This window comes from Pistacia vera, unplaced genomic scaffold (genome assembly GCF_008641045.1).
Source record: "Pistacia vera cultivar Batoury unplaced genomic scaffold, PisVer_v2 Contig343, whole genome shotgun sequence".
Classification (NCBI taxonomy): domain Eukaryota; kingdom Viridiplantae; phylum Streptophyta; class Magnoliopsida; order Sapindales; family Anacardiaceae; genus Pistacia; species Pistacia vera.
The window spans coordinates 1,747,948-1,799,937 of NW_022196161.1; the positions used below are offsets into that span (position 1 = coordinate 1,747,948).

General features: G+C 35.0%; 3 protein-coding genes and 1 pseudogene across 6 annotated transcripts; all 4 read left to right on the forward strand.

The window, feature by feature from the left end:
• Nucleotides 1-4,795: 4,795 nt before the first annotated feature.
• LOC116138725 (OVARIAN TUMOR DOMAIN-containing deubiquitinating enzyme 4) lies at nt 4,796-8,659 on the forward strand. 3 transcript variants are annotated; one of them, XM_031424405.1, is made up of 6 exons: nt 4,796-4,960; nt 5,807-6,410; nt 6,572-6,693; nt 7,312-7,352; nt 7,771-7,869; nt 8,195-8,659. In XM_031424405.1, the coding sequence occupies exons 1-6, from the start codon at nt 4,925-4,927 to the stop codon at nt 8,364-8,366; spliced, it is 1,074 nt and encodes a 357-aa protein (XP_031280265.1). In that variant the 5' UTR covers nt 4,796-4,924; the 3' UTR covers nt 8,367-8,659. The 3 variants fall into 3 exon arrangements, with proteins under 3 accessions (XP_031280265.1, XP_031280266.1, XP_031280267.1); XM_031424406.1 differs by having other exon boundaries at nt 4,826-4,960; nt 5,802-6,410; XM_031424407.1 differs by lacking the exon at nt 4,796-4,960 and adding an exon at nt 4,972-5,085 and having other exon boundaries at nt 5,802-6,410.
• A 5,773-nt stretch (nt 8,660-14,432) lies between these two features.
• Nucleotides 14,433-36,404, forward strand: LOC116138652 (receptor protein kinase-like protein ZAR1). Of its 2 annotated transcripts, XM_031424347.1 has the most exons (3): nt 14,433-14,711; nt 33,003-34,174; nt 35,633-36,404. In XM_031424347.1, the coding sequence occupies exons 1-3, from the start codon at nt 14,584-14,586 to the stop codon at nt 36,238-36,240; spliced, it is 1,908 nt and encodes a 635-aa protein (XP_031280207.1). In that variant the 5' UTR covers nt 14,433-14,583; the 3' UTR covers nt 36,241-36,404. The 2 variants fall into 2 exon arrangements, with proteins under 2 accessions (XP_031280207.1, XP_031280208.1); XM_031424348.1 differs by lacking the exons at nt 33,003-34,174; nt 35,633-36,404 and adding an exon at nt 17,328-18,099 and having other exon boundaries at nt 14,433-15,883.
• LOC116138653 (transcription factor bHLH130-like) lies at nt 21,060-23,911 on the forward strand. Its single transcript, XM_031424349.1, has 6 exons — nt 21,060-21,892; nt 22,541-22,875; nt 22,959-23,129; nt 23,244-23,309; nt 23,390-23,458; nt 23,545-23,911. Exons 1-6 carry the CDS (start codon nt 21,493-21,495, stop codon nt 23,614-23,616), a joined length of 1,113 nt encoding a protein of 370 aa, XP_031280209.1. The 5' UTR covers nt 21,060-21,492; the 3' UTR covers nt 23,617-23,911.
• A 4,420-nt stretch (nt 36,405-40,824) lies between the features above and the next one.
• LOC116138695 lies at nt 40,825-41,842 on the forward strand (annotated as a pseudogene).
• The last annotated feature ends 10,148 nt before the right edge of the window (nt 41,843-51,990 follow it).

The window sequence follows — 51,990 nt, forward strand, 5'->3', positions numbered from 1 at the left end:
AATGTCTGAATGTGAATCGATAACATAAAGCGACACTTCCGGATGTTAACTATCTTTTTCCCTGTTTTGCCCCACTTACCACATGGGCTTTGAGGTAATCTACTATAACTTAGATTTTTTTGAAAGTAAATAATCGGTCAGATTGGTAACAGGATCTTATATACCATGTCAAAATTAAGAGAACAAATGAGGTAATTAAAGAGAATATAGATATTTTAAGAAGTTAAGAGAGGCAGTAGAAAAGAGCGCTTACTTCTTGTCTTCTTTTACCTTTGATTTATGGAGATAGTAATTATTTGTTAATATGATTTCTCTGTTTATCCATTTAACTGTTGATGAAACTAGAGCATGCTTAACCTTTCTTTTACTGTTCATAGGTGGATTTCTAATTTAACGTTTTTCAGTTTTGCAGCATGTTTCAATTTGAGGGTATAGTGTATATCTGTTTTAGGGATTTTTCGGGAGCAAGTCTGGCAAGTTCAAGAAGCATGGATGGCAATGACTATTCATTTCTGAGTTTTTTCTGGTATTCTGTAAATGTTTATTGACATACATTGATCCAACTATGCTTTATGAGGTCTTTAGTGATCTAAGATCCCTTGATGGTGAATATCTTCAAAATGATGTATATGCTATATTTGAATCAATGCTTATGTCGTCCTGGTTATTATCAAACTTAAAATAACCTGGGAGCTTGGAGCATTAAGTCTAATAAACCCAACCTAAACACATAATTGAATTGGTTGATATTATTTATGTAGCTGATACTTTTTATTATTATGAAAAATGTTCTTTATGCATGCGGCTATTATATTAATTTTTTGATTGGCTATTTAATGCTTAGATAGACCAGTTTTCATTTGAATTAGAAACATGGTTCGCTGACATCTTTGTACTTCTAATACTCTAAGTGGTTTCGCTCTTTTGCATAGGCTAGGTCAAACTGGTTTGGCTTGGCGGTGGACTAGTACATGTACCAAGATGTTGTCCACCTGAGTGGACGAATTCAAGGACAATGGTGGTATATCTGTGGGTGTACTCCAGGACCATCTAGTTCTTATTGTTTTCAATTGGTAGTGGAATCTAGGAAAGACCACCCTGGTCTGTCCTCTCTCGGAACAATCTCTTGTTCATCTACTGTGGCTTGCAAAAGTTCCAGCAAATTGCTTTGTTCCTGCATTCGCTAACCTAGGTGCAATTTACGGCATTAACCATTAAGCGTTTCATCAGTGCTAGAGGGTTCAGAAGAGACACCTTGAAATTTCATTGGTGTGCCAAAGTATTAACATGAGGCTCTTGGTGCCAAAGCAAGGGGGCTTCACAAAATCAAGTGTAATGCTGGACCTATAAATTGCCGCAGGATGTCTTCTGTTGCTTAATTTTGGATTATTAGTTTGTTATTCAATTTCTAAACTTGTACATGCGGAAGCAGCTGATGAGAAAGAAAATAACGAGGACTGCAATTTGTCATATGTTAAATGCTCCCATGGGAAGAAGTATATTGACTACTCTGTTATTGGTGAGCAATGACCGACTTTCTTCCAATTTTTATGCACTAAAATTCTGTTAATGAAAATAATATATCCTTATTTTTCTAAGTTATCAAATCTTTACATGATACAATTCTTTTTCATATAAAGCCGTGTGCCAGTGTTGATGACTACATAATATGTAGGCATACCTGGAGATGGCAGATGCTTGTCCGCTCTGTTGCTCATGAGCTTGTTTAAGAGATGGAAAACCACTCCAACTGAGAGCCTTCAAGAGAACTAGCGATGAGTTACGAGCCAGAGTATGTTCCTTCCGTATAATGTGATGATGATACTCCAATATACAATCGTCTTTTTTCTTCTTTGGCTTTAGTTTAAGGATAGTGTGTCAAGTTCAGCAGTAGGTGCACTGTCTCATTACTCATCACAAATCTGTACACTATGTCCAACTTTGTTTTGAGGGTCTTTGTTAGGATCCCACATTGGAAGGAAAGGGGTGGGCGTGTGGGTTATAAATGGCTTGGCACCCTCTCTTGGCAAGCCAGTTTTCCAAGGAGAGTTCTAACCAAGCCCACAAAATCCACTGTCCGTCAATTCATATCATTTGGGAGTGGGTTCCTATCAGGCTTTTTTTTTTTTCTTTTTTTCCTTTTCTTCTTGAGCAAATCAATGATCCAGTGAATTGATTTTGACATGGAACCTAGCTCCTTGATTTTTGTCTACACTAGATAAGGTTCAGAGTATTAAATAACTAAAAAACTTCTGCCATTTGATTGCACGATCTGTTGTGGATTTGAAATCAAGGTGAGAGTACTGAACATTGCCATTATAAATGGCGTAAATAGTTTTTTCCTAATCAGTTATTGATGTGGACTCATTTTTTCTCATCTGCTATATTTCAGGTTGCAGATGAGTTTATAAAAGAAAGAAGACAGAATGGTAATTTTTCTTAGTTGCATTTTGTCACATTATGACATGTTGCATATTTTTTGCGCTTGCATTTCTAAAATGTCACCAGAAGAACTGTACTCATAAGATGACTAATTTAAAAATGAAACAAAAGGGGAAAAGTATTATTGTAGCAAATCAGGAAAGCTACCTGCCATGAACCTTTGGATACAGGCTTGACCTGTTGGTCAAACCGCTCAACCCGGGACCCAATGGCTTAGTTGGGTCACTGCATGGGTTAGGTTTCTAATCACTAGTTCTAACTGCCCATTTTCATGTAGGAAGAATTTTTTTTTTTTTGAAAACCAGGGTGTCTAAATTTTCGAGGCCCATTTAATACTCTACAAGCATAATATTCCAAGTAAGTCACAAATGTAATAGATGACTACAAAGTGGTTTGAACTCAAGAAATTAATGAAGGGAGCAAAATTTCTTGATCACGAGGCCAACCCCTCGAGGTTCATGCATTGTTTTAAAAGCCGAGCCAGACCGGCCGGTCCAACCGGTTGGATCGGGAACCAGTCACGTGTCCAATTCGAGTCAACCCCAAAACCGCTATAATGCACTAAACCACTTTAAACCGTTTGAAAACCGAATAAACTCAGCGAACCGTCGGTCCAACCGGATCGACGAAAAAACCGGTCGAAATTTTAAAACCCCTAAATCCCTAATACACAATCGCAACCCTTTCTCTGTTTCTTTGCTTCTTCTCAGTCTCTGTTTCTCTAATTCTTTGCGAAAATTTCTCAGCTTCTTCTCTTCTCAGCGAAAATTTCTCAACTTCTTCTCTATTCTCTACGAAAATTTCTCTCTGAAATCTCACTCAAATCACAATCAACTCCACTCACCGAAGTCTGAAATCGCAACTGAACTCTCTGAAATCGACGACGACAACTCCGTTCCTCGCTGGAAATCGACGGCGACAGCTCCATTCATTGACAACAGCTCCATTCCTCGATCCAGGTTATAAACCCGCCATTCCTCGATCCAGCTTCAATAATGATTTCGTTGCAAACTTTGCTGAGTTATTTTATGTACAACTATCAACTGATTTTGTGGTATGTTTGTTGCTAAGTACTTATTGTATGTGCATGTATTTCCAGATTATGTATTTGTATTTCCAGGTTATAAACACGTCTTACTTGAATGTTTATGTTTTACTTCTATTGTATGTTTGTGGATGGAAAAAGGACTTATGAGGACAGTATGTTGCATGATGAGTGATGACATAGCAAGAATACAACTTGACTTGATTCCGATGATTCAAGAAATTGTTATTGAGTGGCTTATCATTCTCTTTTTTGGCACCACACCTTATGAATCACCTGCAATAGAAGATTTCAGCTCTATAAGTACATGGATTACAATTTCCTACTCTAAATTGATGGGTTGACAGATAGTTTTATTCAAACGAAATTACAATAAAAGTTGAATTCTCTTATCTGATTTTGATTAGTATCTTATATGTCCAGTTAAGTTTTATTGAAATATTATATCTAATTGCTATTATAAACGAAAAGAAAATCAACTTCTTGGAAATTGATGAGTTGACAAATATTTTTGCCTGAATAACAATTCAGTTAAGTTCAAAATTGTCTAATTTTATTTTTGATTAATATTCTGTATTTACAGCCAATATGATTTGAACTCTAAGGGCTTTGAGGCTTAAAATTGTAATCCTTGTAAATTAATTGATACAAAAGAAAATACATGTACTCTTCAAATGACAATTCAATTAAGTGTGATGACGTCACCAGTCCAACCGGCGGTCGGTTGAACCGTGACCCGGCCAGTAGAGCGGGTTGCTCTCCGGTCCGGTTTTTAAAACAATGGGTTCATGTAGAAAGAAAGTGTTTCATTAAATTGGATTAATTATTTGTTTTTATTGTTTTTATTTTTCAAAATTTGATTTTAATAACCAAATAATGTTTTGGGGTAAATCTAGTTTCATTTTCTTTTCAATTCTCAATTTAAATACCTAAATCGTGTTTTAGAGAGAAAAATGATAAAATGTTATAAAATATGATTTATGTTTCTAAAGGTAACGATTTAATAAAAAAACATTTATGATATTTATAAAGTCTTATAAGAAGTATTTATTGAAGTTTAAGTGAAGTAACGTAAGAGATTGATTCACTCTTCGTTAATTTTGACATGTTTGGTTGTCTTTTAAATTTAAGAATTAATTAATTAATATGCTAAAAATTTCTTTCTTTTTCCCTTTAATATAAATAATTTGGGTTCCCAACTTAGGAAGAAACAAACATGAAAGACGCCGCCGTTTTATTGCAAGTTCGAAGAGCTATCACGAAAACAATAAAACAGAGACAGAGAGAGAGAGAGAGAGAGCGCGAGACTGCTAGAGATTGAGAGAACAAGAAGACCGACTAAACTTCAGCGATACAGCGGAGGCCAAAAAAGGCGGCAACTTAACATACAAACCAACTACCAAAACGATATCCTCACAAATTATACATTGCTTGTGTATGATAAAGTGTTTCTCGGAGTGGGACTTTTTGCAGGTATTCTTTGCTTCACCAACTTTCTCTCCTGTTCTAGAACCTACTCTATACGTTAGCCTTTCTGGGTTTTCTTTACTCTCCATTCATCTTCATTTTCCAATCCCTGCTTGATGGAGGGTTTCTGGGTATCTTTTTGTTTTACTTCTTGTCTTCTTTTACCTTTGATTTATGGAGATAGTAATTATTTGTTAATATGATTTCTCTGTTTATCCATTTAACTGTTGATGAAACTAGAGCATGCTTAACCTTTCTTTTACTGGTTCATAGGGTGGATTTCTTAATTTAACGTTTTTCAGTTTTCGCAATGTTTCAATTTGAGGGTATAGTGTATAATCTGTTTTAGGGATGTTTTCGGGAGCAAGTCTGGCAAGTTCAAGAAGCATGGATGGGCAATGACTATTCATTTCTGAGTTTTTTCTTGGTATTTCTGTAAATGTTTAGTGACATACATTGATCCAACTATGCTTTATGAGGTCTTTAGTGATCTAAGATGCCTTGATGGTGAATATCCTGTCAAAATGATGTTATATGCTATATTTGAATCAATGCTTATGTCTTCCTTGTTATTATCAAACTTAATATAACCTGGGAGCTTGGAGCATTAAGTCTAGAATAAACCCAACCTAAACACATAATTGAATTGGTTGATATTAGTTATATGTAGCTGATACTTTTTATTATTATGAAAAATGTTCTTTATGCATGCGGCTATTATATTAATTTTTTGATTGGCTATGTAATTGCTTAGATAGACCAGTTTTCATTTGAATTAGAAACATGTTTTGGCTGACAGTCTTTGTACTTTCTAATACATCTAAGTGGTTGCGCTCTTTTTGCATAGGCTAGGTCAACATGGTTGTGTCTGCGTGGACTAGTACATGTACCAAGAATGTTGTCCACCTGAGTGGACGAATTCAAGGACAAATGGGTGGGTATATCTGTGGTGTGACATCCCAAGGACCATCTAGTTCTTATTGTTTTCAATTGTGTAGTGGGAATTCTAGGAAAGACCACCCTGGTCTGTCCATCTCTCGGACAATCTCTTGTTCATCTACTGGTGGCTTGCAAAAGTTCCAGGCAAATTGTTTTGTTCCTGCATTCGCTAAACCTAGGTGCAATTTACGGTCATTAACCATTAAGCGTTTCATCAGTGCTAGAGGGTTTCAGAAGAGACACCTTGAAATTTCATTGGTGTGCCAAAGTATTAACATGAGGCTCTTGGTGCCAAAGCAAGGGGTGCTTCACAAAATCAAGTGTAATGCTGGACCTATAAATTGGCCGCAAGGATGTGCTTCTGTTGGCTTAATTTTTGGATTATTAGTTTGTTATTCAATTTCTAAACTTGTACATGCGGAAGCAGCTGATGAGAAAGAAAATAACGAGGACTGCAATTTGTCATATGTTAAATGCTCCCATGGGAAGAAAGTATATACTGACTACTCTGTTATTGGTGAGCAATGACCGACTTTCTTCCAATTTTTATGCACTAAAATTCTGTCAATGAAAATAATATATCACTTATGTTTCTAAGTTATCAAATCTTTACATGTGATACAATTCTTTTTCATATAAAAGCCGATGTGCCAGTGTTGATGACTACATAATATGTAGGCATACCTGGAGATGGCAGATGCTTGTTCCGCTCTGTTGCTCATGGAGCTTGTTTAAGAGATGGAAAACCAGCTCCAACTGAGAGCCTTCAGAGAGAACTAGCGGATGAGTTACGAGCCAGAGTATGTTCCTTGCCGTATAATGTGATGATGATAACTCCAATATACAATCGTCTTTTTTCTTCTTTGTCTTTAGTTTAAGGATAGTGTGTCAAGGTTCAGCAGTAGGTGCACTGTCTCAATTACTCATCACAAATCTGTACACTATGTCCAACTTTGTTTATGAGGGTCTTTGTTAGGATCCCACATTGGAAGGGAAAGGGGTGGGCGTGTGGGTTATAAATGGCTTGGGCACCCTCTCTTGGCAAGCCAGTTTTCCAAGGAGAGTTCTAACCAAGCCCACAAAAGATCCACTGTCCAGTCAATTCATATCAATTTGGGAGTGGGTTCCTATCAGGCTTTTTTTTTTCTTTTTTTCCTTTTCTTTGAGCAAATCAATGTATACCAAGTGATGATGATTTTTGACATGGAACCTAGCTCCTTGATTTTTGTCTACACTAGTAAAGGTTCAGGAGTATTAAATAACTAAAAAACTTCTGCCATTGTGATTGCACGATCTGTTGTGGATTTGAAATCACAATGGTGAGAGTACTGAACATTGCCATTATAATGGCGTAAATAGTTTTTTCCTAATCAGTTATTGAATGTGGACTCATTTTTTCTCATCTGCTATATTTTCAGGTTGCAGATGAGTTTATAAAGAGAAGAGAGGAGACAGAATGGTAATTTTTCTTAGTTGCATTTTGTCACATTATGACATGTTTGCATATTTTTTGCGCTTGCATTTCTAAAATGTCACCAGAAGAACTGTACTCATAAGATGACTAATTTAAGAATGAAACAAAAAGGGGAAAAAGTATTCTTGTAGCAAATCAGGAAAGCTATCTGCCATGGGGAACCTGTGAATAAACCTTTAGCTGTCTTATGCATGACCTTAATTTGTTTAATAATTTCACTAACAGACTCCTTCCAAGAATGCAATAACTTGTGTATAGGATAAAAGAGTCAAGTTACAAAAGGTATCTGATAATTCCCACTGCCGATAGTTCCAACATGACATGTATCATGCTAAGGAACATCTGGGTTCCATTTTCACATAGATTGAGTTTTTTCCTGAAGAACATGCTTACAATATCACAGGTTTATTGAAGGTGATTTTGACACATATGTTTCCCAAATAAAGAAGCCACACGTTTGGGGAGGTGAGCCTGAATTGTTCATGGCTTCACATGTTCTCCAGTAAGCCTCTCTCTCTCTCTCTCTCTCTCTCTCTCTCTCTCTCTCTCTCATGCTTTGTAGGAATTTAACCTTAAAGCTTTCCCACCCCAGTGCACCAAGTGAACCATGGCCAACTGTGCTGTTGGTCTGCTGAATGTAGTATATTTTCAACCAGGGGTATGAAGGTTTTGTGATAGTGTGGTTGCTTGTGTACAACTAGGGCAAAAACCAAGGCCATGATGGCGTTATCATATTGTACATTTGAATTTTTTCTTTTCTTTTTCCCTGAAATTTTATCATCAACATCATTAAACTAACAGGAGCCAATGATCCTGATAAAATGCAGAATGCCAATCACAGTGTACATGTATGATAAGGATGCTGGTGGTCTGATATCCATTGCTGAGTATGGGCAAGAATACGGGCAGGAAAATCCTATCAGAGTTCTCTATCATGGATCTGGCCACTATGACGCTTTACATATTCCTGGAAAGAAGAGTGGCAGATCAAAACTTTAATTTTGATATTTGATAGGAAGAGTATGAATAAGTGTATACTATTAGAAACTGTTATAAAAGTTAGAGAGTGAAGTTGAAGTGGACAAAATGTCGACAAGAAGCACAAAAACCATCAGTAGTAAGCTAAATTTCCATGTTTTTGTGAAATGATAAAATGCCCTTGACAACTTTTTCCACAGCAGCTAAGCAAGTCAACTGAGCGGACAGTAGGTTGACGAATTAGTTGATGGTTGATAGTGCTTTTGTGATTAATGGCTAAAGTTGGGTTAGAACTTTGATTTTAACCTTGGCGATGTAGATAATGATTCGATAGTGTGGCTATTCCAATGTTTGGCATTTAGTAAAAGTAAATTTGACCAAATCAATAAATACTGTAAAAGAAAAAAGAAATCATTTACTGTTAGTCGATAATATTTAGCATATTAATGGCAGTTAAGAGCGGAATTCCAGGTTGTAGGATATGGTGTCCATTCCATCTAATAATAATTGGGTGGTAAAGTTATGAAGGAAGAGAAAGCTTAAAGAAGAGGCGGGTTGATGTAGAGAATGTTCAATTAACATGGTGATGGTGGGGTGGCCTGCCAATTGTGGTGCAATAACTTTTTAAGATAAGGGAAGGAGGGAAAGTATTAAGTTAGTCCCTAAGGTTTGCCTTATAGAGTTTTTCAGTAACGGTTTAGTCCTGTAATTCTCCAAGGCTAAAGGTTATTTAAACCAAACCTTAAGGATGGAATTGTTGTTATTCCAAAGATAAGAGATTCAATTTTTACAGTGATATGTTAATTTCATGTATCCCGATTAAGGATGCAAATTCGCGTGGTGTAACACTCGCTCCTACGATCCGTTTTCAAAGTAAATTACAAGGCGGCTGTTTAAATTATTAAATAAGAGTAAGACATTTTCTCACCCAAGGTTTGGCGAATCTACCGTCCCACCCCTAGTTTCCTAAATTGTAATTCCCACCCTTAAATTAATAGAAAACTGTTTAATTTAACAATTAAAAGGGTACAATAGTCATTTCAAAGATAAAAATTTCAAAATAACCTATCACTTCTCAAATTCACCCCACCAAAAAATTTTAAAATAACCCTTCACTTCTTAAACTCACCTCATCGGCAATTTTAAGCCATTTCGACATGTTTCTTGCACAGTCAACCCCTCCCGACACCACCATTACAATCCCCTCAACCTCCATATCAAAACCCTTAACCTTCTCGCCTGATTGAACCCTCTAATCGCCGATCGCCGCTCTTAGTTTCAGTCGGTGTTTTATCCAAATTTTGGCAAGTCTTGGCACCGAAAACCACCCCCAGCACCACCAATAGCATCACCGGCTTCCCCCCACCAAAACCCCCAATAGTGCCGATTGTCATTGCTCGTTGATAGCCGTTGCCTCTTGAGCATTTTGTTGCGCCTTTCCAGCAGAATTCTGGCACCTCGTTGAGGTGCAATCAAGTGAAAAAGTTAGGGGTTTTGGTAAGGAGGATAAAGGGGTGCTGTTGGAGAGGTCTAATGATGTCGGATTTTGGCTTGGCCAGGATCTTTGGGGGTTATTTGAGAGAAATTTGAGATGTAGAGGTTATTTTAGAGTAAAGTAATGGTGTCAATTTAAGGGTGTGAATCGTAATTTATGAAACAAGGGTGAGAAGGGTGAGAATTAGATTGGCCAAACCTTGGGTGGGAATATGTAGTTTACTCATTAAATAATGATCTTAAGATTGGGACTGCGAGTACAACTGCTTTTTTGTTTTGATTTTAAATCTGAGACGACTTCTTTCGTAATTACCTAAATGACCTTTTATAGTGAAACTGAAAAGTGAAAAGAAACTTGCAGGCATGTGTTCTGTATTTTTAAATGATTTCCTGACACGAACAAATGTCTGAATGTGAATCAATAACATAAAGCGACACTTCCGGATGTTAACTATCTTTTTCCCTGTTTTGCCCCACTTACCACATGGGTTTTGAGGTAATCTACTATAACTTAGATTTTTTTGAAAGTAAATAATCGGTCAGAATGGTAACAGGATACTAGATACCATGTCAAAATTAAGAGAACAAATGAGGTAATTAAAGAGAAAATAGATATTTTAAGAAGTTAAGAGAGGCAGTAGAAAAGAGCGCGAACATGTTATAAAATAATCTTTGAGATACAAGAATTATACTCAATTAAGTTGAATTATTTATATTAAATTATCATAAATTATATTAGGTATACATAATTTGTTTATACAAAAATGTGATAGTTATGTATGGATAAAAAATATTACAATAATAATACAATCTTTATAATAAAAAAACTAAAATAATATCTAAATTACAATAAGAATATGAAAAATATCACATATTATTGCCTCTATTGGAATGTCAACATAGTCCTTTATTAACAAGATGTTTGAAAGTACATTAGAAATAATTGTAAAAAGCTTGAATATGCTTGAAAGGTATCTTTGAGAGAGGCAAGAATATTAAGTATATACAACCTATTTATTTACAAAAATATAATAGTTATTTAAAGATAAAAAATATTATAACAATGATACATAATCTTTATAATAAAAGAAATAGAACAATATTTAAAATATAATAATATCATATATTCTTTTTCTATATTTCGCATGTCAATATATTCCTTAATCGATAAGATCTTAGAAACTAATTAAAATAAATACAAATTTACAATTTGAAATCGTAAATTATATTTGACATAGAATAGAAGTATTGCACTTGTTGCAAGGGAGAACAACATTTTCACCCCCAAGGTTAGGCAAAATGCCACTTTCCCACCCATTAAGTTTTAAAACGACATTTTACCACCCTTCGTTAGGTTCTGTTAGTGTTTTCTGTTAATATTTGACTAAAAAGATAAAAATACCCTTACATATTTGACTTTATTATTTTTTATTATTTTTTAATATCAAGTCAATTACCAAAATACCCACTCTTTAAAAATGAAATCACTAGTATACCCTCAACTTTTATGAAAATTAAGTTACCAATTTATCCTTTTTATTAAAAATAATGTTTCAAATGTATGAAGTTACAGTTGGATTTTTAAAATATTAAAACCTGTAAAATTACCATTTTATCCTTATAGTTGCTGCAACCCTACATTGACATTTATATTTAAATTTTGTCAATTTAAACCTAAATAAAACAAAGTACTAGTATTACTAACAAATTTATATAAAAAAATAGGTTGTCAATTGAAACCCAATAAGAATAGGGAATTCAATACCAAGAAAGTAGGTTTCCAAAAACTCTATGCAAAGACAAAAAAATAGTACTGTAGAATTAAAAGAGAAGCAAAGTGTAAAACCAAGTAGCCATAAATTACAAAAATTTCATATATTTCCCCCTCTATCTAGTTGCTTCCAAAAGTTGTCTCGAAAATAATTTATGTTACCAAAACCATAAATTCCTAGAATACTTCAATCTCCTTGCCTTCATGATATCTCCATCTTTCTAACATTAGCTCCACACTTGAAATCATCACTAGAATGATACCCTACACAAAAAAATATATCATTCTTTAATATTCTGTCAAATTTAATAGAGAACATCAAAGTAACCAGCAGTCAAGGCAAAATTTGTGACTGATACCATCAAAATAACCACCAATTTAACAGAAAACATCTAAATAACCACAAAACAAGACAAAATTTGCAATTGATCCAATCAAAATAACCATCAATTGAACAGAGAACATCAAAATAACCACCAGATGTCCAAATAACCATCAAACTAACCACCGTTCTTTAACAGTAGGCAAAAAAATGTTGAAAGATAAAATATGACTGATCCTGTCACCATCCCAACTTTGTAAATCGTTTAGAACTACAATAGACTAATTTATTGCCCAATAAATAAGGCTCGATAAATATTTCGTGGACCATCAAAGATGATTGTAATATTAAATACTCATAAAAACATTATCACAATTTTCTTAAACTATCATGATGTAACAACCATTGAATAAGTAATAGAAAATTTTCTAAAAAATTGTTAATATAACATATTTGGATAGATGATAAACTAACTGACCCTGTACATGTATTTTTACTACATGGTTAACTGAAATCTCTTTCAAAAACAAAAGAATAAACAGGTACTAAAAATAGAAAACTATATTTTTACCTGTGTATTTGAAACAAAACAGTCAACTGCTGCACACGAAATAACCCCTACATTACTGATTTGCTTGACCTGTTATCATGATTAAGAATAATGTTAGGGAAGCAAATAATGAATAGACATCAACACTAGTCTGGCCCTCTCTATCAATGAATACTTGTTGAACTTGGAAAATGTGATGAATAATACTCTCTCTCTTTGGTGTTGTTAGAATATAATTAGAGTTAACTCTACTAAATAATTTAATTTACAACAGGGAATTACAAAGAGATCATGTGGAGGCCCCAAAAAACCACGTCTTTTAAGTCAAGATAATTCATTAACCAAAACAAGATATACAACAAAAAATAACAAACATTAGATAACATATTGATTAAAAATGCTAAAGGAGTTGAAAGACAAGTAAATTAAACCTCTACAAGCAAAGACGATCTCAGTTTTCAACCAATGGTGCTACAAACTTAAATGTTTCAATTTCATAATAATTAAAATAACACAAGAACATTGTTATCCAAGAAAATAATATATATCAACACCATAGCTTCTTATTGTGGTCTTTACAAACTCCACATTCTTATCCTTGTTGAAAACAAATTCTAGGACTCTTTAAGATCAATCAGAAACTGATAAAATATTCCACAAATGCAGTGTCTTTGTTTCAATTTGATGCAAGATGTGTCTTTCCCATTGTCTATCATAAATCTTATATGTAATTAATTTGAACACTAGAATTCCCAACTTCAATATTCCGTATCCGAAAGACTAAATGGTTTAAAATGTTGCAACAAAAATTTCATAGGACCTTCAAGTGAAGATTCTCATCAAGACAAAAGGCACCAATGGCAATGCAAAATCTGAAATTCGTTAAGCAGTATTGGGACAGAAGTTGAACAATTGTCTCACAAACTAATAGACATTATAAGAATTCATATTTTGCACCAAAAAGGACTTCACTCTAGAAAGTAACATTTTTTTTGTTCCTTCTAAAAAGCTCTATAATTTAACCACTAAGAACCAAACGAAAAACACATAACAATTTTGTTTTAAACTAAGACAAAAACAAAAAAAGAAGAAGATTACCCACAATTTTTGGCTTAGTAGTCGTCGTCGTAGCCAATCGTCGCTCGCCCTTTCAAACTTTTTTTTTGTCCGTCGTCGTCCTTAGTCGCCAACCTTAAGTCCCCAATCGCTTCAGTTTCAAGAACAGGAAGAACAAAAAATCAGCTTTTTTTTAGTCTATAGAATTGTCGTGCATTCAAACCACAACCATGATCACTCTATCTCAGTTCAAGAAGACACCAAAATAGAAGGTAATTGAGTTTGGAAAAGAAGCCAATACGTACCATGAGTAGAAGAAAGGGATACGATAGAAGAGAGGGAGAAGACGCTTCAGTTTTACAGAGCAGAGAGAGTTACAATAGAACTTTGGGTCAGTCGTTTCAGTTCCAGAGAGCAGAGAGAGAGTTACAATAGAACTCTGGGCGTTTTAGTTTCAAAGAGCAGAGAGAGAGAGAGACAGTTACAATAGAATACAATCAACTTTTTGGTGTTATTTGTTTTTTCAAAGTTAACCTCCCTGCCATGTGGCAACCATTCAGCAACTAAACCTTATATTTCAATTTTTTAATTTTAATTTTTGTGGCTTGATATAAATTAACCATATTACCCTTCTTTAAAACGGAAAATACTAACAGAATCTGACGAAGGGTGGGAAAATGTCGTTTTGAAACTTAATGGGTGGGAAAGTGCTGTTTCGCCTAACCTTCGGGGCTCTCCCCTTGTTGCAACGATCAGGGAGGCATTATGGTGTAAAACAAATAGTAAATGGTAATTAGATTATTATTACCTTTTCATTAAAATAATGTAGATATTTAATAATTTAAACTTGGCGTAGCCACGTAACCACGTTAGTCTGCCACCTCGAGAACACTCAAAACTTTCAAGTTCAAATTTTCTTCTCTACTTCTTCTTCTTCCTCTCCTTTTTCTCTGCAACTCCTCGTTGCATGAAACTTAAACAATCTTCATTTTGAATCACTAGAGCCTCGCAATTTTAGATTCCAATATTTGAAACACTGGTGACAATGCTTCTTCAACTCTTTCTCACACTCTTGTTTGCTCCTTTCTCTTTCTCTCTCAACCAAGATGGCCTCGCTCTTCTCGCACTCAAAGCCGCCATTTCAACTGACCCAACTCGCTCCCTCGACTCTTGGTCCGACTCAGACTCAACCCCCTGTCATTGGACCGGCATTCACTGCATTAGAAACCGAGTCACCTCTCTCTATCTCCCAAACAAAAGCTTCACTGGCTACATGCCCTCCGAACTCGGCCTCTTGAACTCACTCACTCGACTCAATCTCGCTCACAACAACTTCTCCAAACCAATACCTGCCAATCTCTTCAACACCACAAACCTCGTTTATCTCGATCTCTCTCACAACTCTTTCTCTGGCACAATTCCTGACCAAATCAAAACTCTTAAAGACTTAACACACTTAGATTTATCTTCAAACCACCTGAACGGGTCCTTGCCGGAATTTCTACTCGACCTAAGAGGCCTAACTGGTACTCTAAACTTGTCTTACAATCAATTTTCAGGTCAGATTCCGGAGATGTACGGACATTTTCCGGTGATGGTGAGTTTGGATCTAAGGTATAATAATCTCAGTGGAGAGATACCTCAAGTGGGCTCACTTTTGAACCAGGGACCCACCGCATTTTCCGGAAACCCGAGGCTTTGTGGGTTTCCATTGCAGAGTCCATGTCCAGAAGCTGAGAATCCCGGGGCTTTTTCAAACCCTGAAGAAGAACGGGATCCGCAAGACCCGAAGAGTTCTAGCTCTAGCTATGGTGGTGAAGAGAAAGAGAAAGAGGAGAGAAATACTGGTTCAGTGGCAGTTTCAGTAATTTCTGGCGTTTCGGTGGTGGTTGGTGTTTTTGTCTCGGTGATGCTGTTTCGGAGAAAACGACGAGCTCGTGAGGGCAAAATGGGGAAGGAAAATAAGTGTGGTGATGTTGTTGTGGTTGACGAAGAGGAGGGGCAAAATGGTAAATTTGTTGTGATGGACGAGGGGTTCAGTTTGGAGTTGGAGGATTTGTTGAGGGCTTCGGCTTACGTGGTGGGGAAAAGTAGAAGTGGGATTGTTTACAAGGTTATTGCTGGGAGAGGATCGGCTGTGATCGCGCCTACTGTTGTTGCAGTGAGGAGGTTGAGTGAGGGTGATAACAGGTGGCGGTTAAAGGAGTTTGAAGCTGAGGTGGAGGCCATTGGAAGGGTCCAGCATCCGAACATCGTGCGGTTGAAAGCTTATTATTATGCAAATGATGAGAAGTTGCTGATTTCTGATTTCGTCCGCAATGGAAGCTTGTACACTGCGTTGCATGGTAAAAAAACTATCTTTTTGAAATTTAGTGATTGTAATTATAAGGTTTAGAGGGTAGATTAGCTTAATTTGGGAAACAAATAATTATAGGGTCACATGAATTGGCTGTTAATCATGTTTAATGTTTGAAATGGGGGGCCTACATGGTTTCGTTCTTCTACACTATTATTGTTTTGGTAAACTTTTATCTAATTATTCTAGAAAACTAGTTTTGTAACTCGAAAATAATTAAATTCATATTATTAGAATTAGAGAATGCATATTTGAAAGCAGGATAACATAAAATGTTTCTCAAAAATAGGGATAATACTTTATATACAAACCTTTTATATAGAATAATGTGAATTAAAAATAAATTAAATAATTAAAGGAAATTACAAAGCAAACATGCAGGTTGACACATCAATTCATAGGGGATAGTTTGTATAGATAATCTGTATATGTAGTTTTACTCAAAAAATATATAAAACGTTTTTTCGGCGTCTCTTTTGTTTACAATTGGTGTATGAAGGATAAGTTTTCCAAATACTAGGCTGAATGTGGTTCAAAGTATAGTGTTCTTTGAGATGGCTCTGAACTTCTAAGTTAAGACATGCTCATGCAAGTAAAATTTGTTTCACTTGAATCCAAATATATGAATCATAAAGACATATATGATGGGTCCAGACTATGCTTAGTGTCTGACAATAATTAATGTCAGTTTTCTGGCGATTTTTTAAACTTCCCCTGTGATTTTTCCAGTAGCCTTCCTTCTGAATTGAGGTCATTGTAAACATTTTTGGGGCCTTCTCTGTTCTCATTGAAACAGTAATTACTCATTTCAGATACACCTGTGGTATCTTTCTCTTTGTTTTTTTTATGTCCATGTGCACTCTCTCAAGATACCCTTGTGAGGACAATTTTTCATGTTTTTCAGAACTCTTAGACAAAAATATTTATTTTGTGGTCCTCTTCATCTGCTTCTGATTGCTCTTATAAATACTAAGACCAAAATTTATTGAATGATCCCATTATAGTGACAGACAAATGCATAGTTTTCAATGCAATTGACATCTGATAGTGACATGAAATAAGAGGTGGACCACTATCACCATTGTAATCCTGTTCCATACTGCATATTGGTTTATTGCCTTTTGTGGTTACCAACTTGGAAAAATCCTTTCTTCCGTGAATTGATGATGTTTTTCACCCGAGTGGTTAAAATGCTACATGTTAAATGGTGGAAGAGAAATTCCTATTTGGATTTTAAATCATGTTAAATATACATATAACTTGTATTGGATTTATCACCTAAATCAAAGTTTATGCTTGTTATGGCACTCTATAATTAGAAGGAAAAACATCTAACTGTTTCCTTTCAATGTTTGTGATGGCTTTCCTAGTACAGTATCAGTTGGCAATATAATAGGCTAACTAGTTTCTGCAATGTTGTGTAATTGTTGCAGGGGGACCTTCCAATTCTTTGCCACCACTTTCATGGGCTGCAAAGTTAAAAATTGCTCAGGGAACTGCTAGAGGTTTAATGTACATACATGAACACAGCCCTCGAAAATATGTTCATGGCAACATCAAATCTACAAAAATCCTCCTTGACGGTGAACTCCGGCCTCACATCTCAGGTTTTGGAATCACTCGTCTTGTCCCTGGTACCTCTAAAATGACCAAAAACCAAACCATTGCAATCGGTTCCAGATTTTCGGCTCATGCTACTGTTTACTTGGCGCCTGAAGCTCGAATTTATGGCAGCAAATTCACTCAGAAATGTGATGTCTACTCATTTGGTATTGTTCTCTTGGAATTATTAACTGGGAGACTGCCTGATGCGGGACCTGACAATGATGGTAAGGAGCTGGAGAGTCTTGTAAGGAAGGTGTTTCGAGAGGAGCGTCCCATGTCTGAGATTATAGACCCAGCACTGCTGACTGAAGTTCATGCCAAGAAACAAGTTATTGCAACATTCCACATTGCTCTTAATTGCACCGAGCTGGATCCAGAAGTTCGTCCTAGGATGAGAACAGTGTCTGAGAATCTTGATCGCATCAAATCACAGTGAAAATTTTTCTGGAAGTGCCTTGTAAAGTTTTTTTCATTGCCGCTAACTTCTGGGTTTTGATGCTTTTAACTTTTCAGTAGTATCGATTTTGAATTTTGATGTCCTAGTTATGCAGGGTTATTGGGCTGTATCTCAACGTGAAACTATTATCGTATGCAACTGCATTCTCCTTGAATGTATTTATAATCCGTCTTTCTCGGCCTCTTGAAGTTCATTGGCTTAAGTTTAGCCATACAAACTAATTTAACCCAATAACTCAGAGTTCACATCCAAGATTTAGAGGAAGAGGAGATATGAATCATAAAAAATATGTTGGAAGGCAACTTAATAAGATCTAATATATCATTCTTCAATGACCAGTGATATGAAGTAAACTTAGCCCTCTAAAGACGTTTAGACTTTAGATGTTCATTGGTTTCGAATCTTTCCTGATTCTTTCTTTTGTTTCCTTTTAGTAATCTTGACTGTTGACTGGTGACTGTAAGCTTAGCTAGGTAATTTTCAGGCTTAGGGCAAGAACTTGTAAAATTCATTTTGGTGTTGAAATTGTCTGACCTTAAACCCAACCACATACCTCTTCCTCTACAAAATTTAAATTAAATGGACCCCTTTCCAAATTGGGTAAGACTATGACTATGAGAGTATCTGGGTCATGATTTGAAAAGTGGTTTAGGGTTTTGGACTTCACCAACGAATTATTTCTCTAATCAAGAGGTTTTTTTTTTTTTTAATAAATATTGAACTCCATCTCCATGTCAAACACATCAACTCACCCTAATTTTACTAATCCAAAGCTTTAACATTTTAGAGACAAAAGAAATTAAATCTAAAAGTTACTTTCAGTCCTCTTTGACTTGATTATCTTTTCAAAATCCTATGCACATGCACTTTATTCTCCACCCATAACTTTGATCTTAATGACCAATTTCATGAGCCTCTCTTGAAAAGGCATATATATATATATATATATTATAACTTGAATACTTGAAAGTATACCATATGAAGATCAAATTTCCCCAAAATTGCTGAATGAATTTATTGGTTTGAAAAGTGCTTCAAAAAATTGGATACGAGTATACGACACAAATCAATCCATTAACCTATTTTATAGCTCATCGTATTCGTTTAGTCTTGAAAAACGTTTCACTTGTCTTAGCACTTTGACTTTTTAATTAATTAAAAAATTTAAAGTAAAATGTATATTTTGATAATTTATTTCCCATCCTAAACTTCTAACCTAATTGTTCAAGTATTTTTCTTAATTTCTATTATTATTAAACGTAAAAAAAATGTCTCATTATTTGTCTCTTAGTCATTATCAAATTTAGTATGGATTATATTGCTTGTTAATTTATACTTATTAAATTTAACAGTGAGATAAATAATATCATGTTTTATAATATGTGTGTATATTTAATGATGAAATTTTATGTAACAACCAATTATAATTTTACACTACGTTAGTTTGAGAATGAACTTTAATATTGAATTTTTAGTGTGTGCAATTATATAATTATGAAGTTTTTTTTGTCATTTCAATTATTGTGTTTATGTATATAATTTAATATTCTAATATAAAATTATTTTATAATAATTCTCATCATATCATATTCATTGTTTGATTAGAAAAATTTTGAAAAACAAAATTCGGGGAAACTTTTAACGAGTTTTAGTATATGATAAATAATGTTTGAGTTTAGGTTTTTCTATGTAATAATGGTATGAATTTAGTTTACGACAATTAAACATAACATGAATACGATACGATACAATACAATACAAATTGTTCAACACGAGCCATCGAAAAAGATGTACTAAAGTTTAAAGAAATATTATTTAGATAGAAATAAATAAATAAAAGAGAAAGTGTAGAAATAGATCTTAAAAAGGGGTTAGTGATTGATTTGGGCATATCTGAAAAGCATAAAAGAGGGTTTGCTTAAATAAGAAGGGCTTTTACCCTTTGTGAGATCTAAAGCCCAAACATAAATTTTATATAAAAATAAATTAAAGGAACAAACCATTGAAGCAAATGCGGAGTCACGTGTCCATGTTTCCTTCCACATAAACACTCCCTTACTTTATTTGGAATGGGAGGCCTTCAACATGAAAACATCGTCCTTTTCTTTTATTTTATTACTATACTACGGTTTACCTTTTTTTCTTTACCACCGTCTCCACGAGAGTGAAGAGGGACCATCACGAGAAGCTTTTGAAGTATATATTCTTTTAATTTTATTTTATAATTCCCAAGTTATTATACATTTTGTTCAATAATATTTGTTAAGGATAAGGTATTGCATAATTTATTATTACTTAATGTCAATTTATTTACAAAATTAATAACTTAAGTTATTTAAGGGAGTGGCAAAATTGGTAAAAAGAAAGAAAAAAGGGGTTGAGATGGAGGTTTCAAAAAATGGAAAGACGGCGGGTATGATGTAATGAGAAGAAAAGGTGAAAAGGAGAGGGGAATCAGATGCGGCATGAATCAGTGCTCACGGGCACTGATACAGTGACGTCAAGGCCTTTGATATTATCAAATCACATCACATCATATCGATCATATCATCGCCCAATACTATTAAGTCCCATATCTCGTGCGGTTATGCCTTATCCGTGACATCAACTCACACTATTCCCAACGCTCAACGCCGTCAACTCTTTTTTTTTTCTATTCCCGTACTCTTAGTTATATTCTCATACATACTCTTAATTCTTAGAGTTGTATTAAATATCAAATTTAGATTTTTATCTTTTTCATTAATTAAATTTTAAACTATTCAAAAATTATTTCATTTATTTTTTAAGTATATACAAACAATTTATTTTTCTATTAATTGGGAAGAAAATTATTAAATAAATTGGTAAAGCAAGTTTAGTGGGGAGGTAAGATTCATATTTTGGATAATGGTATATGCTTGATTCTTCTTTGATTAACAATAAAAGTGGTAGTGATTTTATTCATAAAAATCTCTAGTAAATTTTATACTTTATTCTTTTTTTGACCTATTTTTTATTATGTAATTCAAATATATGAGGGAGAAGGGCATTTTGTGAAATAAAGGAACACAGGTGGAGAGGTTGTCCGAAACAATGAGAAGAAGAAGAAGCAGAAGATAAATATCACCTCCGTTTCCTTCCATCACACACCATTTCTTTTCTTTTTCAACTTTCTCTCAAGATCTTCCTTGCTTTCGGTGCTTTCATTTCCAAATCTCACGTTCTTTTCATCTCTCCTCTCTCAACCTTCCTTTTATTTACCCTTTCTTTATTTTATTTTATTTTATTTTTACATTGTTAGCTTCTACTCCTTTCATTTATATCCTTTCAACCATTTTCTCTACCTCTTTTCTTTTGTTGCTTCCTCTTCAAGATCTTATCTTTCTCTGCTTACAATTCAAGCTGAATTTTCTTCTCCAGAAAGTGATGCATCATATTTCCTAGAATTATTAAGCTATCTGGAATGCTTCTTCACCATCGAATCTATAACTCAACCAAACAGTTCTCGTTTCTCAATAATCTGTAAGAGCGGAAACACAGAGTTTTCTGTTGTCATGGATTCTAGCATTCATAATTTTCAGAACCAATCCGATTCTGCCTTGTTGAGGTTTCACTCTGCTCCAAGCTCTCTTCTTGTTAATTTCACTGATACTATTGATAAGAGTAATTTTGAATCGGAGAGGTTAATCTCAAGATTCATTAACTCTGGTGGTGATACTGGTAATAACTCTAACTTTCAAGAATTTGAAGATAAATCGTCCGTTCATTGTGGGAATAATTCTCAACAAAACTGTCCTGGGTTGCCTCCTCATTATCCAAGGCAGAGTTCTGCTATGGACACCTCATTTGAGTTCTTAATGGATCATAACACACCAGTAAAAACTGTTAACTCCAATCTCGTTAGGCAGAGTAGCTCCCCTGCTGGACTATTCGCCAAACTCTCTGCTCAAAATGGTATCGTTGTTCTCATTTCTCAGCTCAACTCTGTTTTATTTTATTGCAATTTTTTTCTATATTTTTTCCCATATACTTGTTTTGTGTTTGAAGTTACTATACTTAGTTATGGTCTTTTTAGATTTGTCAGTCCATTTTAGCCTAAGGTGGCTGTTTAGATTTTTTTAGTCTAAATTCTGGTTATTCAAAAAGTTGTTTTGATATTGAATCGGCTATGGCCTTTAAAGTTATGTTGATAATGCTACTTACTCTTATATTAGAGCATTGGTATAAATTTCTTTTCTCACAGGAGATGGATGAAAAGAACTGAAAGTGAAATTCCAAGTTATGTGTGTTATATTGTTATGTGATATTTTTCTCTTAGAGATAATATAGAGCTCTTCTAGCAATGGTGACTGTTTTTTTCTTAACTAGAGTTGGGCTCAGTTTTGTTCATACAAAGAGAAATATAGGGATGAGGTTTGAGAGTAGTTTTTTCTTTGAGACAATTAGTGGTCTTGTGTTAAATTTAATTGATGTAGTGCTGCTGCTTTAAGACAATTATACTTAGTGAGGTGATTTCTTCTAAGAAGTTGGGATGTGACAAGAACAGTTTTGGCATGATTAGAAGCTTAGATGAATTACTTAAAATTTCTCAGTGAATTGCAGGCTACTCCACCGCAAAAGAAGTGGGAAACTATGGTGGGTTGAATGGATCGAATGGAAAAGTTTGTCCAGCTGCAAACAGACTGAAAACTCAGCTTAGCTTCTCATCAAGAATACCTTCTTCCTTGGGCATGTTGTCGCAGATCTCCGAAATTGAGAGTGATAGCGTCGCAGGTAGCCCTACTGATGGAAAAGTTGGAAATGGTGATGGTGATGCTCGGTTTTATAGTGCTGGATTCCCTTATGGTTCTTGGAACGATTTATCCCATTTCGTGGAGAATTTTACTGGCATGAAAAGAGACCAGGAAAATGACCGGAAGTTATTTTCTGGTACTCAGGTATCAATTTGTATATCAAGCTTAATTTTTATCCATATCTTACTGCTTGGTCGATTTTAATCTAATTGGTTTTCTGTCTTTAGAATGGAGAGCTCGGAAATTGCGTTCACATATTATCCCACCAGTTGAGTTTGCCTAAGACTTCAGCAGAGATAACAGCTATGGAAAAGTTCTTCCAATTTCAGGATTCTGTCCCCTGTAAGATTAGAGCAAAACGTGGTTGTGCCACTCATCCTCGAAGCATTGCCGAAAGGGTAAATATGTCTATATCATAAACCAATTAATATTCTAAGCACTTGAGAGTATGACAGGAGTGACCATGAAATATATCTATTGTTTAAGAACTTAAGGTGTCATTATATTTTCAGGTGAGAAGAACCCGGATCAGTGAACGGATGAGGAAACTACAAGAGCTTGTTCCAAATATGGACAAGGTATAATTTCTCCACACTTCAAACCTCAAAATCATTGTATTTGCAATCCTAAAATATTTACTTTTGTTTCCTCTTGGCAGCAAACAAACACGGCAGATATGTTAGATTTGGCTGTTGAGTATATTAAAGACCTCCAAAAGCAATTTAAGGTAAGAGAGAAGAAACTGAACTTCAATTTTAACATTCTTGCCAAACCATTCTTCACCTTACACTTTGATAATACTCTGCTTTGTAGACTCTTAGCGACAGCCGGGCCAACTGCAAGTGTTCGAATATTCAGAAGCCAGTCCCTAATCAAATTGTTTGACTTGCTTCTGTACAGAAGATAAGGAAAGTGATGAATAGGGGATTAGAATTTTCATTTTCTTTTTAATGAACTGAGCAAGTATAAGGAAGCTCAAGTTTCTATCACTTCATGAGCCATGACATAGAAAGGCAGATAGAATTTACACCACAAGATTCAAAGCCTGTAAGCTAACGAAGTATGGTTACAATATATATAGAATAAAGTGATAATTGTACAGGACATGCTTCTCTAATGCATTTCTTGTTACGTTCAAGCCACCAATTTATTTCACTGTTTCTTAAAGTGAGACTGAAACAAAGTGTTATTGTTTCCATTTTTAGCTATGCTAATTATGTTTTAGACAAGCCTTTGACTCACAATAGAATAGTTTATCGGACCAGAAGCTGCATTAATGTAAACTTGTGCAAATGAAATTTGAACTATAATTGCCATATCTTTGTACCAAATCCACTTTCAAAGCAAGTCTAAAATATAGATTCTTGAGGGCCGGTATAAAATATCGAGGGAGGTTAGATGAATGCTATAATGAAGCTGAAATGTACCTGAGGTCATCATATATGGTCTGAACTACTTAAATAAGCAATGTGCCAGAGTTTCTCTGGCTGTTTAATGAACCTTATCCATTTTCTGTTTTATTCAAAGGGCAACATTGAGTGCAGACACCAAAATTTTCTTGTTTTCACAATTTTACAGGAAGGGAACAGGTTTTTCTGTCCTTTTGTCTGTGTTTATATGGAGCCAAGTCACCAACCACAAACCTGGGCAGTAATTGTAAAGACAAAAAGAAATCAACTAAGATCAATGGGAGGAAAGATGGCAATTTCAAGTGAAGCAATAAGCATTGAAGGCTTGTTTGCCTTAGCTTTAAATTGGACTAAAATGTTAAGTTGAAGACTTGAAACGGTGCAGTATTCTCTTAAGGGGTGCAACGTTGTGTTGTATCATTGCTGGAAGTTAAATCTTGACCTTTGATTCAAAGTTGATCCAACGGCCATCATCAACTCTTTAGCACAACAGTGAAGTCACATTAAAGGGATCCTAATTCAATCGGGTTTTCACTACTGTACTGATTTTCCTTAAGCTTTCTGTTAGGCTAATTTGTTGCGATCAAATTTGTGTAACCTGGTGTGAGTGAGTGATTAGAGAGTTAGTCGTTCAGGTGAGAGGGGTTTTGTTCTCAAGATCTTAGAGATTCAAGGGATAGTTCTCTAGGTTGGGTTATGGGAGAGATTTGGTTGTTGTGAGTGTTAGATCTTTTGATCTTTGTTGTAAACTCTTGATTCTAATTGATTAGTGCAGTGAGCTCCTTCGATTCCGGAGCTCAATGTGGACATAGCCTATCCAATCTTGGATAGGTGAACCAAGGTAAATCTGTGTGTATTGTTGTGGTTTTGCTCTTGTGTGTTTTTTTGTCTTGATTGTGTGTTAAAGATTAGGAAGATTTCATAATAGTAGTATCAGAGCATTAGAGATAGGATCTTGTTTGATTTCTGAGTGACAAATTTGTTCAATTGAAAGTTTTGGGAAACCTAGGGTTTATGAACAATTTGGGGCTTTTTTGTCTAGGCATCTCTTTAGCACTCCAGGGTTCCCAAATCGTAAAATCGAAGGTGAAATTTGTTGATTTGATATGTTCTTGAAGTCTAGGGTTTCGTTTGGGTCATTGAGTCAGAAATCAGAATTGAACTTTTAGGGTTCAATTAGGGTGAATCTTGAAGTTTCTTTAATACACACACAATGTCTACAACTACTAGAATGGAGATTACCCAATACGATGGGAAAATCGACTTCAGTAGTTGGAAGAAAAAGATGAAGACACTGCTTTCCCATAATAAGGTGGCTCTGGCTCTGGAGAAGAACGCCGAGAAGTGGCCTGAAAATAAGCTGAAGAAAAAGGTAGAGATCGATGAAGAAGCGTACAACCTAATCATCATGAACCTGTCAGACAATGTCCTGTGGAAGGTAGATGGCCTAGAGACTCCTCTGGCCTTGTGGGGTAAACTCAAATCACTTTACGCTTTGCAATTTGCACCTAATCTTGCATTTTTAAAGGGTGCATTATTTTCATATATGATGGATAGTTCTAAGTCTATAGAAGACAAACTAAATGAGTTATTAAAAATGACCTTAATACTTAAGGGTCTGCTTGAGAGTTTTTTTTTCACTGGTTTTGAGGGTTTTTTAATTAGACTGGTTTTGAGGTGTTTAAAAACCATTACTTGCCAGATTTTTTATAGATTGGTTTAAAAACCCCCTAAAACCAGTATAGTGTATTTTTGAGGGGTTTATAAAACACCTCAAATTGGGGTTTCTTGGCTGGTTTAAAAATTTTATCCCAAAAAACCCCTTTCCACTATTAATAATCCCTTTGCTACTAAAAAAAAAGTCACAGAATAGAGCAGTCAGTCAGCCTCTTTGTTTGATTCTTCCTTCTCCAGCTTCTTCAATTCTCTCAACAAAGTTTGTTTCTCTCTTTCTCTCTCAATTTTAGTTTGGATTTACCATGCCATGCTTAAATGAGGGAAGGATCCTTTGTTCTTCATAATTGATTTGACCTAGATTTGCAATAGGTTATTCTATTAATCACATTTGAGATGAATTGTCGCTTGTTTGAAAGGTTATACTTCTTTTTAACTCGTATTACTTCATTCAATCTTCAACTTTTAGATGACTGTTACAATGCTTTTGAATCTTTTATTTATAGAATAATATGTTAGAGTCAAATCATAAATCAGGTTTTTTTTTTTTTCAATTTGTTTTGTGCGAGCATGTGTGAGACTAAAACCCTTTTATTATTTGAGTTGTTATGGCACTCTATAATTAGAAGGAAAAACATCTAACTGTTTCCTTTCAATGTTGTGATGGCTTTCCTAGTAAGTATCAGTTGGCAATATAGGCTAACTAGTTTCTGCAATGTGTGTAATTGTTGCAGGGGACCTTCCAATTCTTTGCCACCACTTTCATGGGCTGCAATTAAAAATTGCTCAGGGAACTGCTAGAGGTTTAATGTACATACATGAACACAGCCCCGAAAATATGTTCATGGCAACATCAATCTACAAAAATCCTCCTTGACGAGTGACCTCGGCCTCACATCTCAGTTTTGGAATCACTCGTCTTGTCCCTGGTACCTCTAATGACCAAAAACCAAACCATTGCAATCGGTTCCAATTTTCGGCTCAGCTACGTTTACTCGCCCTGAGCTCGAATTTATGGCAGCAAATTCACTCAGAAATGATGTCTACTCATTTGGTATTGTTCTCTTGGAATTATTAACTGGGAGACTGCCTGATGCGGGACCTGACACATGATGGTAAGGACTGGAGAGTCTTGTAAGGAAGGTGTTTCGAGAGGAGCGTCCATGTCTGAGATTATAGACCCACACTGCTGACGAAGTTCATGCCAAGAAACAAGTTATTGCAACATTCCACATTGCTCTTAATTGCACCGGCTGGATCCAGAAGTTCGTCCTAGGATAAGAACAGTGTCTGAGAATCTTGATCGCATCAAATCACAGTGAAAATTTTTCTGGAAGTGCCTTGTAAAGTTTTTTTCATTGCCGCTAACTTCTGGTTTTGATGCTTTTAACTTTTCAGTAGTATCGATTTTGAATTTTGATGTCTTAGTATGCAGGGTTATTGGGCTGATCTCAACGTGAAACTATCGTATGCAACTGCATTCTCCATGAATGTTTATAATCCGTCTTTCTCGCCTCTTGAAGTTCATTGGCTTAAGTTTGCCATACAAACTAATTTAACCCATACTCAGATTCACATCCAAGATTTAGAGGAAGAGGAGATATAACATAAAAATATGTTGGAAGGCAACTTAATAAGATCAATAATCATTCTTCAATGACCATGATATGAAGTAAACTTAGCCCTCTAAAGACGTTTAGCTTCAGATGTTCATTGGCTTCGAATCTTCCTGATTCTTTCTTTTGTTTCCATTTATAATCTTGACTTTGACTGTGACTGTAAGCTTAGCTAGGTAATTTTCGGCTTAGGGCAAGAACTGTAAAATTCATTTTGGTGTTGAAATTGTCTACCTTAAACCCACCACATACCTCTTCTCTACAAATTTAAATTAAATGGACCCCTTTCCAAATTGGGTAAGACTATGACTATGAGAGTATCTGGGTCATGATTTGAAAAGTGGTTTAGGGTTTTGGACTTCACCAACGAATTATTTCTCTAATCAAGAGGTTTTTTTTTTTTAATAAAGTATTGAACTCCATCTCCATGTCAAACACATCAACTCACCCTAATTTTACTAATCCAAAGCTTTAACATTTTAGAGACAAAAGAAATTAAATCTAAAGTTACTTTCAGTCCTCTTTGACTTGATTATCTTTTCAAAATCCTATGCACATGCACTTTATTCTCCACCCATAACTTTGATCTTATGACCAATTTCATGAGCCTCTCTTGAAAAGGCATATATATATATATATATAATTTATTATAACTTGAATACTTGAAAGTATACCATATGAAGATCAAATTTCCCCAAAATTGCTGAATGAATTTATTGGTTTGAAAGTGCTTCAAAAATGGATACGAGTATACGACACAAATCAATCCATTAACCTATTTTATAGCTCATCGTATTCGTTTAGTCTTGAAAAACGTTTCATTGTCTTAGCACTTTGACTTTTTAATTAATTAAAAATTTAAAGTAAAATGTATATTTTGATAATTTATTTCCCATCCTAAACTTCTAACCTAATTGTTCAAGTATTTTTCTTAATTTCTATTATTATTAAACGTAAAAAAAATGTCTCATTATTTGTCTCTTAGTCATTATCAAATTTAGTATGGATTATATTGCTTGTTAATTTATACTTATTAAATTTAACAGTGAGATAAATAATATCATGTTTTATAAATGTTGTATATTTTAATGATGAAATTTTATGTAACAACCAATTATAATTTCTCACTACGTTAGTTTGAGAATGAACTTTAATATGAATTTTTAGTGTGTCAATTATATAATTATGAAGTTTTTTTTGTCATTTCAATTATTGTGTTTATGTATATAATTTATATTCTAATATAAAATTATTTATAATAATTCTTCATATCTATTCATTGTTTGATTAGAAAAATTTTGAAAAACAAAATTCGGGGAAACTTTTAACGAGTTTTAGTATATGATAAATAATGTTTGAGTTTAGGTTTTCTATGTAATAATGGTATGAATTTAGTTTACGACAATTAAACATAACATGAATACGATACGATACAATACAATACAAATTGTTCAACACGAGCCATCGAAAAAGATGTACTAAAGTTTAAAAAATATTATTTAGATAGAAATAAATAAATAAAAGAGAAAGTGTAGAAATAGATCTTAAAAGGGGTTAGTGATTGATTTGGGCATATCTGAAAAGCATAAAAAGAGGGTTTGCTTAAATAAGAAGGGCTTTTACCCTTTGTGAGATCTAAAGCCAAACATAAATTTTATTAAAAATAAATTAAAGGAACAAACCATTGAAGCAAATGCGGAGTCACGTGTCATGTTTCCTTCCACATAAACACTCCCTTACTTTATTTGGAATGGGAGGCCTTCAACATGAAAACATCGTCCTTTTCTTTTATTTTATTACATACTACGGTTTACCTTTTTTTCTTTACCACCGTCTCCACGAGAGTGAAGAGGGACCATCACGAGAAGCTTTGAAGTATATATTCTTTTAATTTTATTTTATAATTCCCAGTTATTATACATTTTGTTCAATAATATTGTTAAGGATAAGGTATTGCATAATTTATTATATACTTAATGTCAATTTATTTACAAAATTAATAACTTAAGTTATTTAAGGAGTGGCAAAATTGGTAAAAAGAAAGAAAAAAGGGGTTGAGATGGAGGTTTCAAAAAATGGAAAGACGGCGGTATGATGTAATGAGAAGAAAAGGTGAAAAGAGAGGGGAATCAGATGCGGCATGAATCATGCTCCACGGGCACTGATACAGTGACGTCAAGGCCTTTGATATTATCAAATCACATCACATCATATCGATCATATCATCGCCCAATACTATTAAGTCCCATATCTCGTGCGGTATGCCTTATCCGTGACATCAACTCACACTATTCCCAACGCTCAACGCCGTCAACTCTTTTTTTTTTCTATTCCCGTACTCTTTTATATTCTCATACATACTCTTAATTCTTAGAGTTGTATTAATATCAAATTTAGATTTTTATCTTTTTCATTAATTAAATTTTAAACTATCAAAAATATTTCATTTATTTTTTAAGTATATACAAACAATTTATTTTTCTATTATTGGGAAGAAAATTATTAAATAAATTGGTAAAGCAAGTTTAGTGGGGAGGTAAGATTCATATTTTGGATAATGGATATGCTTGATTCTTCTTTGATTAACAATAAAAGTGTAGTGATTTTATTCATAAAAATCTCTAGTAAATTTTATACTTTATTCTTTTTTTGACCTATTTTTTATTATGTAATTCAAATATATGAGGGAGAAGGGCATTTTGTTGAAATAAAGGAACACAGGTGGAGAGGTTGTCCGAAACAATGAGAAGAAGAAGAAGCAGAAGATAAATATCACCCCGTTTCCTTCCATCACACACCATTTCTTTTCTTTTTAACTTTCTCTCAGATCTTCCTTGCTTTCGGTGCTTTCATTTCCAAATCTCACGTTCTTTTCATCTCTCCTCTCTCAACCTTCCTTTATTTACCCTTTCTTTTATTTATTTTATTTTATTTTTACATTGTTAGCTTCTACTCCTTTCTTTAATCCTTTCAACCATTTTCTCTACCTCTTTTCTTTAGTTGCTTCCCTTCAAGATCTTATCTTTCTCTGCTTACAATTCACTGAATTTTCTTCTCCAGAAAGTGATGCATCATATTTCCTAGAATTATTAGCTATCTGGAATGCTTCCCCGCCATCGAATCTAAACTCAACCAACTTTCTCGTTTCTCAATAATCTGTAAGAGCCGAACACAGAGTTTTCTGCTGTCATGGATTCTAGCATTCATAATTTTCAAACCAATCCGATTCTGCCTTGTTGAGGTTTCACTCTGCTCCAAGCTCTCTTCTTGTTAATTTCACTGATACTATTGATAAGTAATTTTGAATCGGAGAGGTTAATCTCAAGATTCATTAACTCTGGTGGTGATACTGGTAATAACTCTAACTTCAAGAATTTGAAGATAAATCGTCCGTTCATTGTGGAATAATTCTCAACAAACTGTCATGGGTTGCCTCCTCATTATCCAAGGCAGAGTTCTGCTATGGAACCTCATTTGAGTTCTTAATGGATCATAACACACCAGTAAAAACTGTTAACTCCAATCTCGTTAGGCAGAGTGCTCCCCTGCTGGATATTCGCCAAACTCTCTGCACAAAATGGTATCGTTGTTCTCATTTCTCAGCTCACTCGTTTTATTTTTTGCAATTTTTTCTATATTTTTTCCCATATACTTGTTTTTGTTTTGAAGTTACTATACTTAGTTATGGTCTTTTTAGATTTGTCAGTCCATTTAGCCTAAGGTGCGTGTTTAGATTTTTTAGACTAAATTCTGGTTATTCAAAAAGTTGTTTTGATATTGAATCGGCTATGGCCTTTAAAGTTATGTTGATAATGCTACTTACTCTTATATTAGAGCATTGGTATAAATTTCTTTTCTCACAGGAGATGGATGAAAGAACTGAAAGTGAAATTCCAAGTATGTGTGTTATATTGTTATGTGATATTTTCTCTTAAGATAATATAGAGCTCTTCTAGCAATGGTGACTGTTTTTTTCTTAACTAGATGTTGGGCTCAGTTTTGTTCATACAAAAGAATATAGGAACGAGTGTTGAGAGTAGGTTTTTCTTTGAGACATTAGGTCTTGTGTTAAATTATATTGATGTAGTGCTGCTGCTTTAAGACATTATACTTAGTGAGGTGATTTCTTCTAAGAAGTTGGGATGGTACAAGAACATTTTGGCATGATTAGAAGCTTAGATGATACTTAAAATTTCTCAGTGATTGCAGGCTACTCCACCGCAAAAGAAGTGGGAAACTATGTGGGTTGAATGAATCGAATGGAAAAGTTTGTCCGGCTGCAAACAGACTGAAAACTCAGCTTAGCTCTCATCAAGAATACCTCTTCTCCTTGGGCATGTTGTCGCAGATCTCCGAAATTGAGAGTGATAGCGTCGCAGTAGCCCTACTGATGGAAAAGTTGGAAATGGTGATGGTGATGCTCGTTTTTATAGTGCTGGATTCCCTTATGTTTCTTGGAACGATTTATCCCATTTCGTGGAGATTTTACTGGCATGAAAAGAGACCAGGAAAATGACCGGAAGTTATTTTCTCGTACTCAGGTATCAATTGTATATCAAGCTTAATTTTATCCATATCTTACTGCTTGGTCGATTTTAATCTAATTGGTTTTCTATCTTAGAATGGAGAGCTCGGAAATTGCGTTCACATATTATCCCCATTGAGTTTGCCTAAGACTTCACAGAGATAACAGCTATGGAAAGTTCTTCCAATTTCAGGATTCTGTCCCCTGTAAGATTAGAGCAACGTGGTTGTGCCACTCATCCTCGAAGCATTGCCGAAAGGGTAATATGTCTATATCATAAACCAATTAATATTCTAAGCACTTGAGAGTATGATAGGATTGACTATGAAATATATATATTGTTTAAGAACTTAAGGTGGCATTATATTTTCAGGTGAGAAGAACCCGGATCAGTGAACGGATGAGGAAACTACAAGAGCTTGTTCCAAATATGGACAAGGTATAATTTCTCCACACTTCAAACCTCAAATCATTGTATTTGCAATCCTAAAATATTTACTTTGTTTCCTCTTGGCAGCAAACAAACACGGCAATATGTTAGATTTGGCGTTTGAGTATATAAAGACCTCCAAAAGCAATTTAAGTAAGAGAGAAGAAACTGAACTTCAATTTTAACATTCTTGCCAACCATTCTTCACCTTACACTTTGATAATACTCTGCTTTGTAGACTCTAAGCACAGCCGGCCAACTGCAAGTGTTCGAATATTCAGAAGCCAGTCCCTAATCAAATTGTTTGACTTGCTTCTGTACAGAAGATAGGAAGTGATGAATAGGGGATTAGAATTTTCATTTTCTTTTTAATGAACTGAGCAAGTATAAGGAAGCTCAAGTTTCTATCACTTCATGAGCCATGACATAGAAAGGCAGATAGAATTTACACCACAAGATTCAAAGCCTGTAACTAACGAAGTATGGTTACAATATATATGGAATAAAGTGATAATTGTACAGACATGCTTCTCTAATGCATTTCTTGTTACGTGCAAGCCACCAATTTATTTCACTGTTTCTTAAAGTGAGACTGAAACAAGTGTTATTGTTTCTTGGTCCGACTCAGACTCAACCCCCTGTCATTGGACCGGCATTCACTGCATTAGAAACCGAGTCACCTCTCTCTATCTCCCAAACAAAAGCTTCACTGGCTACATGCCCTCCGAACTCGGCCTCTTGAACTCACTCACTCGACTCAATCTCGCTCACAACAACTTCTCCAAACCAATACCTGCCAATCTCTTCAACTCCACAAACCTCGTTTATCTCGATTTCTCTCACAACTCTTTCTCTGGCACAATTCCTGACCAAATCAAAACTCTTAAAGACTTAACACACTTAGATTTATCTTCAAACCACCTGAACGGGTCCTTGCCGGAATTTCTACTCGACCTAAGAGGCCTAACTGGTACTCTAAACTTGTCTTACAATCAATTTTCAGGTCAGATTCCGGAGATGTACGGACATTTTCCGGTGATGGTGAGTTTGGATCTAAGGTATAATAATCTCAGTGGAGAGATACCTCAAGTGGGCTCACTTTTGAACCAGGGACCCACCGCATTTTCCGGAAACCCGAGGCTTTGTGGGTTTCCATTGCAGAGTCCATGTCCAGAAGCTGAGAATCCCGGGGCTTTTTCAAACCCTGAAGAAGAACGGGATCCGCAAGACCCGAAGAGTTCTAGCTCTAGCTATGGTGGTGAAGAGAAAGAGAAAGAGGAGAGAAATACTGGTTCAGTGGCAGTTTCAGTAATTTCTGGCGTTTCGGTGGTGGTTGGTGTTTTTGTCTCGGTGATGCTGTTTCGGAGAAAACGACGAGCTCGTGAGGGCAAAATGGGGAAGGAAAATAAGTGTGGTGATGTTGTTGTGGTTGACGAAGAGGAGGGGCAAAATGGTAAATTTGTTGTGATGGACGAGGGGTTCAGTTTGGAGTTGGAGGATTTGTTGAGGGCTTCGGCTTACGTGGTGGGGAAAAGTAGAAGTGGGATTGTTTACAAGGTTATTGCTGGGAGAGGATCGGCTGTGATCGCGCCTACTGTTGTTGCAGTGAGGAGGTTGAGTGAGGGTGATAACAGGTGGCGGTTAAAGGAGTTTGAAGCTGAGGTGGAGGCCATTGGAAGGGTCCAGCATCCGAACATCGTGCGGTTGAAAGCTTATTATTATGCAAATGATGAGAAGTTGCTGATTTCTGATTTCGTCCGCAATGGAAGCTTGTACACTGCGTTGCATGGTAAAAAAACTATCTTTTTGAAATTTAGTGATTGTAATTATAAGGTTTAGAGGGTAGATTAGCTTAATTTGGGAAACAAATAATTATAGGGTCACATGAATTGGCTGTTAATCATGTTTAATGTTTGAAATGGGGGGCCTACATGGTTTCGTTCTTCTACACTATTATTGTTTTGGTAAACTTTTATCTAATTATTCTAGAAAACTAGTTTTGTAACTCGAAAATAATTAAATTCATATTATTAGAATTAGAGAATGCATATTTGAAAGCAGGATAACATAAAATGTTTCTCAAAAATAGGGATAATACTTTATATACAAACCTTTTATATAGAATAATGTGAATTAAAAATAAATTAAATAATTAAAGGAAATTACAAAGCAAACATGCAGGTTGACACATCAATTCATAGGGGATAGTTTGTATAGATAATCTGTATATGTAGTTTTACTCAAAAAATATATAAAACGTTTTTTCGGCGTCTCTTTTGTTTACAATTGGTGTATGAAGGATAAGTTTTCCAAATACTAGGCTGAATGTGGTTCAAAGTATAGTGTTCTTTGAGATGGCTCTGAACTTCTAAGTTAAGACATGCTCATGCAAGTAAAATTTGTTTCACTTGAATCCAAATATATGAATCATAAAGACATATATGATGGGTCCAGACTATGCTTAGTGTCTGACAATAATAAATGTCAGTTTTCTGGCGATTTTTTAAACTTCCCCTGTGATTTTTCCAGTAGCCTTCCTTCTGAATTGAGGTCATTGTAAACATTTTTGGGGCCTTCTCTGTTCTCATTGAAACAGTAATTACTCATTTCAGATACACCTGTGGTATCTTTCTCTTTGTTTTTTTTCCCATCACAAGAATTTGTCCATGTGCACTCTCTCAAGATACCCTTGTGAGGACCATTTTTCATGTTTTTCAGAACTCTTAGACAAAAATATTTATTTTGTGGTCCTCTTCATCTGCTTCTGATTGCTCTTATAAATACTAAGACCAACATTTATTGAATGATCCCATTATAGTGACAGACAAATGCATAGTTTTCAATGCAATTGATATCTGATAGTGACATGAAATAAGAGGTGGACCACTATCACCATTGTAATCCTGTTCCATACTGCATATTGGTTTATTGCGTTTTGTGGTTACCAACTTGGAAAAATCCTTTCTTCCGTGAATTGATGATGTTTTTCACCCGAGTGGTTAAAATGCTACATGTTAAAGGGTGGAAGAGAAATTCCTATTTCGATTTTAAATCATGTTAAATATACATATAACTTGTATTGGATTTATCACCTAAATCAAAGTTTATGCTTGTTATGGCACTCTATAATTAGAAGGAAAAACATCTAACTGTTTCCTTTCAATGTTTGTGATGGCTTTCCTAGTATAGTATCAGTTGGCAATATAATAGGCTAACTAGTTTCTGCAATGTTGTGTAATTGTTGCAGGGGGACCTTCCAATTCTTTGCCACCACTTTCATGGGCTGCAAAGTTAAAAATTGCTCAGGGAACTGCTAGAGGTTTAATGTACATACATGAACACAGCCCTCGAAAATATGTTCATGGCAACATCAAATCTACAAAAATCCTCCTTGACGGTGAACTCCGGCCTCACATCTCAGGTTTTGGAATCACTCGTCTTGTCCCTGGTACCTCTAAAATGACCAAAAACCAAACCATTGCAATCGGTTCCAGATTTTCGGCTCATGCTACTGTTTACTTGGCGCCTGAAGCTCGAATTTATGGCAGCAAATTCACTCAGAAATGTGATGTCTACTCATTTGGTATTGTTCTCTTGGAATTATTAACTGGGAGACTGCCTGATGCGGGACCTGACAATGATGGTAAGGAGCTGGAGAGTCTTGTAAGGAAGGTGTTTCGAGAGGAGCGTCCCATGTCTGAGATTATAGACCCAGCACTGCTGACTGAAGTTCATGCCAAGAAACAAGTTATTGCAACATTCCACATTGCTCTTAATTGCACCGAGCTGGATCCAGAAGTTCGTCCTAGGATGAGAACAGTGTCTGAGAATCTTGATCGCATCAAATCACAGTGAAAATTTTTCTGGAAGTGCCTTGTAAAGTTTTTTTCATTGCCGCTAACTTCTGGGTTTTGATGCTTTTAACTTTTCAGTAGTATCGATTTTGAATTTTGATGTCCTAGTTATGCAGGGTTATTGGGCTGTATCTCAACGTGAAACTATTATCGTATGCAACTGCATTCTCCTTGAATGTATTTATAATCCGTCTTTCTCGGCCTCTTGAAGTTCATTGGCTTAAGTTTAGCCATACAAACTAATTTAACCCAATAACTCAGAGTTCACATCCAAGATTTAGAGGAAGAGGAGATATGAATCATAAAAAATATGTTGAAAGGCAACTTAATAAGATCTAATATATCATTCTTCAATGACCAGTGATATGAAGTAAACTTAGCCCTCTAAAGACGTTTAGACTTTAGATGTTCATTGGCTTCGAATCTTTCCTGATTCTTTCTTTTGTTTCCTTTTAGTAATCTTGACTGTTGACTGGTGACTGTAAGCTTAGCTAGGTAATTTTCAGGCTTAGGGCAAGAACTTGTAAAATTCATTTTGGTGTTGAAATTGTCTGACCTTAAACCCAACCACATACCTCTTCATCTACAAATTTAAATTAAATGGACCCCTTTCCAAATTGGGTATGACTATGACTATGAGAGTATCTGGGTCATGATTTGAAAAGTGGGTTTAGGGTTTTGGACCTCACCATCGAATTATTTCTCTAATCAAGAGGGTTTTTTTTTAATAAAATATTGAACTCCATCTCCATGTCAAACACATCAAACTCACCCATAATTTTACTAATCCAAAGCTTTAACATTTTAGAGACAAAAGAAATTAAATCTAAAAAGTTACTTTTCAGTCCTCTTTGACTTGATTATCTTTTCAAAATCCATATGCACAATGCACTTTATTCTCCACCCAATAACTTTGATCTTCATGACCAAATTTCATGAGCCTCTCTTGAAAAGGCATATATATATATATATATATATATAACTTGGAATTACTTGAAAGTATACTCATATGAAGATCAAATTTCCCCAAAATTGCTGAAAGAATTTGTTGGTTTGAAAAAATTGGATACGACACAAATCAATCCATTAACCTATTTTATAGCTCATCGTATTCGGTTTAGTCTTGAAAAACGTTTCACTTGTCTTAGCACTTTGACTTTTTAATTAATTAAAAAATTTAAAAAGTTAAATGTAATATTTTGATAATTTATTTCCCATCCTAAACTTTTAACCTAATTGTTCAAGTATTTTTCTTAATTTCTATTATTATTAAACGTAAAAAAAATGTCTCATTATTTGTCTCTTAGTCATTATATTCAAATTTAGTATGGATTATATTGCTTGTTAATTTATACTTATTAAATTTAACAGTGAGATATAATAATATCATGTTTTATAATAGTTGTGTATAATTTAAATGATGAAATTTTATGTAACAACCAATTATAATTTATACACTACGTTGAAGTTTGAGAATGAAACTTTATATGAAATGTTTTAGTGTGTGCAATTATATAATTATGAAGTTTTTTTGTCATTTCAATATTTATGTGGTATGTATATAATTTAATATCTAATATAAAATATTTATAATAATTCAATCATATCTATTCATTGTTTGATTAGAAAAATTTTGAAAAACAAATTCGGGGAAACTTTTAACGAGTTTAGTAATATGATAAAATATGTTTGAGTTTAGGTTTTCATATGTAAATAATGGTATGAATTTAGTTTACGACAATTAAAACATAACATGAATACGATAAACAATACATACAAAATTGTTTCAACACGAGCCATCGAAAAAGATGTACTAAAGTTTAAAGAAATATTATTTTAGATAGAAATAAATAAATAAAAGAAGAGAAAGTGTAGAAATAGATGCTTAAAAGGGGTTAGTGATGATTTGGGCATATCTGAAAGCATAAAAAAGGGTTTGCTAAAATAAGAAGGGCTTTTACCTTTGTGGAGATCTAAAGCCCAAACATAAATTTTATATAAAATAATAAATTAAAGGAACAAACACATTGAAGCAAATGCGGAGTACGTGTCCATGTTTCCTCACATAAACACTCCCTTACTTTATTTGGAATGGGAGGCCTTCAACATGAAAACATCGTCCTTTTCTTTTTTATTTTAACTATACGGTTTACCTTTTTTCTTTACCACCGTCTCCACGAGAGTGAAGAGGGACCATCACGAGAAGCTTTTGAAGTATATATTCTTTTAAATTTTTATTTTATAATTCCCAAGTATTATACATTTTGTTCAATAATATTTGTAAAGGATAAGGTATTGCTATAATTTATTATTACTTAATGTCAATTTATTTACAAAATTAATAAATTAAGTTATTTAAAGGGAGGTGCAAAATTGGTAAAAAAGAAAGAAAAAAGGGGTTGAGATGGAGGTTTCAAAAAATGGAAAGACGGCGGGTATGATGTAATGAGAAGAAAGTGAAAAGAGAGGGGAATCAGATGCGGCATGAATCAAGTGCTCACGGGCACTGATACAGTGACGTCAAGGCCTTTGATATTATCAAATACATCACATCATATGTATCATATATCGCCCAATACTATTAAGTCCCATATCTCGTGCGGTTATGCTTATCCGTGACATCAAATCACACTATTCCAACGCTCAACGCCGTCAACTCTTTTTTTTTTCTATTCCCGTACTCTTAGTTATATTCTATACATACTCTTTAATTCTTAGAGTTGTATTAAATATCAAATTTAGATTTTTCTTTTCATTAAATTAAATTTAAACTATTCAAAATATTTTCATTATTTTTTAAGTATATAACAAACAATTTTATTTTTCTATTAATGGGAAGAAAATTATTAAATAAATTGGTAAAGCAAGTTTAGGTGGGAGGTAAGATTCATATTTGTGGATATAATGGGATATGCTTGATTCTTCTTTTGATTAAACAAATAAAAGTGGTAGTGATTTTATTCATAAAAAGTCTCTAGTAAATTTATACTTTATTCTTTTTTGACCTATTTTATTATGGAATTCAAATAATATGAGGGGAGAAGGGCTCTTTGGTGAAATAAAGGAACACAGGTGGAGAGGTTGTCCGAAACAATGAGAAGAAGAAGAAGCAGAAGATAAATATCACCTCCGTTTCCTTCCATCAACACCATTTTCTTCTTTTTAACTTTCTCTCAAGATCTCTTGCTTTCGGTGCTTTCATTTCCAAATCACGTTCTTTTCATCTCTCTCTCTCAACCTTCTTTTATTTACCCTTTCTTTATTTATTATATTTATTTTTAAATTGTTAGCTTTACTCCTTTCATTTAATCCTTTCAACCATTTCTCTACCTCTTTTCTTTAGTTGCTTCCTCTTCAAGATCTTATCTTTCTCTGCTTACAATTCAAGCTGAATTTCTTCTCCAGAAAGTGATGCATCTATTTCCTTGAATTATTAAGCTATCTGGAATGCTTCCCGCCATCGAATTATAACTCAACCAAACAGTTCTCGTTTCTCAATAACTGTAAGAGCCGAAACACAGAGTTTTCGCTGTCATGGATTCTAGCTTCATAATTTTCAGAACCAATCCGATCTGCCTTGTTGAGGTTTCACTCTGCTCCAAGCTCTCTTCTGTTAATTTCACTGATACTATTGATAGAGTAATTTTGAATCGGAGAGGTTAATCTCAAGATTCATTAACTCTGGTGGTGATACTGGTAATAACTAACTTTCAAGAATTTGAAGATAAATCGTCCGTTCATTGTGGGAATAATTCTCAACAAAACTGTCATGGGTTGCCTCCTCATTATCCAAGGCCGAGTTCTGTATGGACACCTCATTTGAGTTCTTAATGGATCATAACACAACAGTAAAAACTGTTAACTCCAATCTCGTTAGGCAGAGTAGCTCCCCTGCTGAGTATTCGCCAAACTCTCTGCACAAAATGGTATCGTTGTCTCATTTCTCAGCTCAACTCTGTTTTATTTTATTGCAATTTTTTTCTATATTTTTTCCCATATACTTGTTTGTGTTGAAGTTACTATACTTAGTTATGGTCTTTTTAGATTTTCAGTCCATTTTAGCCTAAGGTGGCTGTTTAGATTTTAGACTAAATTCTGGTTATTCAAAAAGTTGTTTTGATATTGAATCGGCTATGGCCTTTAAAGTTATGTTGATAATGCTACTTAATCTAATTAGAGCAAGTGTATAAATTCTTTTCTCACAGGAGATGGATGAAAAGAACTGAAAGTGAAATTCCAAGTTATGTGTGTTATTATTGTTATGTGATTATTCTCTCTAGAGATAATATAGAGCTCTTCGCAATGGTGACTGTTTTTTTCTTAACTAGGTTGGGCTCAGTTTTGTTTCAAAAGAGAAATATAGGAACGAGGTTTGAGAGTAGGTTTTTCTTTGAGACGATTAGTGGTCTTGTGTTAAATTAATTGATGTAGTGCTGCTGCTTTAAGACAATTATACTTAGTGAGGTGATTTCTTCTAAGAAGTTGGGATGTGACAAGAACAGTTTGGCATGATTAGAAGCTTAGATGAATTACTTAAAATTTCTCAGTGAATTGCGGCTACTCACCGCAAAAGAAGTGGGAAACTATGTGGGTTGATGGATCGAATGGAAAAGTTTGTCCAGCTGCAAACAGACTGAAAACTCAGCTTAGCTTCTCATCAAGAATACCTTCTTCCTTGGCATGTTGTCGCGATCTCCGAAAATGAGAGTGATAGCGTCGCAGGTAGCCCTACTGATGGAAAAGTTGGAAATGGTGAGGTGAGTCGGTTTTATAGTGCTGGATTCCCTTATGGTTCTTGGAACGATTTATCCCATTTCGTGGAGTTTTACTGGCATGAAAAGAGACCAGGAAAATGACACGGAAGTTATTTCTCGTACTCAGGTTCAATTTGTATTTCAAGCTTAATTTTTATCCCTATCTACTCTCTTGGTCGATTTTAATTAATTGGTTTTCTATCTTTAGAATGGAGAGCTCGGAAATTGCGTCACATATTACCACCAGTTGAGTTTGCCTAAGACTTCAGCAGAGATAACAGCTATGGAAAAGTTCTTCCAATTTCAGGATTCTGTCCCCTGTAAGATTAGAGCAAAACGTGGTTGTGCCACTCATCCTCGAAGCATTGCGAAAGGGTAATATGTCTATATATAAACCATTAATATTCTAAGCACTTGAGAGTATGATAGGAGTGACTATGAAATATATATTTGTTTAAGAACTTAAGGTGGCATTATATTTTCAGGTGAGAAGAACCGGATCAGTGAACGGATGAGGAAACTACAAGAGCTTGTTCCAAATATGGACAAGGTATAATTTCTCCACACTTCAAACCTCAAAATCATTGTATTTGAATCCTAAAATATTTACTTTTGTTTCCTCTTGGCAGCAAACAAACACGGCAGATATGTAGATTGGTGTGTGAGTATATTAAAGCCTCAAAAGCAATTTAAGGTAGAGAGAAGAAACTGAACTTCAATTTTAACATTCTTGCCAAACCATTCTTCACCTTACACTTGATAATACTCTGCTTTGTAGACCTAAGCGACAGCCGGGCCAACTGCAAGTGTTCGAATATTCAGAAGCCAGTCCCTAATCAAATTGTTTGACTTGCTCTGTACAGAAGATAAGGAAAGTGATGAATAGGGGATTAGAATTTCATTTTCTTTTTAATGAACTGAGCAAGTATAAGGAAGCTCAAGTTTCTATCACTCATGAGCCATGACATAGAAAGGCAGATAGAATTTACACCACAAGATTCAAAGCCTGTAAGCTAACGAAGTATGGTTACAATTATATGGAATAAAGTGATAATGTACAGGACATGCTCTAATGCATTTCTTGTACGTGCAAGCCACCAATTTATTCACTGTTTCTTAAAGTGAGACTGAAACAAAGTGTTATTGTTTCCATTTTTAGCTATGCTAATTATGTTTTAGACAGCCTTTGACTCACAATAGAATAGTTTATCGGACCAGAAGCTGCATTAATGAAACTTGTGCAAATGAAATTTGAACTATAATTGCCATATCTTTGTACCAAATCCACTTTCAAAGCAAGTCTAAATATAGATTCTGAGGGCCGGGATAAATATCGAGGGAAGTTAGATGAATGCTATAATGAAGCTGAAATGTACCTGAGGTCATCATATATGGTCTGAACTACTTAAATAAGCAATGTGCCAGAGTTTCTCTGGCTGTTTAATGAACCTTATCCATTTTCTGTTTTATTCAAGGGCAACATTGAGTGCAGACACCAAAATTTTCTTGTTTCACAATTTTACAGGAAGGGAACAGGTTTTTCTGTCCTTTGTCTTGGTTATATGGAGCCAGTCACCAACACACAACCTGGGCAGTAATTGTAAAGACAAAAAGAAATCAACTAAGATCAATGGGAGGAAAGATGGCAATTTCAAGTGAAGCAATAAGCATTGAAGGCTGTGTTGCCTTAGCTTAAATTGGACTAAAAGTAAGTTGAAGACTTGAAACGGTGCAGTATTCTCTTAAGGGGGCAACGTTGTGTTGTATCATTGCTGGAAGTTAAATTGACCTGATTCAAAGTGATCCAACGGCCATCATCAACTCTTCAGCACAACAGTGAAGTCACATTAAAGGGATCCTAATTCAATCGGGTTTTCACTACTGTACTGATTTTCCTTAAGCTTTCTATTAGGCTAATTGTTGCGATCAAATATGTGTAACCTGGTGTGAGTGAGTGATTAGAGAGTTAGTCGTTCAGGTGGAGGGGTTTTGTTCTCAAGATCTTAGAGATTCAAGGGATAGTTCTCTAGGTTGGGTTACGGGAGAGATTTGGTGTGTGAGTGTTAGATCTTTTGATCTTTGTTGTAAACTCTTGATTCTAATTGATTAGTGCAGTGAGCTCCTTCGATTCGGAGCTCAATGTGGACATAGCCTATCCAATCTTGGATAGGTGAACCAAGGTAAATCTGTGTGTATGTTGTGGTTTTGCTCTTGTGTGTTTTTTTGTCTTGATTGTGTGTTAAAGATTAGGAAGATTTCAATAGTAGTATCAGAGCATTAGAGATAGGATCTTGTTTGATTTCTGAGTGACAAATTTGTTCAATTGAAAGTTTTGGGGAAACCTAGGGTTTATGAACAATTTGGGGCTTTTTTGTCTAGGCATCTCTTTAGCACTCCAGGGTTCCCAATCGTAAAATCGAAGGTGGAAATTGTTGATTTGATATGTTCTTGAAGTCGGGTTTCGTTTGGGTCATTGAGTCAGAAATCAGAATTGAACTTTTAGGGTTCAATTAGGGTGAATCTTGAAGTTTCTTTAATACACACACAATGTCTACAACTACTAGAATGGAGATTACCCATACGATGGGAAAATCGACTTCAGTAGTTGGAAGAAAAAGATGAAGACACTGCTTTCCATAATAAGGTGGTCTGGCTCTGGAGAAGAACGCCGAGAAGTGGCCTGAAAATAAGCTGAAGAAAAAGGTAGAGATCGGAAGAAGCGTACAACCTAATCATCATGAACCTGTCAGACAATGTCCTGTGGAAGGTAGATGGCCTAGAGACCCTCTGGCCTTGTGGGGTAAACTCAAATCACTTTACGCTTTGCAATTTGCACTAATCTTGCATTTTAAAGGGTGCATTATTTTCATAATGATGGATAGTTTAAGTCTATAGAAACAAACTAAATGAGTTATTAAAAATGACCTTAATACTTAAGGGTCTGCTTGAGAGTTTTTTTTTCACTGGTTTTGAGGGTTTTTTAATTAGACTGGTTTTGAGGTGTTTAAAAACCATTACTTGCCAGATTTTTTATAGATTGGTTTAAAAACCCCCTAAAACCAGTATAGTGTATTTTTGAGGGGTTTATAAAACACCTCAAATTGGGGTTTCTTGGCTGGTTTAAAAATTTTATCCCAAAAAACCCCTTTCCACTATTAATAATCCCTTTGCTACTAAAAAAAAAGTCACAGAATAGAGCAGTCAGTCAGCCTCTTTGTTTGATTCTTCCTTCTCCAGCTTCTTCAATTCTCTCAACAAAGTTTGTTTCTCTCTTTCTCTCTCAATTTTAGTTTGGATTTACCATGCCATGCTTAAATGAGGGAAGGATCCTTTGTTCTTCATAATTGATTTGACCTAGATTTGCAATAGGTTATTCTATTAATCACATTTGAGATGAATTGTCGCTTGTTTGAAAGGTTATACTTCTTTTTAACTCGTATTACTTCATTCAATCTTCAACTTTTAGATGACTGTTACAATGCTTTTGAATCTTTTATTTATAGAATAATATGTTAGAGTCAAATCATAAATCAGGTTTTTTTTTTTTTTCAATTTGTTTTGTGCGAGCATGTGTGAGACTAAAACCCTTTTATTATTTGAGTTCTCTTTTTTGCATGCTTGTGCTGGCTCTGGCTGATATAAGTTGCCAATTATTCACATTTTTATTTAAAAATACTACACCAGATGCTAATCCAAGTTGATGATGATGAAACGTTTATGGAGAGAAACCCCCAAGCCTTCTACCATTTTCTATAATGCAATATGCTTCCAGTTAAGACAAGAACAAAAAGCCAAAGCACCATTTAGGGCTGTGCAAAACCGGGTACCCGTACTCGCAAATCGAACCGGTTTTCAGAATACCTGGTTTTGCGGGTACCCGAATAATCGATTTGTGACCCGAATTTGATTAAAATTACACAGTGCAACAGAATTTTACCAACTTTGAAATTCATGTGAATTGTGATTAAATTTGAAGACTTTTACCATATAAATACATTTCTTTTTGTTTTTTTCTATGATATGTGGCTATTGTCTATCAGTTCAAAATTATTCTCTGCTTACCACTTATGGTTTCTTGTGATGAATGTGTTGCTTAAATTGACTAATTGACTAAATTTGTTTCCCAAATAAAATAAAAGCACCAAGTCTAACTCATTGATTCATTGGTGTTGTCTCTCTTGTTCTTGTAGTTAAAACTCTCATAGGCCAGCTATGTTGAGTCCCATGCGTGTAGTATCATTAGTTGCCCACAACATCAACTTTTAATTTAATGCCTTAAATACTTAAGATTTAATATACACCAAACATCAAATGTAATACTACAGCAAACATACTTAAGATTTAATACAATTAAGAAATGAAAAATGTCTTTTACATTTAATCCACCAAACATAATACTGCAGCAACAAACACTTGTAGAAAATGGCAAAATGCCCTAGAATTACACCAGCAAAGAGCAAACTTCCAGCATCACTACCACCCATAAACTAGCATCATGACCATCAAAATTAATACTGCAATTCAAAGTTTACTCATCATTATAAGCACAACCCAACAAACTTTACTCATCAATATAGGCAATTCAATTAAAGTAAAGGGTTAATTCATCATTTGAAAAAGGATTTGCATATTCTACCTTTTAGGGGCTGCACCAATACAAAATTCATAGAGATGGTCTGAATCGTCAATCATGTAGATGACCATGACTACAAGTACTCTCCAATGCCGTAGACGAAAATTCTACATAAAGATTGTAAATAACATAATATAAGTAATGGTACAAAATGGAGTCAATAAGTAAGTTATAAGTTATAATTAAATATTAAATATATGAAACTAAAGCAAAAATTTTACCTGACTCAATTTCCAATAATTCCTCCAAGCTCTCCTCAATAAGAAATGGTACACGCGTAGCCCGAATCCAATCCTGCGCACAAATAAGAGCCTTCACCGTCTTAGGAGTAAGAGAGCTACGAAATGGATCTAAGACACGATCCCCTGTACTAAAAGATGACTCAGATGCAACAGTGAAAACAGGCATAGCCAAAACATCGCGTGCCATCAAAGAGAGAATCTGATATCTTGTTGAATTTATCTTCCACCAACTCAAGATATCAAAGTTGTCATTTTCATCTTCAAGGCTTTCCCATAAATATTTATCCAACTCAGATTTGGGCTCCAAAGCACGTCGTCCAACCCTTTGTTGATTAAACATAACCTTCATAAAGACTTGAGGATCAACATTTGCATCAGTAACATCAATCCCTGCTGCAACTTGAGATTGCTCACTTGACTGCGCACTAGGACAAGCCTTACGCAAATTGTATTCCTCAAATAAAGAGAACAAAGTGTCATTCACTTTTTTTTTCAATCTCTCAGCATCAACATCATCATACGCATTATCAATAGCCCAATATGCGTATTCTAACTTATGCCTAGGATCCAATACCACTGCAATGAATATCATTAAGTTGATATTATCAAGATTTGCCCAATATTTATCATGTTTTGCTTTCATCTTAGCTACTATTAAATGTAAGCCAGGATCACTACTATTACACCATGTATTAATCTTCAATGCAATGCTATATATCGCTTCCATTTATCCGTTAGAGGAAACATAAAGAGAGCCAGACACACGTAGAGTAGTATCATAAAAAACCTTCAGAAAGGCAACAAATATCGAGCATAATCCCAATCAGTAATTGTAGGCAAACCCCTTGACCTTTCCCCAACAGTAAGCTCATCTTTATACTTAGTGTCTTGGATTTCCAATAACTCAAATGCTCTCTGAAATTTTAAAGCCACTTCCAACATCAAATAAGTGGAGTTCCATCTTGTTTCTACATTAAGAACTAGAAGACTTTTAGTTTCCAATTTTTCTTGCTTCATACACTCCTTAAACCTTTGTAATCTTGATGGAGAAGATCTCACACACCTCATTGCAGAACGAATCCTAAATATTGAGTCATCCAACTCTTTTAACCTCTCTTTAACAGTTAGACTCAATAAATGCGCAGAACATCTCATATGAAGAAAGTTACCCTTCAAGACACTTCCATTCCAACGTTCTAACCGATGCTTAAGATAAGTTATTCCAACATTGTTAGAACTTGCATTGTCAACAGTCACGATGAACACCTTTGAGATTTCCCATTCAATCAAACATTTCTCAATTGACTTGGCAATAGTTAAACCTTTATGGCTGGTAATTGGACAAAAGTTTAAAATCTTTTTGTTCAGTTTCCAATCATCATCAATAAAGTGAGTAGTGAGACACATGTAATTGAGGTTTTGGCAAGAAGTTTATGTGTCAGTGGCGAGACAAACACTATGAGAATATTTACTAAAATAATTCTTCAACTTCTGTTTCTCATCATAATAAATTTTCAAACAATCCTTAGTTACAGTAGTACGACTAGGTATTTGAAACCTAGGTTGTGCAACTCTCATCAATCGACGAAACCCCTCATACTCCACTATCCTAAAAGGCAACTCATCAGTAATTATCATTTTAGCTACAACATCTCTAATCAAATCTTGATCAAATTTTTAAGTCGAAAGTGAAGTGGAGGCAACAGTAGCTGCAACACCACTTGAGGGCTCAACTGAGTGCTGTTGAAAGACTAAGGTTCTTTGTTTCTTGTCCACTACATTGAAAGGGTATTTTTTACACCTACTTAAGTAGTTACGTAGAGAAGTAGTACCACTTTTGGTTGGAAAGCAAGAGTAGACTCACAATAATTACATGTAGCTATCTGATTATCCTTATCCTCACAAGGGTTTTTAGTAAAATGGTCCCACATTTCTAAAGCATTTTTCCTAATAGTAGAACTCACCCGTTTGGGAGCTGTAGTTGGTTGTGGAGGCATAGAAGTCATATGAGAAGGATTGGGACTCTGACCTTTTGTCATCGGGATCAACATATTAGTGCCGCTACCTATCGGCCCAACCCCACAAGTAGTACTAGTATTTTCACCAGTAGATGACATCTGCAATACATACAAAGGTGTCAAAAATACTATTAGTATAGTGTTATTTAATATTTAATCAGTTTGTAAGATGTCAAACTATAGTTTAACCTGTAGGGTATTACGCATCTTAGAGAATAGATTAATGACATTTTTATTAAGACCAATAAAATCACATTCCTCTGATTTTACTATTGTATTTTGTCCTGTAAAGTAGTGTAAACAAAATTTTCATATTTCTTATTTTTTAAATATTAAAATGACTAATCTATAAAAACACTCTATTAAACACATGTTGTTTGCTCTTAAAAATCATAGATGGGAACATGTCGTTTGCTCTTAAAAATCATAAAACAAAAGAAGCACTACATTAGAATCATTGCTACAAAAGTGCAAAGTTTTCTGAATCAGCTTCATGGAGGAGTTGTCAAACCACAAATCCAGCAAAGAGATCACATCCATCCCGGATAATCTCACCCAGCACCAGTAATCTACACAAAAAAATCATCTACACAACCCAAACCCCAACAATATCACAAAATTCACAGCCACCACAACCAACTTTAGTCACAAAATTTATCAACATAGCCACACTAACTCTACCACTTCAGTCTTATAAGGGCCAAATTTATTAATTTGACCCCTAGTTCACTAACAGACCCATTGTCTCCAAGTGAAGATGACATAAAATAACTGAAAATATTTACCTTGGAGATGGAGACTGAAAATCAAGCCAACGGCGCCGGCGACAACGACAACGACGGCAGTGTAGAAAGGTGATGGAGCTGGAGCCAAGTGAAGCCCAATGTTGAGATCAATTTAGAAGCAGTCTGAAGAAGAGAATTTCAGTGGATTAGTGGAGAATTTTTAGACTTTAGTGGAGAGTGAAAACTGCAAATGCAGACTGGAGAATTTGAGAGTGAGAGAGATGAGTGCGGCTGTGCGGGACCTGACGTAGTGACGAGCTAAAATTTTAGGGCATAAGGTATTTGGGGCTTTTGCCCTTTGAAAATTGAAAGTAAACAAAAAATTAAAAAACTGCGTTTTTATTTTTATTTTTTAATAAAACCGGTTATGGGGTACCTGATTATCTTAAAGTAAATAACCAATACCCGAACCAAAAATTTGGGTATCACATTATAATTACTCGAAACTGACCTGAATTTTCAAGTACTCGGTTTTTCGTGTTCGGTTCGGTTTGGTTACCATGTTCGGTTTGGTTACCATGTTCGGTTCGGTTAACAGTTTTTTTTTGCACAGGCCTAGCACCATTTACATTGAAACGATGATGTCCCTTTTAATAGACCCACAATTTCCAAAACCAACATTTTTTAAGGTTGTATTTCAATTGGTTTCACAATTAATTATTGATATTTTGCATCTTTTGTTAGGCTTTTGTTATGGGCATATATGTAAATTTATCATTTTAAAAAACTGTCAGAACCGCTGGAAAATAAACTCCCAAGCACAGGTTATGTGTTTTAAAAACCGCTACTAAAAACCCCTCAAAACTACTACGGTGGTTTACCCTCAAAACTGCTACGGTGGTTTACCCTTATAATCACTACCATAAAACTCCCAAGCAGACCCTAAGGGGATTGATCAGGAACTAGGAGATATTAGCCTTGCTATGATTTTACTGAATTCTTTAACTGATGATTATTTGGTTGTAAAGAATGTACTACAATACTCAAGGACTATGTCGAGTCTAGATTTAATTGTGGCTGGCATAAAAGCTAGGGAACTTGAACTAAAAACCCAAAAAAGGAATGGAAGCAATCTATTTGTAAAGAGCAAGGGTGAAACTAGTCAATCTAGTAAAGGAAACCAATATAATAATGGTCCTAGAAACAAGAAAAAATGGAAAGGAAATAATAGGCCTAAAGGAGAAACCAGAAAATGCTTTTATTGTAATAAAACAGGTCACCTAAAGAAGAATTGTTTTGAATGGATTAAAAAGCAGAAATAAGGAAATACTGAGAATAATTTAGCTCCAACTTAAACCCATATAGAAGAGCCTGAAGTCCTTACTGTGTCAAAAACTGATTGTGTGCATGAATGAGTGTTGGACTCTGGTTGTTCCTTCCACATGAGCCCTAATAGAAACTGGTTCCAGGATTTTGAACCATATGAGCATGAAACTGTTTTTATGGATAATAATAATGCATGTGGGGTTAAGGGAATATGGAGTATCACACTAAGGCTAACTGGTGGGAAATTGGTTAAATTGACTAAAGTCAGATTTATCCCTGAATTAAAAAGAAACTTAATATCTTTAGGGACTCTAGATGAACCTGGTTGTAGTTATAGAGCTGAAAATGGATGCTTATTTGTGTACAAAAATGAGAACCCTGTCCTTAAAGGAGAAAAAAAAAAATAAGAAATGGCTTGTACATTTTCTGTGGTAGTTATAACTTTGAATTGCATAATTCTGCTCTTGTCTCTACTAATGTTTCTGTGACAAAAAAATGACACCTAAGATTGGGCCACATGAGCCAAAGGGGGATGAACATCCTTAATAGCCAAGGGATGTTTGGTACGGACACCACTTCTACTTTAGATTTCTATGAAAATTTTGTGTTGGGAAAACAACACAGGTTGAGTTTCAAAAAGGGAACTTACCTTGCTACTAAGTGTTTAGAGTATCTTCATTCAAACTTGTGGGGACTTGAAAAAGTCAGATCCCATAGAAGAAATAGTTATTTCCTTTCCATTGTTGATGACTATAGTAGAAAAGTTTGGGTTTTTCTCCTTAAGTCTAAAGACCAGGCATTAGTTAAGTTCAAAGAATGGAAACTCTTAGTAGAGAATCAGGTTGATCATAGAGTTAAAGCACTAAGGACAGACAATGGTTTAGAATTCCGCAATATTGAATTTGATAATTTTTGTATTGAGAATGGTATCGTAAGGCATAGGACTATTTGGAAAACTGCTCAGCAAAATGGAGTTGCTAAGAGGATGAACATGATTTTATTGCAGAAGGTCAAGTGTCTTCTCTTTAACTCTAGTCTGCCTAATACTTTTTAAGGGGGAGCTTTAACCACAATAGCCTATTTAGTGAATAGAAGCCCTTCCACAGCTATAGATTTGTATTGTCCAGAAGAAAAATGGTCTGGTAGGAGGCCTAAATTGAGTCATATAAGGATTTTTAGGTGTGCAACCTATGCACACACTGCAGAAGGAAAATTAGAACCTAGATCTAACAAGTGTGTGTTCCTAGGGTATCAAGAGGGAAGAAAGGGCTATAGATTGCGGGATAGAGAATCCCCAGGGGTCAAAATCATGGTGAGAAGGGATGTTGTGTTCAATGAAGGTGTATTCCCATGTAAGAGCACCAACCATGGTAGAGCAGCCCCAAACACCTCCGATACTCCCACAACCTCAACTGAAATTACCCAAATTGAGGTGGAGCCAACTGTCCAGCCACCTAACTCACCCCAACTAGAAACCGAAGATGAAACAAGACCAAATGATCCTGTCCAGGAAGAAGAAGTTGAACCAGAAGAGACCTTAGAGCCGCAACAAGACTTGCAACAATAACAACTTGCAAGGGACAGAGCCAGAAGGAGGCAAGACCCCCAACAAGGTATTCTTATGTTGATTTAATATACACTGCCTTACTTGTAGGTATTGAAGTGCAAATGACAGAACCTGAATCCTTTGAAGAAGCAGCTAATTCGAAGGACAAAGGCAAATGATGGGCAGCATTGAATGATGAAATGCATTCATTGGAGGTAAATGGGACTTGGTCCCTTGTTCCTTAACCTGAAAATAAAAGGCTAATTCAATGTAAATGGCTGTTTAAGTTAAAAGATGACATCTCTTACAAGGACCCCCTAGGTATAAAGTTAGGTTAGTAGCCAAAAGTTACACCCAAAAGGAGGGTATAGACTTTAATGAAGTATTTTCTCCGGTAGTAAAGTATAAGACCATTAGGATGATGCTCTCTGTAGCTGCTTACCACAACTTAGAACTTGAGCAATTAGATGTAACCACAACCTTCCTACATGGAAATCTAGAGGAAGA

Excerpts from the sequence above, each read along its gene's own strand:
- LOC116138725 (XM_031424405.1), top strand. The coding sequence starts at position 4,925 with ATGATAAAGTGTTTCTCGGAGTGGGACTTTTTGCAG. Across the intron at positions 6,694-7,311 it reads CGGATGAGTTACGAGCCAGA|GTTGCAGATGAGTTTATAAA; the intron begins GTATGTTCCTTG and ends CTATATTTTCAG. Across the intron at positions 7,870-8,194 it reads ATGGCTTCACATGTTCTCCA|AATGCCAATCACAGTGTACA; the intron begins GTAAGCCTCTCT and ends GATAAAATGCAG.
- LOC116138652 (XM_031424347.1), top strand. The coding sequence starts at position 14,584 with ATGCTTCTTCAACTCTTTCTCACACTCTTGTTTGCTCCTTTCTCTTTC. Across the intron at positions 14,712-33,002 it reads ACTCGCTCCCTCGACTCTTG|GTCCGACTCAGACTCAACCC; the intron begins GTCCGACTCAGA and ends TATTGTTTCTTG. Across the intron at positions 34,175-35,632 it reads CTTGTACACTGCGTTGCATG|GGGGACCTTCCAATTCTTTG; the intron begins GTAAAAAAACTA and ends TAATTGTTGCAG.
- LOC116138653 (XM_031424349.1), top strand. The coding sequence starts at position 21,493 with ATGGATTCTAGCATTCATAATTTTCAGAACCAATCCGATTCTGCCTTG. Across the intron at positions 21,893-22,540 it reads CAAACTCTCTGCTCAAAATG|GCTACTCCACCGCAAAAGAA; the intron begins GTATCGTTGTTC and ends AGTGAATTGCAG. Across the intron at positions 23,130-23,243 it reads CTCGAAGCATTGCCGAAAGG|GTGAGAAGAACCCGGATCAG; the intron begins GTAAATATGTCT and ends TTATATTTTCAG.